At 31.7% G+C, this 72,089-nt stretch overlaps 1 protein-coding gene and 2 long non-coding RNA genes across 3 annotated transcripts in view; all 3 read left to right on the top strand.

Annotated features, from left to right (window-relative positions):
• Positions 1-5,734: 5,734 nt before the first annotated feature.
• Positions 5,735-9,302, top strand: LOC134252594 (monocarboxylate transporter 12-like). The gene is made up of 4 exons (XM_062735093.1): positions 5,735-6,012; positions 6,644-6,787; positions 7,812-8,606; positions 9,093-9,302. The coding sequence occupies exons 1-4, from the start codon at positions 5,742-5,744 to the stop codon at positions 9,248-9,250; spliced, it is 1,368 nt and encodes a 455-aa protein (XP_062591077.1). The 5' UTR covers positions 5,735-5,741; the 3' UTR covers positions 9,251-9,302.
• A 17,439-nt stretch (positions 9,303-26,741) lies between these two features.
• Positions 26,742-30,241, top strand: LOC134252595 (uncharacterized). The gene is made up of 3 exons (XR_009988990.1): positions 26,742-26,852; positions 29,285-29,347; positions 30,110-30,241. It is a non-coding gene; the product is annotated as an uncharacterized LOC134252595 (long non-coding RNA).
• A 39,594-nt stretch (positions 30,242-69,835) lies between these two features.
• LOC134252614 (uncharacterized) overlaps positions 69,836-72,089 on the top strand; it is a 3,241-nt gene continuing 987 nt past the window's right edge. The window contains exons 1-2 of the long non-coding RNA XR_009988993.1: positions 69,836-69,921; positions 71,871-71,934. This is a non-coding gene — a long non-coding RNA (uncharacterized LOC134252614). The remainder of the gene's footprint in view (positions 69,922-71,870; positions 71,935-72,089) is intronic.

Genomic DNA, 72,089 nt, shown 5'->3' on the forward strand with positions numbered 1-72,089 from the left:
GTACACGTGAGAAACGGTACATAATCATGTAAGGGATTTTTGTAAAAAATTGAAATGTCCATAATAAAACGATTCATATTTCAACCAGATGAGAGTTTCGACATTACATGTAACACAAATAATCGTAAATTCACACAATTGAGAAGAAATTAAAAAAAACCACATTCTCCATTTTATAGTAATCCATTTAATCATTATCATTTTTTTTTTTAATATAAATAAACAACTTTTGCAAAATTACCACAGATATCTCGATTTTTTTTATTATAATAATTAAATGTTCTTTATGATTTAGATTTGAAGCTCTGCAAGTATTTGGATTAAAATATTGCAGTAAAAAAAACAAAATTTTCTTTTCGTCTTGTCAGAAAACGTTGCGCATTTTGAAATAATCCTATCAGGTTTTGCGTTAATCCTATCGTGGAGATCGTTTATCAGGTCTATCGTGTTTTGCGTTTATCCTGTTTTGCGTGTATCGTGTTTTGGGTTTATCGTGTTTTGCGTTTATCCTATAGTGCGTGTATCCTATCATATCGTGCTTGTATCCTATCGTATCGTGTATCATGTAAAGAATAACGATGCGGGTACTGTATCAATTAAAAAAAACACTCATTGGTGGCAGGCTGTATAATAAAAAAACACAACACCGTTAAGGCGTAAATGATTGGAAAATAGACGGGATAAAAGTAGATACTTATTAATTTTACGCTATCATATAACCAGGCTACGTTAATATCTATAGATATAACATTGTATTGCTCTCTTTATTGAAACTAGTTTGGTCACCTTATTTGAAAATCACTTGATAAATGCCATAAAGCATACTACATGTACATGGAGTTCAAATACATGTACACATTTTAATATTGCAAATTGTACTGTTGTTCAATTAAAAAAATAACTTATTGCCACATATTTTTTCCTTTCTGAATTGTGTTGCTGTTCTAAATAGAATTTGCACTTTATAAGGATAAAATTTGTTTTCTCGCTCCAGTTGACGCTTATAAAGAAAAAAAATGCATTTTTTTCAAATGATTCCGATTTTGGGAAAGTAGTACTATGCTTCAAATTAGGAAATATCCTAAACTAAAAAAAAATGTTTTGATCTATTACATGTAACACACTGGAAAGTGAACATCAACTTAACGTCGTGAGCTGACACTTTATGAACACATGGTTATATTTTGTATTGTTTAAGGACTTTTGAGCTTGAACACTGTTCTTTATTTCTATATATTTCATGGTAAAAACACTCTTTGTTACAAAAAATCATAAATTTTAAAACTAAAAAAATCTATGTGTATGACATCTCCGCTTCTTGCAGCGCTTCTTGGATCGTTAAGCCTTGGTTAACGAATGTGCATAAAGTTTCATTATTTATTCATAATTTCTCAATAAAGCACTTGTAAACAGTGATACATGGTTTTATAGCTTTCAACACCCAATTTTATGCTAACACCCCCAAAATCTACCTGATTCAAGATCTATAATTTACCGCCTGTCAATCATTAAAAAAACAATAGCTTCTGATTTGATTGTAAGCCCAGCTACCTGTGCTTCCTGATTTCGTATGTTTTGAAAACGATTGCCTGTTCACGCATCAAACACTTTCAACACCCTTGTACACTGTTGATACACGCGGGTTACAAAAACGAGTAAACATTTTTTTTTTAAAGATATTTTAGAAAAGATAATCAAAACACTTATTTCATAAACTATTTATTTCTAATCCTAACGACTGTTTGGTACTTGTAAGTGATATGTCATCCCAAATAATTAGAAATATTTAGGCCGTCCAGAGAAACTCTATTTACCTCAGTTGGAAGTCCACAGATTAAAATAATGAAAAATAAATAGAACAATTACATGTATATATAAATAAGTAAAAAAGTATTCAGCACTAGCGGCATTGGTTACAAAATATGTTTCGTCTTTGTATAATGGATTCAATCTACACGAAATGTTGTTAATTAACAAAAAGAAATTTCAGAATTATATTGCTCGAATTACCTCTATCGTCTTTCCATATTAATAATGAAAAAGTGAAGATAACAAGCAGAGATCTAACCCTAAAAATAAATCTTTCAAACAATAAAAGTTTGTTAACACACAAACACTCGGAAATACCGAATAATATGGACAACATTGTTGACCAGAAAATTAGGAAAAATCTTCCGATCGCGGTAAATGTTCATGCGACGGATGAATGAAATTTTTGTTTTAAATGTCAACATATATACACTTTTTTTTTTAATCAGGGTGATTTATTTTACTGAAGATTAAAGAAAAATATATGGAGAATTGCTTGCTTTCTAATTATTACACGCGATATTTCTTTTTTTACAAAAAAAAATAAATAAATAATAAAAAATAAAGAAAAAAAATTAAAAAAAATATTAAACGATATTTCTGTATAATTTTATCCCCATAAAGGTTAAGATGAATGCATTTCCTTTACAAATAAATTTTATATGGAAATAATTTATTTATTTTAAGGAGTTTCACTAAAAGTTAGACACGAAACATGTAATGTTGACCCTCATTACCAAACACAGACTTCCTGTGTAATGCTATATATACATAGATTTTTGTCATCTTGAGTATCGGGGGTCTCCAGGTAAATAACACCACTGTTTCTTAGACCACTCTCTCTCCTCAGGTAACCGTACGGTAAAAATATGGGTCTTTTAAGGGCAAGGACAAAAGGAAGCCATGTAAACATCATAGATAGTGTACAGACTATAATTTCAAAGTTTTAATAAGTGCGTACACGTTTTACAACTACAATGTATTTGAAAAAAAACCCCACAAACTATGCATAATTTTTGGTTTGTTTGTTAAACTAATAAATATAACTGGTATTTCTTATTGTTTGAAATATACATGACAGCGTATATGATAAGCATTTTTGGATGTGTATTAATCAGTTATGGCATAACAAACACTTTTCTTTCTGTTATTTTTTCAAACAACAAAACCCAGATATGTTTTAAATGCCTTTTCTTTTCCCTTCCCACCCAACACCCGATTCGGTCACATATGTCTGCAATATGCAGAAAAGATACACCAAGGTATAAATATTTCTTAAAACATAAAATTTAGCAAAAAAGTGGTCATGTATACCTTATACGAGTGAGATTTTTTTTACTGGTGCATGCACTTCTTGTACCTCATTTAAACAGAGTAACATATCCTTTTGTAAAAAAGCAGTGGACTTGAAACTGAGTGCTGTTTGAAATTTAACTATTTTAATCCATGATCATATATCTTGACAGCGTGGTTTAAAAACAATATTTAAATCATCTGCCAACCCCAGCATATACTCAGAATAGTTTTTAAAGACATGGAAAAGTGAGTGGATTCTTTACTAAATTAAGGTTTACACGGATATCAGAATATAGAATGTTTAACATACTGAAAAGTCGTTTTTTATCCACATGGCACAGTCCTAAAAGCGCTGCCAAAGGCTTATTTGACAAAATATTTTAAAGAAAATTTTAATTTGAAAAGAGGTAGAATAGGACTATGATACTTTTAATCAGCAATTCCATTATTCATTGTATGGTCTGTTTATGAGCACGGTTTATGTCCGATTATGCTATCATTGACATTCATTTATTTTTTTTTTACATGATACGGCTGGATTTTCGGTCTTTTATACAGCTGTCCATTGTCTGAAATAAAACATGTCCTGTCTTAAACTGAAGTATATTAATGTAGTTTTCAAATATATTTTGAGGAACAGGACTCTTACCATTAACGAATAAAATGTACTACCGTATATCTTCGCCTATAAGTCCGTTGCATTTTTTGACCTTATTTTTGTGGGATTTGTCATTGACCCGCTCATAAGTCGGTACATTTTTTTTTTGACACATTCGGTTCACAAGTTCAAGTAAATCCACTAGAGTGTTTTAACAAGGTTTCATTTTCATCGTAATATTTTTCGAGATGGCTATGCTATTTGATTTTAAAACAGAAATTAAACAAAAAAAGTAATACTTTCTTAAGATACAAATAAAATGAATAATGGTGTAATTACTTGTACTTTTTGTATAATCTAAGCATAAATACATGATAGTTATATATATCCAGACTTCCACAATCGTCGTATATGCCTATAAGATACTACTTTTCGCCTTCTAGAAAATAACAATTATTTAACAACTCGCCTATAAGTCGGACATAGAGTTTTGGATCAAAAGTTAACTCCCAAAATACCGACTTATAGGCGACTATATACGCTAAATCTTGTCCCCGACTTGATTCTGTACATTTTTTTTCATAGAAATTCAATTACGGCGCCTTAAAACTCACTACTTCTTTTGACTTTTACATCCAAAAACTAAATATAAGTTACTCAGACATGTAAAGTCTTATTTCCATGCATTAAAATTTGCAAATATGTGGAGGTACGGTGGGGTTACAACTGCGCTGCGGCCAATTTGGATTTTACGAGTAAATATGGAGCACACTAAACTTAACTTCTCTTGAGCCTTCATCGATCCCACAAATCTGGTTTAAACACCTGACGAATTTATGCCGTTAAATTTTGTAACTCGATCGCCTATTTTCCTTTGATTGTCAACTTTGTCTATTTCTCACAGTTAGGTCTTTTTTATGCAAAAGTTCGAGCGGGATTCGATAAAACCATGTTAAGTTTGACACTCGCTAAAATCATTTCAGAACAAGAAGATAGATTAAAGTCTATGTAAATATTCCACAAACTGGCATTTGCGTCCGTTAGCTTGCGTCCGAGTAAAGAGCAAAAGTTGTCTTGAAAATTTTAATTTGATCAAATTGTGTCCTTTTTACGTCATTTTGATTGTCAGTATGCTAAACATTCTATATTTTGACGTCATTTTCAGAGTTATTTCGTCATAAGAATTATAAAGTGACGTCACAATGTTAATATATTTTTCTGATCTTTCCAATGCTATTAAACTCAATAATTCCTGTAAAACGGTTAATTTTTATTAAACAGTTGCAAGAACTTTTGAAATGCCCCTCGTACATATACTCAATATTTACTGTAAAGGCGCCGTCAAACGTCTAAAATTAATCTTGTATCCAGTATGTTAAGATTTAAAAAGACTCTGTTATGTATGTCAATTCTATTTATATTTTACCTCGGTATGTTTTAATCCCGAAAGACGGATGCCGAAAAATTAAAAGCTTCAAGTATACTGATGAAATTGACCTTTCTCCGGAATACTCATTCATGGGTATCCAAAAGGGATTCTAAATATTATCTATTTGATATATATGTACATACATTATTGAGAAGCTTCGATCAATACTTGTTGCAGGTTATGATAAATATCTGATGAAAGAAATGCTCTAAACATGAAGTGCTTTATTATGAACAATCAAAAACTCAGTAAATATTGTTAGGAGTGCAGTCTTCAAGTACTGTACTTGTGCACTCAAATAGAACAGACAAATACAATCTTCCCTCGCTGACTTTTCATACTCAATTTCAATATTTAAACAAAGTATATGTACTGCAATCTATTTTCTTCCAAACTTAGGTTTACTCCTAGAGTATACAAGTAAGATACCTAGATATGTAAATAAATTAAGTTATATACTCAGAATTTGTTTGAATACCAACCCATGGTCATATATTCTACACTATGGACTTTGGATCATCACCACTTGTCAGCTGACGCATCCTTGGAAACAGACAAAACACTAAAGCGGAACTTCGGGAAGTAAAAGAAGTAAAAGAAATAAAATATATGAATAAAATATGCATAACTAGTAAATTAATAAATGTGCTTCTTCAGTTTCAGACTATGATGTTAAAGCAGGGAAAGTTGAAAACCTGTTTGGACAATTTGCACTATGGATGGGTCGTGGTTCTTGCAGCTGCTGCAATCAGGGTCTTAGTGTATGGAATCTCCTACACTTCTGGTGTAGTCTACGTTGTCATTCTTGAGAATTTTAAGACCGGGGCAGCAGAGACGTCATGGATTTCGTCATTGGTAACTGCAATGACCTTCCTTATTAGTAAGTTTCAGCAGACGACAATATTGCAGTAGAGGTCATTTTTGCAATTTTTCAGGAAACTTCTGTGAGAGACCTTTAAAGAGGTAGGTAGATAAAAAAACAAAAGTGTCTTTGTTTTCAAACTAAAGTTTCTCTTTTCAACGTTTTACCAGTCCATATTGGTAAATAAAGGATACAGAAGTATCGGACGTATTGAAGTCAGTTGTATGACATCTCATTCTAGTAAGTCTGATTTCTAGTATTATACATGCAATCTCTTTGAGAAAAGGACAACAATTGTTGTGGGTACAGTATCAATGCTTTTGTCTCCGAATTTATATTTATAAAATTTTGTATAAATATAAATAAATGCTTTTGTCTCTTATGATAGAATATTTTGTTTAAGTTCCTTTTAATAAAAAATTATTACGAACTGTTCATGAATAATGTTGTAATACATCGGAAAAAGCATTTGTTACCTTAAGAAAAAATGCAGTAAGCGTAACTTCAAACCTACTAAAAATAATAATTATTATTAATAGATTCATAAAACTCATACATATGTTTATATACTTAAACCTTTAAAATAGAACAATAGCATTAAAAAATACAGTTCGGAAACTCTTAATTCACGTAAAATCTTTCTTTTTAGCACCTCTAGCGGGCGTTTTGGTCAATAAATTCGGATGGCGAGTGGTGACTTTTTGTGGGGGACTACTGACCTGTGCAGGCCTCCTTCTGAGTTCTCTATCAACAAATCTCGTCCTACTTTATTTGTTTTATGGAGTAATCACAGGTATGCAAAACATGCTAGGTTTTATTATTTATAAATCAAGTTAGACACTTTGTTTAAAAATTGTCATTTATTATTTAGTAAATAAATCTGAAAGCTTTTGATGAAAAACATAACATAGACATACTTTCAAATTCCTTATATTTCAATTACGTGTAAAATATATGTCTAACTTTTCCTCAATTTCTTTTTGATTTATGTAAGAAATGTTTGCTGTTTAAGCATAAAACATTCACCAAAAAAGCCAAAGCTACCTTCACCCAGTTTTGAAATAAATCTCAGTGGAACAGAAATAAATTTGCATAATTACTGAAGAATCAAACTATGCTTCTGTTAATACATGTACTTTAAATCTTTGATGAAATTCCATTAAGACATTCTTCAATATCAAAAGATATATATCAAAATGACCTTTTCTGCTAATCTACGAACTCATTTACAACAGTCAACCATATGAGGTTAATCTACATTTGCTGCTCCTAAATTCCCTGAAATCATAACATTCAAAGAAATCAAATGGCAAAGTTTTGGGCAAAGGTATTTTTACTGAGTACAGCAAGAGAATGCAGTTTTATGATACCGTATAGCGGGTTTTTTGGCGGGCCTGCTCAAAGGTAATTATTTTGACGTAATTTACTTCTCTGCATATGAACACTACAAAGATTTCTTAATACCGTATAAGTAGAATTTTTAGCGAGGATTTAATTTTGACATTATTAGCGAGGGTGTTGACATCGCTAAAATTGAATATCGCTAAAAATTAATTGCGTGTTATTTGTAAAAGCTTCTTTAGTAAGCATTTTAAAATCGCTAAAATTACTTCTCGCTAAAAAATAGAATAGTAGTTCTAAGGTAGAAATCGCTAAATTTGCGTTTTGCTAAAATTTCCACTTATACGGTATCTTAGCGATTAAAATTTTAACGGGGTACCATCAAAACGCCGAAATAAGCCAAAATTAGCACCCCGCTAAAATAAACCGCTATACCGTATTTAAACAAAAAAAAATCATTTTTGAATTATTTAAAGGCGCAGGTTGTGGACTTGCCTATATGAGTGGGAGTGTTGCTGTACCGAAGTATTTCCAGCATAGGAAGATACAAAACCTTGCCGTCGGTGTGGCATCGGCCGGTGGCGGAGTCGGTGCCTTTATTTTCCCGCCAGTACTTCGATTTCTTGAGAACGAGTATGGCTGGAAGGGAATGTTTATGATGATGGGAGGACTTTCTCTTAATATGTGTGTTTTTGGACTTCTTTATCGCCCTCTTCCAAACACAGATGAAAACGGAAATCCAACTAAAAAGAAGGGGCGACATGCGTCATCACATGTGCCTGAACCAAATGACTGGACATTTCTCAAAAGTTTAGTTTTCCACTTCGTTTCAATGAATAATTTTCTCTTTGCCTTTGGTTCTTCAATAATATATGGACATCTAGCAGCATACGCGCAGTTTCATTTGGAAATAAGCAAAAATGATGCTGCATTTTTGTATTCAGTCATTGGAATCTCCATTACCATTGCCAAAATATCTCAGGGACTCATTGCAGACTTTCACAAAGTCCACCCTATCTTCAAGGCCATAAATCAGTACATTATCTTTTATTTGATCGGTGGTCTGTCGACATTACTCTTGCTGGTGGACACTGGCTATGGCGGTCTTGTGGTTTACTCTATTTTGTTTGGGGCAAGCATGGCCGCCAATGGAGGATCCTTAATTCCGGCAATACTGATGGAAATGTTTGGGCAAAATAAACTTTCCCTTCCATATGCAGTAGTTATAGCTAAAATGTCAATTGGCCAAATTCTTGGAGCTCCTGTGGCAGGTATTGTTTGGTCTGACTTTTAATTCAATGAAATTAATGTTCGTCATAGATGAAGCAAATTTTTTTTTTTATTTTTCTTTTGGGCAAATTCTTCTTCTTTTGGTGAAATTTAATGAAACTATTTTTAAAATACGTACTTCTCCAGTATTTTCCCTTAATCAAGTAAATATTGTCTTTAAACTCATTTAATGTGACCAATACAGTGAAATCATTTTGTTCGTGGGGGTCTAATTTTCGTTGTTTTAGAGGTATGAAGAGACCCATCAATCAATGCCCTCCACGAAATGTTACATACATAACTATTCAACAATTCTTTATCCACAAATTCAAATCCCCACGAACCAAGAGGTTTTACTCAAACCACAAAATATGTGATTTTACAGTACTCAATGTATAAATGTAATAAGATGAAAGAATATGGAAAATGAGAAGAATAAGTAAGTTATGTCTTTTAAATAAAATTAAAAAAAAAAAAAAACCTTTCAGGTTGGATGTACGAGAACATCAAGAATTACCACTATCCATTTATCTTAGCATCTGCATCTATGACAGCCAGTGCAATCATCATGGTCTATCCACGCCGATATCTGATGAGTCCACATGAAGACAGAAACACAGTCGAAATGGACATAAAACCTGGGTGAAAAGGCCAGTTTCCCCCAAACTGAAACTATATGGATACCTTGCTTAAACTTGGCTTTGATTGATTGATTTTATATTGTTTAACGTCCCTCTCGAGAATTTTTCACTCATATGGAGACGTCACCTTATGCCGGTGAATGGCTTCAAATTTTGACCTTTACTCGGCGCTCAGGGCCATTGAGCAGTGAGGGATCTTTATCGCGCCAAAGCCTGCCGCTGACACGGGGCCTCGGTTTTTAAGGTTTTTCGTCTGATGATAACGTAGTTGATGTTCCTAATCAAATAAAGGATTTAAAAGTGAGATACCGGTCAACAATAGATACAGACATGCATAAACAAACTCAATCACTTATGTCTTCAAAATAGTATAAGGTAAATTTATATTTTAATTTAATATAGATCCTCATATTTTGTAAACAAAAACGAATATTTTAGGAATACTTGTTTTGTCCTCCTCACTCGCGCTTTGCAATGGGCTTTATAAGTGAAATGGGACAGAATTCAAGGAAAGACAAGCTAAGAATTAGGAAGTCGTCGAGTGCTATGTGTTACATTTGTAATCAAGTATGAAACCGGTATCTCACTTTTAAATCCTTTATTTGATTAGGAACTTCCACGACGTTATCATCAGACGAAAAAGATAATTCTAAAAAAATGAAAAAAATAACCCTGTTGAGTTAACCTAAAAATACAAGAAATGTGCATTTAAAATAAATCTGTCACTTTTTTTCTCGCAATTTTCGTTTGCATTATTTAACTTTACGACGTCACAAAGGTTGCAAACGGCTCTCACGTCGATAAAGCACACAAGTTTTGAAGGGCGGTAAATTCACATTTAAGATTACCGAAATGAACAATTATGAAGAGGTAAAATTAAATAATGTAAATATAAGTATTGAATTCATATTTTGGGATGTCTTCGGTCTATAACACACCTGGCCGTGCCGATAAAAAAAAAAGGTGTGTCGTACTTCGAGCACACGCAGTTACGAAAGACTCATACATTTCATTCGTATAAGTTCAAGACTATAGCTATGCATTTCGCATCAAATAAAGTGGACCTAGATAAGAAGAATAAATTTACAAACGTATTCAATAATTCAATTAATTATACAATGATTTGTCTAATCTTCCAAAAAGGAAAAGATGAACAATAGGTCAGCCTCATGGCCTCTAGAGTTTATTTGACAACTCGTATCTTGAACAATTTCGGAAAATGGAGGGAACAATGTGAATATCATAAAAAAAAGACAAGAAATCCTCTTCCCACACAGCTATGTTAACACTGTCCGAACTCTGAATAGGCATTAAGAATATAAAATTAATCTTCAGCTAGGTTTTGATTTCCATTTTTGGTATATAATAAAGCAAATATGTGATGTCATATTACTTTGTTGATCATGTGACAGACACTTATGAATCTTCTTAAATGATGCACAAAAATCGCATCAACACAGGTAAAAACTGAAATTATCGAGAACAATTTATTGTTTTAAGCCAAGGAATTTTGTACTTAAAAGTCATTTGCAGTTTATGGTTATTTAACGATATATATAATGTACTGGAGATCAGTTTAGAATGATTATTCTTTATTTTTTTTTCATGTGAAATTCGACTTATCAATATTCAAAGGGACATATTTTTATAACATCCATCAAATGCAGGGGTAATAAGGAAGCATACAAAATATTCTACCTCGACTGAATCAGTGCTACATTATGACGTCATAGTAAGCGAGATAATTTTAGACCACAAGTTTTCGTAATATTAGTAGTTAGAAATGAAATTTAGTTCTAGAAAATGAATAAAGACCTGCAAAAATTAACAAAAATAACTGTTTTTAATTTGTAATGTTGTACTTGTCAGTTTAATTGAAATCCACCTCCGATGACGTCATATGTGTACATCAAGTAACTTGAGAATTGATCATGTCATGTAAAGAAAATTTTGCTTAGATTTCATGTAAAAAGATACGTAAAATGGAGTTTGAATGCAAATATCGTGAATATCATGTGAAATTCATATGGAGTTCAGTTAATTGAACAGGTATGCTTATTTATTTTCATCAATTATATTCTCTTTCGAAGACATTTTAGCTATATACGTATCTCGGTCGGCCTTTCCTCTGCAATTTGTGACAAACATAATGCAATAGAACAACAATAAGCTGGATATATCAGAACATAAGATTTGTACAGATGTAAAGTTTACCTTCTAAAATACTTGAAAAGTACTGCTAGAATCCCGAGTTAAAGACGGTTTTACTAAATATCTCAAAATTCAAAACTTCGGGTAAGGTTTTGTGCAAATGAGTGGAATAATTATTTTACTGACAGGACAGTGGGATTCTAGTAGAATAGATGTTTTTCAGCTATATAATTTACTGAAAGAAATCATTAAACCCCGGGGTATTGTTGTTCTGTTAGCTTATTTATTAAGGAAAATTTCGCTATTAAAAGAAGCCACGTGATGCCGTGGTGGTGGTGCACGTCTACAACTCTTTTATCCTTATGCAATGATTAAATATAGCTTACGTTCATTAGCGGTTTCGGTAAAGTATCAAACTTAATTTTCTTTTAAGAGTCTTTTCCCCAGAAAGGACTTACAGGTAAATATCAGTATCTCGAACATGGGATATCTCGAATACCCCGCTTATGTCGAAGTCGACTGCCGGTCCCCGCCGTATTCTCTATATATATGATTTAAAAAAAAACACCTGATATCTCGAACATGGTAATCTCGAATACCCCGCTTATGTCGAAGTACGGTATATTCAAAGTCCCAAGCCCTACTTTTACCTGGTTTATCTCGAAGTGCAGTGAATTTTTCGGTCTAGTGAACACACCTGACGTCTGACTTCACACATTCTCGCCAGTGGCTATTAATTAACTCTTTCAAACAGGGGGAATCTTAATTAATCCCAAGCTCATGTTGGGTATCTGTGACACGGTAATTGGTATGACAGCTTGGGTGTTGGTGTAGTATACGACCGATAAAACCACCTGCAACAATTCAGAAATTAAATACTGACAGTATTACCGATATTGCATTTAATTGAATAATATGCTCTGTATAATTAAAACTGTAAATTTATAAAACACAAAAGATTTTTCAATATAAACTTAAACAGTTAAGCTGCAGTACGTAATGCACAGTGCAGTGATTGATTACTTCCATGTTTATCTGCATATAAATGGATAACCTCGACCGCCATTTGCATTGTTAGTTTCGTAAACTATATGTTCCTTAGTAGTACTTCGTAATGTAATACATGTAAGCAATTAATAGTATTCAAGTTCACAGTTTAAATACTGATTATTTTTGTAGTGCTCTAAATAAAACTTTGCACTAAATTTCATCTAATAAAGTTTTAAGAAACTCGTCTTATTCTTTTCTTACGGAGGAGGTTCTTCAACTATAAGTCTAATGATACATCCCGTTTGACCACGTAAACATGGCCTGGAAAATGTAAAATCGCTGTATATGCAATAAGGCATGTATACGAGGGCCGTTCAAAGATTACGCGGACGTTGTTGCACAGAAAAAAATATTTGACGATATAATCGGGCAAAATGTCTCACATAATATAAAAGAATCTTTACTTATATGGTCTTCAAAATTTCATATCAAAATGTTATAAATTGGTATCGATTTTGAGTGATTTATCAGGACATATCATTAAGTCACGGAGCAGCAAAATCTTCGACGTCACATACAGTATAAAAATGTGTAATTGAGCTTTTATTTTCTCAACATTTTCCCAAGAGTACCTGAACAGTTTTAGTTACCTTATCTACTCAATATCCAAACACCATTTCTTGTCAAGCTTAAAATTTATTCAACAAGTAAAGAATATTCTTTTTTTGTTTTAAAATCAAAACACGCAGGTATTTATGAGATATAGTATGATATCGGTGACTCTTAATCACGTTCTTTACAGTCCGGATACAGTTTTCGTCCATAATCATCTTCCCTTCCTCCCGTAAAGCCCCTTTACAGAGGTCTAACGGTCTAAAATTTCATTTTGCTATTTGTGGACTAATGTCAAAAATATACTGGTTTACTACATGTTTAATTATGCATATTTTGGATCTATGTTGGCGATATCTCGAGCATCACACGCAATTCAATCAAAAGTGTGGTGCGCCGTCAATTCAGGCGACGTCATTTTCAATGGAATCGCATCGGTGAAAAATTATTATATTTCTGTTAGTACTTTAAATATCATGTCAGAAATCTAAATACATAATAATAGAAAAAATTAAAGAAACATTTGAGAAAATTGTCGAAAAATATCTCGAATTATTGAAAAATAATGAGTTAAATTTTGGATTTCGCATGCTTTTGCTTCAAATTTTTTAACGTGCTCCGAACCTCTTCATCAGCGAAATCAACATAGCGATAATTTTCGTATAATTTTTTTTAAAAATACATAAATTTTGCCAAAAATTTATTGGAATCTTTAAGATACATATTTCTGTGAAATTTCATAACTATATTTCATCTGTAAGAGTAAATAATAACACAGTCCGCGTAATTTTTGAACCGCCCTCGTATTAAGTTGTTTTACAAATATACACGATAAAGAAAACACCAACAATGTTTTTCTTAATATTTATTGCGAATATGCTTGAGTCTTTACCGTAAAGACTACATGTTTGGTAACACAGGATAGCATTATGCATGAAGATGTGTAAGAAAAAACGGGAAATCATTGATTCGACTTTGGAAGATAACTTTGGATATCTCGAACCCCTGGATATCTCGAAGTTGTGTCCAGGTCCCCTCAACTTCGAGATACTGAATTATTTCACTGTATATACTTCCTTAACATACCCGCGTAAATTATTCAAAAAAGATTAAAAACATACAATCCCCGAGCAAATCGCAGATAGAGGATATGATTTAGTACATTGATACAGGATGTACCCTTTTTATCCTTATTATCAACTTTGCAAGTCTGATATATACACAATTTAGGAATTCTAAATCTAACCTATTACAAACGTAAAAAGAAGAGCATATTCAAAGTTTTTTTTTGTTTTTGTTTGAATATGTGGAGATCAGAGAAGAAAATGGAACACGGTATACGGAGAGTATATTGCAAATATTGCACCATCATCACAGCACATTAACGCCTAAAGCAAAACCCAGGTCACTTGAGTTGAACATCAACGTAAAAAGTATATACGAGGATTGTTCAAAAAGTTCTTGGACAATGACGTTTTTGTTAAAATAAATTGTTCTGTATTAATCTATTGTATATCAAAATAATTCTTATGAAAAAATAAGTCAGAACGATTTAATTTTTATAGATGGAACTAAATAATTTTGTGAGAAATATGTGCATTTAAAGGTCGCAGATACTGCGCACAGACCAGCCTGACGTTAAGCAAATTTCATTTAAACGTCAAACAATTGGATTTTGAATTTTAACATATGTTCATGGCCATTAACTACATTTCTTTTTTATGGCTCCAAACGTCCAAGTGCTAGCAATAATATTTAAGTATAGATTATGATTTATTTAATTTTAAAATTCAAAATAATGTAGAAAAATTTACGAACGTCATCTATATAAACAGTTTCGACAGAAAGTGCACATAGCAGTTTAACGCTGCGCTAAATTTATAACAACGTCATGAATAGGAATCTCCATTTTCAGCAAATTTCATATGTCTTTAGAATCTTGTAGTGTCTTCAAATTTGTACACACCTTTGGAAAACGCATCATTGGTAAGGCTTGAATAAGGGGGAGGGGCCTAATTTATACGGGAAATGTTTACTGTGACGTCACACAAAAATAGGTACAATTTGTATTCCTCATAATACTAGAAAATCAAATAATTTGCAATTTTAAACTGTATTTGCATAATAAACAACATCAAAACTTATCAATGTATTAATAACAGTTGCTAGTTAAATCCCAAACAACAGTTTATAAACAAATCACTGATCGCAGCAAACTTGTCAACATGACGTCATTTTGGTAAAAATGACGTATTTTATGTACTGTGAAAAGCAGATCAAGTCTATTTTCTTCAATGTATTTTATTAATAAACAGAAAAATTATTCACAGATTTTAGATAGGCTATTAATATCAATGTAAAACCTTTGTTTAGTGCAATTATTCTATGATTAGCGAGAGACTGTATGTAATTAATTTTTTCGTGTTTTTGTGTACAGGTTTGACATGTTAACCATCGAGGTGGTTTATTAAATCGCCTTTTCGCAAGGGCATACACTTAATAGATGTTAGCGATATTTCTAATATAAGTAAAGGATGGTTTCCTTAACTTGAAAAGTGCTGCTGCTTTCTTTAAATAGAGAGCGTGACTTAAGAAGGACATAAAATACTTGGTAAAGGTCATAAATTTTTCGACATGGCATATTTACTTAAAATTTACTAATAAAATGCGAATTCTATATAAAGCAGCATCACTTTCCAGGAATTACAATGTATGCAGAAACAAATGGTAACTTAAATTTTTAATTTCAAGTAGGCTATGCCCTTGCGATATTGAAATTTGTTTATGACCTACATTCAGTACACATACTTCGCATTTATCACGTGACTGTCCATTGATGGGACCAAACTTAGTTTAGTACAGAGTGGTGTATACTATGTTATTTCAGTAAGTACTGAAGTAATGTATTAATAAAACGGCCTTATAAAAATAAATTCAGTTTTTAAAAAGTCCCGTTCTTGCACGTCTATATTCCATTGATTTCTTTATAGTAGGCCTTAACAGTGCTGCGAATCGAACAAAACCAATCAAATCGAACAAAAACAAATCAATAAAATAAATATATTTCAATACTTTTGAGTTGTTTAAACAAATATTTTTGTTTCAGACGGCCGACGTCGCTTTTTCTGTCAACTTTGACACATATTTGTTAGGGTTGTTGTTTAGTATATGTGTGTTTCTTGTCATGAACGGGAAATAACAGAAATGTCAGTCGTCAATACAATGTATAAATAATAAACTAGCAATTAGTATGAAAAACTTCAGTCAGCATTTGACTTAATGAAAAACTGTATTTGTTGACAAGGTTATTGTATCGAGCATAGAACTTACAAAATCATGACTTTAAACGGAACTGCTGATATTCCTGTTTTATTAACATGCTTGTAAATAATATACCTCGTTTTAGAAACTGTACATATGTAGAGCATAGGCTTGCATGTCGAATCAACTGAAATATATTCACGCCCTTTGCAGGCCATGGAGGTATATTGCTGCATAAGTAAGGGAAGTTGACAATGGAAAAGTTAAAATCATGATGCTTATCATATAGCTTGCTTGTTAGATTACCATTAACGTCTTTTTAAGTAAAATATCCAAGTATGAAACAGATGTGTTAGACTCTGTGGTATCTTTTATCTCAAGCTCTGCGGGATTAAATTGTATCCACATAGGAATGGAAATATCAATGTTAATTGACAATACGTCATCGAGTTATCTAAATGTCGAGTTGAACCCACTGCAAGTGTTTTCTTCTAATCACGCATAAGATTATGCACAAATTCCGATTCATATGTATATAAAAATAAGTCTGCTAATAAGGGAGCGCAATTGGTATTTCGAATAAATATGTTCTTGGTTATGGATTTTAAAAAAAAATCTTTTAGAATATGCGAATCAATTTATGTTAGCCAACAGTTTATTTCTGATAAATATTTTATTTATTTTCCTGTTCTTCGTATGTTTCTGTCACAATTTGTTTTATTCAAAAATGCATCACATGATAAATGTGTCTGTATTTTGAAAGAGCATTCAACATATTTACGTTAAACAAACTGGTTTAATGCATGTATATTTTTTTCCTTCAAACTGATGTAGATATTTTCCTGCTCTCTAAATATTGTTTAGAAAAGTTGCCAGTATTCTGAATTCCTTATTTCAAATTTCCTTGTTGCATTACATTGCGTTTGCATGATTCATTGAATACATACATGAACTTGTCTTTGAAATAATAAAATAGAACTTTTCTCTTTGCTTTAATCATACATTTTAAAAAGATGATTTTTATATGATACGTGTTACATGATGTTTTCTATGAGGAAAATGTACACAACGCTCATCAAAATCAAAATATACTTTAGATTTAATAACACTTTAATAAAATACATCAAAAATTATGTTAATCACAACTACAATGTTTTTTCTTTGACATAGAAGTAAAAAAAATGGTTATAAAATAAAAATCCATTATACAAAAACTAATGTTTAGAATTAAACAAATTTGATCATGTTACAAGTTAAAAGGGTATTTTGTTTTACTTAAGATTCAAGTTCATATAAAACAAATGTGTTTTGTTTGCTTGGTTTTTTTTTACTGATCTTGAATCATAATGTTTCTTGTTTATTACACACTTAAAACAGAAATATCCCTTAATGGACAGAGTACAGAGGGTTATTGACGCATTGATCAGACTCTGTTGATACCACAGGATGTTTGTCTCGGAATATTTTGCAAATTTTTGATCCTCTTTTCCATAAAATCAAAACAAAGGCCAGCACAATTAGAATCAGAAGTGCTTACACGCATACAAGTTTGATTACAGGCAGAATATGTCCTGCTTTGTCCTCTTGAGAAATATATGATTTTATCATATGACCAAGCCTCTCCTCAGATAAGGTTTCTTTGAATTGAAATTCCTCATTTTGATCCTTTTTTTGTGTCATGCTGGATGTTGAATATCCGAATTTGTGACTTCTTTCAGACGTTTTCTTTTTCCAAGTTGTCATTATAAATCTGCTGCTAGTTTCTATATTTAATAAAAACGTAAATATAATGTAAAATTGGTTCTCTGTATATCAAATTAACAATGGGTTATATACGCAGTGGTAATAAGGAAGCATACAGAATATTCTACCTTGACTTAATCAGTGATACATTATGACGTCATAGAAGGCGAGATGACGTCAATTATAGAACACAAATTTTCGTAATATTGATGTTTAGAAATGAAATACAATTATAGAAAATGAATAGAAACCTGTAAACATTAAAAAAATGCAATGTTTTTATTTTTTTGAGCTGTATCTGTCATTTTGATTAAAATCTACCACCGATGACGTCATATATGTACATCAAGTAACTTGGGAATTGATCACGTCTTGTAATGAGAATTTGGCTAAAAAGGCATGTAAAAAGATACGTAAAATTGAGTTTAAAAGCAAATATCGTGAATATTGTGTGAAATTCATATGGAATTCTGCTAATTAGACAGGTATGCTAATTTATTTTCATCGATTATATTCTCTTTCGAAGATAGTCAGCTATATTCGTATCCCGGTCGGCCTTTCCTCTGTAATTGTTGACAAAAATAATGCAATAGAACAACAATAATCTGAATATTTCAAAAACATAAGATTTGTACAGATAACAAGATTACCTTCTAAAATACTTGGAAAGTGCTGCTAGAATCCCGAGTTAAAGATGGTTTTACGAAAAATCTCGGTTCGTATGTAACAAAATCAAAACACCGTGTAAGGTTTCGTGCAAATGTGTGGGATGATTTTTTTTTTGCTGAAGGACAGTGGGATTGTAGCAGCACTTTTTAGTCAAAATTGATGTGTTTTTGAACTATAATATTTACTCAAAGAAATTATTAAAAGCCTGGGTATTGTTGTTTTATTAATTTTTTGTTAAGGAGCATTTCGCTATTAATAGAAATCACGTGATGCCGTGGCGGCGGTGCACGTCTTTGCGTCAGACACTCTTTTATCTGTATTCAATAGTTAACAACAGTTTACATTTATCAGCTTTTTTTTGTAAATTATCAAACATGATTTTCTTTTAAAAGTCTACATTTCACGAGAAGTTATACATGTATATATGCTTCCTTAACATACTGGCGTATTCATCAATCAGTTAAAATGGCTTTCTCGGACAATGCCCTTAAGGACAGATGATACAAACAAATCTTTTCTTTGAAAAAGATTTAATATCATGACACAAGTTTAGAAAAGTGAATAGTTCTTAAAATTTTTTCTCCTAAGTGTGGCAGAGTCATATTTATCTAAAAATTTTTTTTATCTTTTTTGAATAACTTACTGAGCCATAATTTACTTTATGCCATATTTGGTAATAGTCTCCATTCATGAATTCTACTCACAAAATCTAATTGGCCAGTAAATTTGTACCCCCTTGTTTAACCGGTTTTTCTGCTATATATACTGAGGCATGGGCCCATCCCTGTCAGTGCGGGAAATTTAACTTAACTATTTCCAGCTGCCCGTTGTCACCATAAAGGTAATTTTCTTAGTCTATTAATTTTTTGTATTTTATTTATTAAGTCCAAGTTATAATCTCAAGTATTTTTCATATTTTTTGAGAGAAAGGTATTTTAAACTTTGAAATTGACGTTTTGGGCTTAGTAAACTTAAATTTTCTTATTTTTGAAGTGAATAGGAAATAAAAGTATTTTGTCTCAGTGTCTATTTGTATTATGATATTGTATATATGTTTTTGTATTTGTAGATCTGCCATTGCTTTTTCATTTCCAAATAAATTTATTAAACTGAACAATTGTTTTCCATCTCCGCTTGGCTACATAAGAACTAGAATATGAAAAAGACTTTTATACTTTTAGCACCATGGTAACATATTCAGAATTTTTTTTTCACCCGTAAACCTTTACTGAATGTGATTTGTCTATATTTGTTTTTTTTTTCATTGAAATATTAGAAATATTCTCCAAGTCTTTTTCATATTCCATTTCTTAGGAGAAAAAATTCTAAGAACCATCCACTTTTCTAAACTTGTGACATGATATCAAATTTTTTCAAAAAAAAAATCGTTTGTATCATCTGTCCTTAAAACTCTTTCCAATCTTCTTACAATAATATCTAAATCACCAAATCCCAAACATCCAAAATCGAAACAATTTTATCCATTCGCAAATCATTCATAATCTTATGAAACACATTTCCCACTGAATGTTTGAATAAGACTTCAGTATTGAAAAAATGAAAAAAAAAAGATGTATGAAAATGAACAAAAGGGTGAATAAATAAATAAATAAATGTAATGAAAAATATCCTTACGGACGCACATTCCGAAATCTTTGATCCACGTATATCCAGAACTACATTTTACTCCATGTTTTCTGTAATATTGAACAATGAATGTTTTTTTTCATCACACCACTATGATCGCTTCTGATTGCTTAAGAAACACACTTTAATTCCAATTACCTCACAAAGAGTCACAAGGAATACAGGGAATATCTTTAACAATAAAGTGGAGCAACTTATCCGGTGAAGAAATGTGATTTCAAGAAAAGTGACATTTTGCATTGAAAAATCTAAGACTGACGTTTTTGACTGTAAAAAAAATATAAAAAGACCTTTATACTCTCCAATTTCATACTATCAGGAAGATATTAAAAATATAACTAATTAAAAAATCATAAAATGTATCATGTTTCTCCGGATCCATGTTTACATATCTTTTAACATCATGGTCATTTTACTTTTAAATATACTGGACTCTCACGTCAAATCAAAGAAAATTTAGTAAACAGAATTCAATGTATACAGATTGATAATGTTTTTATCTATGGATTTCTTTTGATATTTTGACAAGCTTTAGTCGTCGCACAATCACAAAAAAATCCTCTAAAAAACCTTCTCAATCGTTAAATGTTTCACATACTAGTATCAGACAAGCTTTGAATATTTAAATCTCAATAGAACGATCAGAAAATAATCAATTGTTAACCATAACAGTTTAATGTTGAAAAACTATTACTAAGTTTATATGTTATACAAAGCAACATTTACCCTTCACAATATATCGTCCTACATCTCTGTATGCATACATGTACGACTATCAAAATTATAATAATTAATGACGAGAATGGCCTCATCATCCTAAGCAATTATCAAAATTTAAAATAGCACAACATTTACAAAATTTTTATTCCTTTTCATCTTTATGAATTTTGCATGATGAAGTTGTGTATTATAAACTAAATACTTCCGTCCGCGTTTCAAATGAATATATCATTGGCTGTTTTATATCATTTCCTAAAACGGTATTGATTAGTGGTTATATATGATAAATAAGTTTGTATAGTAACTTAATGATTTTGAGACAAGAAACTGCATTATATTTAAATAGGGCAACTATTTGGAAAACGAAGAGATAAAAGAATTGACAATGTAAAATATTCAATCAGTGAAAAAGTTGAAGCTACCGAACAGCGACCGATCACAGAAAAATCTGACACAAAGCAGTTCCAGCAGTCCCAGAAAGCAGCCACAGTGTGAGGGGATTAATTTAATGGGCGGAGCTTACCCAAAAATGAGATTGCCAACAAAAAATTGAACTATAAAAGGATATCTGAAATTGATTCTGGTTAGTACAAACAAATGTCTACAATTCTTACGCGTATGCGACAGTCATTTCTGAACAGTAATATAGAAACAAGTAATATTTATTGAAGGATGGAGACGTATTAATAACATGAATTTTTAATCACATTATGTGGTATATTTTTCTTTCATCAAAATAAGTGATATTTTTCAATAATTTTATTTTTCATATAGAAAAAATTAAAAAAGTGAAGTGCTTATTTTCTACCAGAAAAAAAAAACATTAATTAGATTTTATAATTATAGAACAAGGCCGATTCCCATAGTATACTCTGAAGGCGTTTTTTCCTAATTATTGGGACTTTGAATTTTTTGGGGTTTATTTTGCCGAGTATAATTTTTCAGTCATGATTATTTCTACTGACACGTTATTTGATTAACATTAGTTTCTCTATGTAATAGAAAATAATAACACTCAGTTTTAAGTGTGAGGGAAAGAACTGTTCGAGGCCTTTATCCCCATTTTAGTGTTGTGTTTTCACTTTTTTCAATCTCTTTATGGTGGACTGCTGTATGATTTATAAACACGAAGCTTCGATCGTTAACACTGCGCGACACTGACGTCCAGTCACATCCCGCGGAGGGTAAATGGACAGTTTGAAGACTTTATCCTACTCAAAACATTTTCTCTATTGTTAACTTAATAAACTGAAGTTACATGTATGTATATGCTTTGATTACGTAACACTTGATTGTCTTGAGAGTGAGGGGTGAAAACAAAAGGGATGAATATATATAACTATATTGTTTAACTTAACAGAAAGTGCCAGGCAAATTTAGATTTAAATGATAGCTCAGTTGATTTCTGACTACTTCCCATGTAAAGCTTCATTAGTGAAGATGTCCTCATCGGATGGTGAAAGTAATACATATTTCTCCAAAATACAGGCCAAAGAGTAGTAAATACTCTAACGTAGAATCCTAGCTGCAGGTTTGCAGATTCTGAAGTTGGTGTTCAAGTTTTCACAAAAAATATCGAAAATCTTTGTGAACAATCAGGATTTAAAGAACACTATACGAAACACTCTTTGAGAACAGTGGTGACCCACTTGTTTGAAGCTGAGATTGAGAATCAGCTATTTATCTTAAGGGGAAACATAATATAAAGACAAGAGGCCCACGGGCCTTATAGGTCACCTGAGTATCGTGTAATAACTTTCAAACAATTAAAATTGGTTGGTGTTTTAAATCAGAGGCCATAAAATTCAAAATTCACAATTTTGAAAGAGACACCATTCCTATCATAATTATAAACTTAACAGGCTTACTCTATTTACTTAATACCAAGAGGTAGATCAGAGTAACAAATAGAAAATGCACTTCCACTTTATAACCAGTTATTCACCTCACCCCAAAGGAACCACTGACCATGGGGCCACACATTTTCCAAGTTTTATCATAGTATGGTTTATCAAGCAGATTTCAAAGCATTAATTTATTTTCAGACTATGTAACCTCTCCCCCCCTCCCCCGATCCAGAGGGCATAAAAAAAATAGCCAATTTGCTAGATGCACCTTTCTTCATCATAAATATATATACTTGGATCATTGGCATAAAACCCAGGAGGAAAGAAGTAGATTTCAATGAATTAATGCATTTTCACTATATAATCAATAGAGCCCCGCTCTAATACCAGAACCCCTGACCCTGGGACCATAAAGTTCATAATTTTGGAAGTCGCATTCTTTCTAATCATAACTTTGTATTTAGTTAGTTTATTAAATACCCAGGAGCAGAGTAGAAGGTTTTCAAAGAATTAATGCATGTTCACTATATGTTCAATTATAGAGTCCCACCCTAACAACAGAACCCCTGACCCTTGGGCCATAAAATTCACAATTTTAGAACTGGCACTCTTGCTCATTATAACTAAGTGATTAGTCAGTTTACTTAATAGCCAGGAGCAGAGAAGAAGGTTTTCAAAGAAAAAATGCATTTTCACTATATAGCAAAATATATAGCGAATTTCAATAGAGCCCGGCCGGTTATAACGAATTACGGATATAGCGAAGTGATTTCATACGTCCCAGCGACTTCGTTATAACCGAGTTTTACTGTATATTCAATAGAGCCCGGCCCTAACAACAGACCCCCTGTCCCTGGGGCCATAAAATTCACAATTTTGGTAGAGGACTCTATGCTCATTACATTCATGCCAACAGTCTGCCTGCTTGATGTCCAGGAGTAGAGAAGAAGATTTTTGAAGATTGCAATAATTTTGGTAGTTTTGGCCTCACCTCTCAGGCCCAAGGGGCAATGGACCATAAAATTCACAATTTTTGGTCCCCTTCACCCATAGATGCTGTATACCAAATTTTGTTGAAATTAGTTCCTTGGTTTCATAGAAGAAGCTGAAAATGTTCAAATGTTAACACACGACACACGACGCACGACACATGACGGACGACGACGGACGAAAACGGTTAGTAATAGGTCACCTGAGTTACTCAGGTGACCTAATGAGAAATAAACGAATTTTGAAAAAGAGAGATAATCTTATATTTCAGTAATAACACCTTTGATTTTACCAAGATATGAGAATAAGTCCATACTTTTTTTTCCCTTAAATGATTTTTACGCAGTACTGTTAAGGCTTCCCGGAGCTAAAAATGCATATAAAACGTAACACTGCATTGCAAAGTTGATTTTAATTTTATTATAAGTAATGTACTTAAGTACGCCCTATTCATATAGAGAGTTCTCTAGGCTATATATAAACATATTTGTTACGATATCACATGACCTTGTTGATCACGTGACGTCATTTCTTCTTTTTTGGAATGTTTCACATAAATTTCTTCGGCGCAGGTTATTAACACAATTATTATTAACTTTTTGTCACATAAATAAACTCATTTGATCCTTGTGAACCCAAAATGTGCTTGGAAAAAGATATACTATTTCCTTGGTAAATTCATTTCACATTAACTTCAACTAACCGACAAATCTGAGGGTATTTTTGCTGAATTTCGTCATCTGTTTTAAAACAAAGCCATCATACATTTTTCCCAAGCAGGATTCAATTAGAGGGGAAACTCCTCTTACATATTTTCACAAAAGGTATTAAATAAATCCTCATTAATCACATGCGCCAGGCTCTTTTATACATACATTATGAATTCTGTCTCTGTCCACGGGTTTAAAAAAAAGGGTAAATGTCAAAACGTATATTATCGTACGTAGTTTGATCACGCTGACTCTTAAATAAGAGTAATAAAATACAGTTATCTAAATTTTTAGGTTATATTAATTTTTTGAAAAAAAAATATAAAAACACGTTTATCTTAAACTAGCATTCTGCATCTTTATATGTAGATTGAAATAACGCGTAAAGTTTATGACACTCTCCCCAGCTTTACAGCTCACAAATGCAGTGACTTGACGTCATTTTCAATCATGACGTCATACATTTGTAGTTCTGAGAAGTGCATCCACAGCGTACACTACAATATTCTCTGGGAAGCCTTATAGTACCTGCGTAATCATTGTAAGCGTATTTATTTTTTGAAGCTTTTTTTTTAATATAAGTGATGAAGATTTTTTTTTTCATTTGGGGTTGAAGTTTTTATCAAACTTAAAAAAAAAACAATTTCCATGACTAAACTGCAAGAAGAATAAAATGTGTGAAATGGTTTCTTTCTTTACATGCATGTACGATATATAGATTAAACATAAAAAATTTAAAATACAACAAAGTAACAATTAATAATGTGCAATTTTTTTTTGAATTTTTAGTATCCCATTTACATGCATGTACGATATATTTGAACCAGATTAAACATAATTAAAAATTTTCAAAACAAGAAGTGATAGAGACATGGGACCAACTTTGTTATATCATGATGCAAAGGTCAAAGGTCAAGGCCATTTTTGAGAAATTAAGTTCTTTTTATATCTTTTTTGTCTTTTAACATATACAAACTGTCTTAGCATCATTAATATGTATAAAACTATTTTAAAGATTTAATTTGTAAAGATTGACCCTATTAAAAGTTATCGCCCTTTGTACAAAAAACCTTGTTATCGCTACACCTTCGAAACTGTAAACCATAGAAATATGAAACCTTCACTAAAGTCTTCGACTAATTGAGAGGACTCTGGAATCATTGCGAAAGTAACTCCTTCAATGAGTTATCATAAAGGCGCACGCTACACAGTTTTTGTTTTATATTTTAAGTTCATATATATTGCCCCTGAAACCTTTTATATTTTACAAATAATTAAAAATTTTTGAAACGAGAAGTGATTATACTAAAATTAATGAAGGTCAAGGTCATTCGAAATTTGAGAAATTATATTTTCTTATATCTCTTTTGTCTTTAAACATATACTTAATATCTTTGCATCATTAATAAGTACTCTTAAAAAGGTATGGCAATGTATATTTCTATTGGGAATATTAATCATATTTTTTATATACTGTATTCAGTGAAATAACGTCATTGGATTAAACCTTATAACATAAAAACTATAAGTCATAGAAGCATGGGGTCAATTGCATTGTGAACCTTTTTTTCAAGGTTCAACTTTAATTTTAATTTTTTCTCATATACAGGGAAGGAATATAGTTTACTTTTATACCATAGATAGAAATAAACAGAAATATTTCATCGCTAATATAGAAATAAATTAATTAAATTCTTTTAAAAATATCAAATCTTATTCATATCACAAAGGCGCACGTTACACAGTTTGTGTTTTATATTTTTAAGTTCATATATATTATTGATACATGTAACAGTTAATACTTATGTTTGATTCTAATTTATTTTCTTATGAAACAAACAATTGCTTTAAGGAATGTTGAAATTTTTATTGCTGTCGAATTTCATCGATTTTTAACAGATAAGAAAATTTTTGTAAATCACCTCGATTATAGTCTCTATTTCACTGAAACAATTGATAGTTACATCGCTGTTTTATTGTCACTATTTGGTGGATTTTTTGGGTTTTTATGAGAACCCTAACACCATTCGTTTCGGCTATTAGACTCACCCTTATCAAAAATAACCATTGGTCCCGAAAAGGTGGGTAACAAATTTTAATAGGGTGTGAGTATTTATATTATTTATATTGTTCCAATTATGCAAAATTGTGTTTTGATTCCAGGACATGTATTTATTGTTTGTTTGCTGGGAGTATTATGAATAGTTAAGAACCGTCAGAAGTTTATCAAATATATCTCAACGAAAGGATCATTTCACCTTCTACAGGTAAATGAAGATCAACGGGAGACATACAATGAACGCACACATAATATGTGCTGATTTTAAAATGCTGTCATTTTTATCACATTCAGAGTTATGTACGGTAGAATAATTTAATTGTTTAACTTAAAATTAAATATTAAGAGGGTTTAAAGTAGATAATACATTTTTTTTAAAAATATTTCTGACTGACCATTAGCGTTAACAGGGCAAGTAAAGCATGTTGATAATTGAAGTCAACATGTATGTATCCTAAGGGCACAATACCTGTGTATATGATGTATATAACACAGTAGTGTTGGGGCCTTTAGTTCAGAGTGATAATTATGTCAATTTATGACACACGAACAATCATCCGTGTGTATGGTTATAACCTTTTACATATATTCTATGCCAAGTGCATTGCTTTTTTTGTAAATTTCAGCATTTAATGTTTTATTTACCTTTACATTTACTTATATTAAGAGCAGCCTGTTTAAATGACCTATTATTTACATGCATGAATTAACACAAGGACAGTTACTAAATTTTTGGTGGTGATTATTTGGGGATTAGCGGTTATGAAAGCTGGCAGGTGACAGATAGACAAACAATTATCTGCTGGCCACTGGAAGGTCCAGCTACCAGTAGAAAGAATATAATTTATTTTTATTTCTACCTGACACCTATTGGTTTCTTTAGTGGGTGAGGGTGGAGTTTTAAATGACAAAGTTACTTTAAGTTAGTAAAAGCTTAAAAGTTAATGGCATTTTTTTCATTCACATGAAATATAATAAATAATACCTCAAGTGAGTGACAAAAAACTGCATGAATGAATGTGTTCATATCTGCTCTATCTGTCCGATTTTTTTCAAGCAGAGAGCTATAGTTCTGCTGTTAGTTTGTTACAAGATCATGAACGCAATATTTTCTGATTGATCAAATTTTAAAAATAAAACGGGATTGTGGTTTTTAATTTCTAAGAGATAAAAATGAATGCTATCTTTCTGTTTGGAGAATATAAAGGTTAACCAAAACCGACCGTCTTGAGCGAGAAAAATTATTAAAATAAAGGCATTTCGACACAGACTACCGGTTTTTTTTGTGATACATTACTTTATAATGTAAAATTATTTTATAACATTACAACAGCTCAACATACTTTAATCTTTGCACAATTTAAGTCTACGGCATCGCACGTAATCATGCACTGCTTATTTCCATTAAGGTTTCGTCAAAGGTCAACATGTTCAAAAATTTATTTTTGATTTAGCCCCAAAACTATATGAGGTATAAGTTTAAACCTTTAACAGTTTATCAATTTTTCATTGATTAACAGATAGAAAGTATTACTTAATAGAAAAAAAAATACTTGGATGAAATAGTAATTGAGAAAAATCCTTCTTAAAGATTCATATATTTTCAAAAAATATACCTAATTAATTCCGTGCTCTTAGTGAAAACCATTATTGCAGAAACAAAATATGCTTATCAATGAAGGGCAAGTTGGACTTAGATAGTCTATGGAAAGTTGTTTTCCCTGTTAATTTTGTCCAAATGTTAAGACTTGAAAGTGAAAGTACATTGCAAATGGCAGTTTCTAAAGGGGTCTTGTCTTTATTCATGACATGCTTTCAATAACAGCCTCTCAGAGACCATTCACGTCCAACTTGGCATTCAATGATAAACATATATTATTTCTGCAATGATGGTTTTACATAAAGGACAGAATAAAGCAGGTGCATTTTTTTAAATATGCACATTTTCTGATACAGTTTTTCTCCAAAAAAAAAATCTCTTTTAAAATATTTGTTATCAAGTGACACTTTCTGTCTATTAAGCAATGATGTATTTATAAACTGTAAACGTATTGACATTATACCAGACATGGTTTTCGAGCTATTGCAAAAATATTTTTTAGACGCGTGACCTTTGAAGAAACCTTAAAAAAACTATTTTTGGGACGCTGAGATGGGTCCTTCGGACGAGGCCCTATAAACTGAGGTCCCATGTTGCATTGGTTGCTGAAACGAAAAAGAACTCTTATTGCTCAATAACTTTTGGTGCCGAGCATAAGACAAAATTTGGATAATGAAATAATAGTAGAATCAGAAGCCTTTAACCATCCATAATGGGTGGCCATATAACGGTCTATTGACTGTAGGTCTCATAGACTGAAACTCTTATATGTACCTGACGGGGCAGTGTAGAGTACAAGTTCTTTTTAAGCAAATGGTAACCCCTTTCCAATGTATTTGAAAATGATACCTTATTGCTCAAATTGACGCAACTTCTGCCATTAGTGCAATATCGTTTTCACACTTGCAGAATACAATGCTTTTGGAAATTGCTTTAATGTTTTGGATATGAAATGTAACACTTTAATTGATTTAATAGTTGATATAGTAATTGTTATAATAATTGACATAATAATTGTCATTTCTTTTCTTTCTTTTAAGGTTCTCATTAATTTTTCAAGCTCAAACTCAGCGGAGTTTAATCTACAATGAATGACCCAAAATGTAAGTATACATAATTTTTAAGTTAGAATGTAAGTGATATAGTTAAAAGCAGATTTGAAGTTAATGGAGTTTATATAACCTAGCTAAAAGAAAGAAAAAAAGCAATTTCTTACTTGCTTCACTATATTTCTCTTACTATCCTATTTCTGGACTGAATATAAACATAATTTTGAGATGCAGGGGTAGGGGTTGTCAATTTTAAGCAATGGGTTCTGTTATAATGACAACACTACAATAAACATACAAATGAATCATGAATATGTTAATAATGTATCAAATGCTGTAAAATGAACAAGTTAAAATCATTGAATGAAGTATTACATTTTTTTTTCTTTTTAATTTTGAACCATGCTGAATCATCAGAATTTCTTCTGCATAAATACGTCTACATTTCATTTTTAAAGGCTTACTAGCATTGACTTATCAACTACTCTTACGGTGAGAGTAGATGTGAATCATTACAGAAAATTGGACGTGCCTTGTTTAGCATTTGATAATTCCATGTGTTCCTGTCTTTTGTCATCTTACATGTACTGATGTTATACATATCACTTCCATGATTTCTTTACATCAGTTATGGAGAAAAAGTTTCTGTAGTCAAATGAACACTCTTTAAAACTTCTTAAAGGAATACGTATCAGAAATGTTTAACTTTATACAGGTATTAAATTTATGGGCCATTTTAAGTAAAAGTGAATTAAGCCTTTTGTTTGTCTTTACTGCATGTTTCTCTAATGTTTACCTCTCTTTTTTAATTACCAGTTGGAAACCCTCCTACTAGACCTCCAAAGCCACCGGCTTCACCACCTCCATCCAAACCTTGTAAGGACAACAAAGACTGAAACGAAGCGGTGTTTATTTCAGAAGAGTGGAAATAAAAAGGACCGTTATGTTATTTTTCTATATGGAAAATTAGTTTTCTATATCTGCAATGCATTTAGATTTGAGTATTACAATTATTAAATTGTATAACATGTCAATTCTTAGAATATTGGAGAATCAATAAATAATTGCATAACGTGTTCAAAATGTAAGACTATCAATAAAAATTACTATATTTAGTCAATATGGACCTTAATTTTATCATTTTTGGGGCCCCAGAACTGAGATGATTGAGGGTAAATTTTTAAAATTTGTGTTATTCATGACACTGGCTCAACAGGTTGTGTTACATGACGACACAAACAATCAAAAATGGAAGACCTGATTCTGTATATATCTCTGGATCTAGTTTTTTTTTTGGGGGGGGGGGAATGATGCAACTAACAAATTGCCAAAAAATTAAAGAATTTTGATATGTCTATGATGTTCAAAATTGTACCTTTCTGCAGTTGAAACATGACCAGTATTTTTCTTTTTGATTTTTATGACAAAATTACTGAATATATTCCTTCTTAAATAAGTGGGGAAGATTTTTCGCTGAAAAACTTCTCTGATGTAGATCTCTAAGAAAAAGGATGGACAAGTTTAATAAACCGTTTTTCTAAACAGATTCTAAATCATGCACAATATGATATTAAGTATATGTTTCAAAAACTAAAATCGGTTACATCTTGCTTCAATAGTTTATCAGTGTAAGAATATGAAAAATCTCCAAAACTATATTGGGCTGTTTTGGGCAATTGAAAGGGGAAATAAAGTATGAGGAATGAAAGTGAAATATATGATCAATTATCGGATACCATTCTTGAAACATGAAACAGCCTAAAAAAAAAAATTATTGCCCTTAGCGAAAGACAAAAAAAGGCGATGTAAGAACAGAATGGTCTTAGTTTCTCGCATGCACATCAATGAGAACCTTAAAAAGACCTACTGTCTTTCAATTTTAATGAAAACTAAATAAGAGTAAAAGTAAGCAAGCAAATGAAAGAAGAGTACTTTATTTCATCATATTTTATGAAAGAATTAATGCTTATGGATTTAAAGTGCAATGATATACGTATTTTCTTTTTTCTGAAAGGAAATAAAACATCATTTATTTTAACTGGGTATCATATGATGTGTTCCTAAAAAAAAAAAAGAAAAAAAAAACATTCAACATATTTTGTATTTGAAAAGTTGACTAAGTGTGGATGTATACCTCCTTCAAATGTAGGCTCTCTCCAGCTTTAAAAATAGTGTTCAGGATATAGCATATTCGTCATAATTTTGATTTCCTTATCTTTAATTTCCCTTTTGCATTTTTAATGCGTTATTTGACTACATATTTGTCTTTAAAAGAAGTAATAAAGATTTTTTTTTGTGTTTTTATGATATATTAAAAACAATTACGTACATCACGTTCATATGCACCTCTATAAGTACATTTTACGCAACACCCATCAAAATTTATCAAGTATACGCAATATATAAAATTCCAGTAAAATGTCAATTCAATTTTTTTTTATCTTTGTCGTTTAATGATAAAAAGCATGTACACTTTTCCACTACTTACACAGCAATACAGAATCAGTTTTTTTTTAATTGAAATTTTTTAACTTTGTAACAAACTTTATTTGCTACTTTGTCTTATGTAGATGCAAGTCCAAGTAAAACAACATTTCTTTTAAATATATGATGAATCTCGCTTCAAGATTGTTCTGGCAGATTCAGTACTCAGAACATCTAAATTCCTTATTGGGTGTTGTACAGAGGGTTATTGAGGCAGTGATCAGACTCCGATGACACCACAGGCTGCTTGTCTTTGAATATTTTGCAAATTTGTGATCCTCTTTTCACCAAAATCAAAGCAAAGGCCAGCACAAGAAGAATCAGGATAGCCAGCACACATACAAGTGTGATGATAGACAGAGTACGGCCAGTTTTGTTCTCTTGAGAAATATATGATTTTATGAAATGACCAAGACTCTCCTCAGAAAAATTTTCTTTGAATCGTGGTTCTCCAATTCGCTGTTTAGTCATGCCGGAAGTTGATGTTCTGATTCTTTGATTTCTCTTGGACATCCATGTTGTCAATAATTTAAACCTGTTTTCTAAATGGTATGAAAAAGAAAATAATTATATGCATAGTCTTAGTAATACAATTTAGAAATCCAAGATTCATAACAAACATGTATTTACGATAACCATATTGTTAATTTTGGAATACCTGTGTTTAATACAGGATGAGTATAGTCTTTTGTCTTATGCATGAATGACGTTATCATCCTACGTGTCTTTACTTCTATAAAATATAATGATGTTTTATGAGTAAAATGAAATAAAAAAAAACCTTTGCAAAGAAATTTTGAGAAATATCATACATGCATGCACCATTGAAACAATAATTAAGTTAATTATCCTAAACCGTACTTGATTTTTATTTTTACCTTTATTGATGATACATCCAACATCAAGGGCACATGATGTTTTCTTGCACTCACATTTTTTCCGGCAGATTTTGCCGTAGCTAGGATAAGGACACGCTATAGAGCAGTTCGTTCCAAAGTAACCTGGACTACACTCTGTTGGATGTAAAAGGAATATTCTTCACGGAAAAATTTTAAAAGCAAGCTTATTGTGATAATATACTCCATATATGAAAGCCTATAAAATAAACTAATATATGAATGAACTAGAAAAGGTTATTACTGCCACAATGTAGAGATATTTGATTCAAATAAAATAAGTCATCACCGATGCATCTTTTGTAGACGTCATCCCATCTGGAATTAGAACCACACCATCTATGGGACTTTTCTCTGTAATGTAAAATATTTTTATATATATTATCTTTATTCCGAACTTGTCGTAAATGAGAACAGCAGAAGTAGCATACATATTTCTTAGACATGCAATGCTAAATATATATTTTGCAGTACAGGCTAAGGCCAATCTGTAGGTAAACATCGAATAAACATGAAATGAAAACGGATCTTATTAGCTTGAAGATTCTAAAAAAACGTAACGCCCAAACATTTACCCATGGAATGTCCAATTAGTATCCACTGGAGATATCATATAAAATATAAATAGACAGAAAAATAACGTCATTGTCGTTAAAAATTTGAATTCAATGAAATATTTCAATTCTTAATTCCTACATAACTTGGAAACACATTATATAAAACACTTGAAGCAGTTCCGTCCGCGTTCCAGATCATAAAGTCATTGGCTGTTTGGATATATTTCATGATTCTAAGGTCGTTTTCAGAGAATTGTGTAATGTTTAAATATTTCAATTACCTTTTAGAACGACTATTTTTTTTTGGGGGGGGGGGGGTTGCTTTCAATTTAGACGTAAAATATTTTATCAATGACAAGTAAAAGTTAAAACAAGTTACTGACCAAGAAATCCCTTGACACAAAATAGTAAAATCGGATCACTTTTAGCATGCGTGTCATGCAGTAATAACCCTAATCCATTTTCCTCCTTTTACAAGTCGTTCACAGAGTAATGTTAAAATAAGAAAATGCAGCAGTTACCATAACATAAAAAACACTAATTATCTAAAGTACAGTGTTAAAGTGAAAATTTGTCACTTTTATTTACTGCAGTAAAAAAATTGGAACTTGGAATTACTAATAAATTTTGTGAAGTTTGATTAACTATAGTGAAAAAAATGAAACTTTACAGTTGATTTACTTTAGTTAAACCTTTGAAACTTTGATCGAGTATTGTAAAATCCATGGAATTATGGTTAGGAAAAATTAAGATTAAAGGCCGAGGTTTTCAACCGGTCGGTTTTACTCAGGTAAGTTTGGTGTGGGGTGGAGTTTAAACGATGCGACTGAAAAGCCCCAATGGAGGGACGCTGTGTATACTACCTATATACACAGGATGTTACTTGAGTGTAATACCTTTGCGTTTTTCTACGACACTGTAAAACGAACCCTTATTTAAAGAATTGAATTACATAAAATAAAGCATGTTTTGTTGCAGACCGAATTCTTCTCAAAATCTTTGGTTTAAAATTAATATTTTTAATAATTCGACTATTTCAATATTCTGTGTGTTTTGTTAATTAAATGTTACAACGAATAAATATAAAGTGCTACCAAAATCTGTCGTTGTAATCTGGCGACAAAAAGGGAAGTAATTCAAATTACACGTGTACGCAAAACGAGAGAAAGTGGGTCACAAATATATAAAGTATCTCGGTAAATAACAAAGTTAGAAACGATGTTTTGAGGATAAACTGTTAAGTACAAAAGCCGGATAGGCTCATTTCTGAGAAGATAAAAAAATATTATCTCGTTATAACGAGTTAGTATCTCGGAACCCCGAAACTTCAGAGGTGGGATCAGGTGCCATGGAGGTGTGAGTATCCCCTGCCAATCGGTCACACCCGCCGTGTACTCCTTGTCATGAACAGGAAATAACGGGAAAAACCCGTCGTCAATTCAGTGTATAAAGAAAGGACTAACTATTAGAATGAAAAACGTCAGTCAGCATTTGACTCAATGATAATTTGTGTTTGCTGACAAGGTCATTGTATCGACCATAGAACTTACGAAATGATGACTTTAAACGAGACTGCTGATATTCTTGTTTCGTCAACTTGCTTTTCAATAATTTACCTCGTTTTAGAGATTGTTCATACGTAGAGCATGCTCTTGCGTATCGAATCAACTGAGATATATATATATACTCTGTATGCAGGTGATGAAGGTATATTGCTGCATAAGTAGGGGAATTTGACGATGGAAAAGTTAAAGTCATCACGTTTATCATATAGCTTGGTTGTTAGATTACCATTAGTGTCTTTTTCAAGTAAAATATGCAAGCATGAAACAGAAGTGCCGAACTCTGTGGTATCTTTTATCTCAAGCTCACCAGGATATATCGTATCGACGTAGGAATGGAAATTACCATTATTAATTGACAATACGTCGTCGATATATCTAAATGTCGAGTTGAAGGCTAGAGCAAGTGTTTTCTTCTTTTCACGCATAAGATTTTGCATAAATTTTGCTTCATATGAAAATAAAATCAAGTCTGCTAATAACGAAGCGCAATTTGTATCCATGGGAATTCCAATAGACTGTTGGAATACCTGGTCTCAAAAAACCACAAAGATGTTGTCAATCAGAAACTCAAGCATCTTCTTGATGTCAACTTCAAAGTACTTATGTGTGCAATCAGAATCTGTTTTAACAAAATAATTTTGCAAATGACCCACGACGAGGTAAGTAAATTCATGAGTTCCATTTTTATTGAAGAAGCAGCTGTCAATGATATCAAAAAGCCTGGATTTTAATTTGTCGTGGGGAATTGTTGTGTATAAAGATAGCTAACTCGATATAACGAGATACTAACTCCTTATAACGAGATTACTAAGTCGTTATAACGAGGTAATTAACTCGTTATAACGAGTTAAATATATTTTTATCTTTTCAGAAATGAGCCTATCCGGCTTTCGTAGTTAAGAAATATAATAGTCTAAATAAATATTTTTAAAAGATAAATCCAAAGTGTTTTTTACCATAACGCATGATCTGTAACTAAAAATTGAAAGGTCTTCGGACCGGGAATAATACCCGACCGACAGCTATAGGTAAAAGAGGAATGGAATAACCTGCATCATACTTTTTTCTTTCGGCATTCATAATTTCAAAAAATCTTAGATGCAAGGCAAGATGTTATAATCTGACTAATTTCTCCTCTGAAATTGGTTATGCCGTAACTTCGTCACAATGTCCCGAAGAAAAGTGACACGTTTGTTTGTCTTATTTTCACTTTACTCCTGAATAATGCTATAATGTTGTCATAAATGCTTTTAAAAAAATAATTTTATTTAATTCCATGATACTTCAAACGCGGGTAGGATTATTTTCTTAATTATGGTGGAATAAATCATTAGTTAACTCATGTTTTAACAAATTAAATTGATTGATTGTAATCGTTAAATTAAATCCCACCCTCTTAAAATTAAAATTATAATATATAGGCATGATTTTTCTTATCAATAATTTCATTATTCAACAGATTGTATATATCTAGGGCATATTTTTATGAATTAAAAAGGAACGCTTTGATTGCTTCTTTATCACGTTGGCAAATGCGGTAGGCATCAAAAAGCCTGAATGTGAATTCGATGGTCGGTACGATCTCCAGACAAGGTACACAAGATATACACAACAGCAGAAACCTAAATGGCAATCAAATCAAAGCATCCAATCCCAGGTTTAATTTCAGATTATTGACAGGGGTTCTGAGACCAGGTTAATTTGAATGAGGTGCTTCTTTCCACCACCTTTAAAATTCATAAAATCTTGAAAAAAAAATTTAAAAAAGCATCCTACTCATAAAAAATAATGTACAAAAATGAATTTAAATGCAAAGGGTTTCTTTTGCATCAATAAGAAAGGAATTTTTAATTTAAAAAATACTTTATTTTAATGTTATGTAGTAATATAAGTGTTATATATGGAGATAAAAATAATATGCTACAAAATGTTTGTGTTCTTTAGAATAATAATATCTGCTTCATCAACTCTAATCAACATGTCGTTAATGTAAATATTGCATCAACTAGTTTGTATATTTTATGTAATTACACAACAAAAAACAGTCCAAACAACACAATTTCAACCCCCGAAAAACCGTAAATTCTAATCATTATTAAACTATCTGAAAATACAGATGATAAACTAATGAACAATTTTTAAACTATGGTTAAGTATGATAAGTATTTGGCCTTTGATTTACAATCATAAAAAATAATCTTTGATTCACTACAGCTGGTTTCTTTCACCAGACAATATATAGGAATTGGCATATTAGATCTATCGTCTAGAATTCTAACACAAACTTGACGAGACAATTTGAACAAGCAAATTCAAAGAATTGTGGTCCCTCGCTTTCAGTGTCTTTGTGGGTGAGATGTTAATTTTTATGACATATTGTGTCTAGTATGAACATCCTAATCATATGTCTTTTATTTAGAAATTATCATTGAAGTTGATTTTTTGAAGGATGAAAACCTTAATCCTGACCGTTAAAAGGTTATGGCCAAAGTTAAAGTTTTTTAAAAGTAGTTAAAACCCCAAGGTCAAGATCAAACGGTGAAAGTTCTTGGTATCCAATGAAATGTCTTCTCAAAAGGATTATATATGTGAAGTACGAAAGCCCTAGCCCTCACCGTTCAAAAGTTATGGTTAAGGTTAAAGTTTTTTCATAAGTACGTAAATCTCCAGGGTCAAGGTCAAAAGGTAAAGGCTGTTGGTATCCAATGAAAGGTATTGCCACAAAGAATACATATGTGAAATATGAAAGTCCTAGTGTCCACCATTCAAAAGTTATGGCCAAAGTAAAAGTTTTGAATTTTTGTGTAAAAGTGGAACAAACTCCAAGGTCAAGGTCAAAAGGTCAAATTTGGTGGTACCCAAAGAAAGGTCTTCTCACAAGAAATACACATGTGAAATATGAAAGTCATAGCTCCACTGAATCAAAAGATATTGCCAAGGTTAAAGTTTTTTTGTGACGGACAGACTGACAGACTGACAGACGGACAGACGGATAGAAGAATGAGATTTAAAGTCCCCTCGCTTTCGCGAAAGCGGGGGACAAAAATACAGGATTTTCTTTCCGTGCAAGTATCAGCATGGTTTGACATTGAACACATCCAAATATAAACCTAAGGAAACCCCAAATAGGACCATCGATTTCTGCAGCAAACCAAGAAAGATCTAATGTTACAAACATCAGTGAAGACGCTGCCCTATATCGACATGCCTGTTTCTTAAGAAAAAAATACAAAAGACTATAATTATTACAAAAATGAATTTGTATCTTTATTTCTTTACTAAAATATCAAATTAAATTAATTCATAATTTTCTAACTTATATGTTTGAAAAGTTTTACTCTTTTCTTATGACATTAAAATCTTAAGGCACGTTTTATAAATCATCCTGATAATTATTATAATTTTCAAAAAGGGTATGTATTTTCCTTTTTTGCATTTTTTATGACATTAAAGAAATTGACTCTTCAATATATCTAATGTAGTCCTACTACATAATTTTAATTCATAAAATAAATTCTATTAGAAAAGACAGTATGATCATTTGAGTGGGACCTTAATGGACTAAAGTCCTTAGTTTTCTCTTTCTGCACAGTGATCATTGACATCGATATGAAAATAAATTATGATAAAGAAAGGGTTAGGGGTTGTTATTGTCTTGAATACGCCTTAAAGTAAGATGATAGGTTAAGGTGAAATTTGTTAAGTATGTTTTAACAATCATGATTCGATATCGACGGCAGGTACAATCTTCGTAAAAGTTAAATGATAAACACAAACACAAAGTAACCGGGACGGTATTAACCAAAGGCTGAGCAAACAAGATTCGACATCGAAGCGTCATTGTCGACATCGACGATATCGACACTACAGGGAAAATTTAATAAATAGTTTATCAGTAACACAATCATGTTTAAAATATAACATTAAGGGTGAACACAATAATTATTTGAACAAGCATAATTCGATATCGGTACAATATCGTGCATATTCACAGTAAGGAAATATTCTTACATTTTAATACAGGGAGTATTGTGATAGACACACAAGAATAGAGAAAATTTTTTAGTAACTATAAAAAGTAATGTGTCGATATCGTAACTTCATCGTGTCTTGGACATTATTTTGTTTGAAATACTTCACTTTTTATATTAGTTGGATGATAAAGTTTAGCCATGAATGCATGACAATATAGACTACCTGTGAAGGGATAGCGTTGTACATTTTAACACAAAGCACTTTTACACTAATTTATTTATTTTGGGACTGATTGAGACTGGTTAACGCGTATATTTGATTAAAAATGAGTTTCCTCTAATGCTAAAAATGTTGCTATTCATTTGATTAAATTGCTTAAGGTTTAAACTGTTAAATAAATAATTCGTGTTTGAATTTAATCACAAAATTTATAACCCTTAGTTCTATATTTTAATGAAATGAAAAATTTGATGTCCACTCGATTTCATTTCATATTTTGTTTTTGTTTCTTACAATCCCATAATGAAATTTCATATCGTTGAGGCTTTCGAGATCAAGCCTTTTTTCATCGCAAAATATTGTATTATTTGACATATTGATCGTGTTCCTAGAAAGTAGTGATCGGTTATCCGTAATTACATGTACTTTGCAAACTTTTTTCCCTTATTTTTACCAAAACAAAAAAAAAAAAAAAAAAAAAAAAAAAAAAAAACAAAAACAAAAAAAAAACAAAAACAAAAACAAAAAACAAAAACAAAATGAAAGCAAGGATAAGAAAAGGCTTCAGAATAGATGAACACAAAAATTGTGGTTACGGACAAAATACGACTTGCCTAAATGTGTTCAGAGACATGGACTTTTTAATAGTCGCTTTTTAGACACATGTAATGGGGTTCCCTATTTTGCTCTTGAGTCATGCTGAAAGATGATGTTCTGATTCTAAGACTTCTAATGGAAATTTGCTTTATCCATTCGGTCATCGCAAATTAATCATTCGATTTGATACCAAAAAAAAAAACTAAAAAAAATAACTTTATCTGCATCTCACTGCGTAAAAGCTGCGTCGACATTTACGATATGACGTTGCAATATGATATTGGCCATGCAGCATTGTTAAGGCTTGAAAAAGGGGGCGTGGTCTAATTTATACGGGAAAAGTTAACTCTGACTTCACATAAAAATATTACTTTCATGTATTTCTCATAAAACCTGAAAATGAAATAATTTGCATCTTTCAACTGTATTAGCATAATAAACAACAATAAAACTTATCAATGCATCAAAATAACTTGCTAGTTAAGTCCCATGTAGCTGGTTATAAACAAAGCACAGATAGCGATGAACTTGTTAACATGACATCATTTTGGTAAAAATGAAGTATTTCATGTGCTGTGATAGGCAGATTGAGTTTCTTTTTAACAATCAAAAATGCGTTTTATTATTAAACGGAATATTATTTACAGGTTTTAAATAGTCAATAAATACCAATGTATATCCTTTGTTTAGCTCGATTATTCATTAACTACCAAGAGAATGTATTTTATTAATTATGTCGTGTTTTTATGTACAGGTTACGTACATTTTACAATGAGATGCCTCATAAAATAGCACTTTCGCAAGGACATACACTTAAAAGATCTTACACATTTTTTTTAACATAGATAAAGGATATTTTTCTTAACTTGAAAAGTGCTGCTGCTTTCTTTTAATCGAGGGCGTGATTTTATAAATGCACAAAATATTTGGTAAAAGTCAAACATATTGTGACATTGGCTTATTTACCTGAAAATTTAGCAATTAAAACGCGAATTCTATTCAAAGCAGCAGCACTTTTCAGAAACTACAAAGTATACAGAAACAATTAATAGCTTGAACTTTTAATTTCAACTAGGGTATGCCCTTGCGATATTGAAATTTGTTCATGATCTACATTCAGTACACGAACTAAGCATTCATCACGTGACTGTCCATCGATCAGACTAAACTTCATACAGTTTAGAGTGGGTTATTCTATGCTTTTTCCATGAGTATTTAAGATATGTGATAATAAAACAGATTAATTGAAATAAAGTCTGTTTTAATAAAATCCCCCTATTTTGCACGTCTATTTTCCGTTGATTTCTCATAGTCGTTCTTAACAATGCTGCTAATTGCATCGCAATCAATGAATCGTTTATATCTTGCTGTGTAGGGTGTAACTAACGACAAAGGTACATATTATAGATTATATTTTCATGTACGAGGGCTGTCCGTAAAGTTCGTGGACAAGCTAATATTTAAATAAATGTGTCATACATATTTATTATTAGCATATTTATTATCCTTTACTATATGTTAATAAAAAAATGACCTCATTATAAGACTTCGAATGGTGACCCGGAGCACCGCATATTTTTGATTTGACGTTTCCGGAAAGTGTGGAGCAAAGAGCCGTGACTAAATTTTGTGTCGATATCGGGAAAACGCCAACAGAGACCCATAAATTCCTTAAACAGTCTGGAAAACATTGTAAAGTGAGCCGTTCTTTAGTGTTCAAGTGGCATAAAAGATTTTTGGACAGAAGGGACAGCTTACATGATGACACACGTGAAGGAAGACCATCTTTCCGAGATTGAAATGCAGTAAAAGAGGAAGTTCGTGACGTGATTGACAGTGATCGGCGACTTACGGTTCCAGAAATTGCAGGAAAGTGTGGGATTTCAAAGACTACGGTAAATGAAATTTTATCTGGCGATCTGAATATGAGTCGTGTTTGTGCTCGATGGGTGCCGAGAATTCTGACAACTGAAAATTTGGCGAAGAGAGTAGAATTGTCAAGACTTTTTATAAAAAAAATTAATCTAGGCGGCACAAGTTTTTTGGACAGAATTATTACAACCGACGAGAGCTGGTTCCACTACTATGACCCTGAAACAAAGAAACAGTCCAGTCAATGGAAAAATACAAACTCTCCTCCGCCGAAAAAAGCCAAAGTTACAAAATCCCTTGGAAAGAATATGTTCATTCTTTTTATGGATCGGAGGGGGGTGATTCTAACACACGCTGTACCACATGGCCAGACTGTAAATTCTGATTACTACCGTAAATCTGGAAATTTTTGCTGTAGATATATTTTTAGCAAATTTGCGAGTTGATTGCATTCGCAAAAATATTTGTCTTTAAAATAAATCACCAATAAAAAATGTAAAGAAAAAAGTGGTCAATCGCAAAATTTTGAAACGTAAAAATTAATCAACAGCATTTTGACCAGAATTCGCAAAATAAAATCGACGTAAAAAATTCCAGATTTACGGTATTGTAAGGTAATTAAACTAAATCATTAATTTCAAAACAAAATGCATAATACATAATAATTAATACTAGGGTGTTTCTATTTATTAAATCGATATCAACATGTTATTTTTTTAAATAATTTGTATATTTCATTTTTAAGATTTTCATTCTCTTAAGATATCATTTCACTTTCTAGAAATAATGCTATTTGAATTGCTGGTACGGAATTATTAGTTATCTTGTTAGGTCCTAAGGAGAGATTTGGTACACGCACTTAGAAAGAAACGCCAATATCTAGCTGCCAACCTAGATCAAGTGATACTTCACCAAGATAATGCTCCAGCACATACATCTCAGACAACCCAATTAGAGATCGATTTACTTGGTTTTGAGTATCTTCCGCACCCTCCCTACAGCCCGGATTTAGCCCCTTTGGACTTTGCCGTATTTCCGTACATTAAGTCGTTTTTACGCGGACAGAGGTTTGAGGATTTGCAGGAGCTGAGAAGGAAGTGCTTAATATTATTTCCCAAACCAGAACAGTTTGTGAATATTTTTTATGACTGGTTAAAGCGACATAAGAGATGTGTTGAGTTAAATGGTGACTACGTTGAGAAAAATTGAATGTGTTTCGCTTTTGACGTTGGGTAACGTCATGGATTTTAATTTTAGTGCTCCGGGTATAAGAGAGTATCTTTTTTGTATCTGATTAAAATATACTTATTTATGCGTTATATGTGATGAAAACTTGCATATCAATGAAATGAAACATGAATTAAATGAAAATAATAGTTTCAGTTATTTCATCAGAGTTTGTCAGTTATTATCAAGGTTGTCCACGAACTTTACGGACAACCCTCGTATTCTAGAAGAATTCAACAGATTTATACACACATCTATTAAAATATAATTTATTGTTGATATCTTGTTCAATAAAAATGGAACTCGTAAATTTACTTAACTTGTTTTTCAGGTACACTGAAGTTTACATGAAAAAGATACTCAAGTGTCTAATTGATAATATCAATGTTGTTTGTGGAGACCAGGTCTTCCAACAATCTATTCAAAATCCCATGGTACCAAAGGCAGCCCGTTATTAGGAGACTTATTTTTGTATTCATATGAAGCACAGTTTTTGCAAAATTTTATGCGTGAATCACTTGCTGTTGCTTTCAACTCGCAATTCAGATATGTCGACGAAATATTGTCAACAAACAATGGTAATTTCCATTCATATATCGATATATCCTTTTGAGCTTGAAAAAAAAAAGATACCAGGGCTTTACATATCTGTTTCATATCTATATAATTAAATTTAAGGTGGGAAAAAACGTTTATGGTAAATCAATAACCAACATCTATAATAAAGGCGATGACTTTAACTTTACTATATTCATTTTTCATTTCTTTTGCAGCAATGTAACTTAATCACCTTAATCAGAAATTCATTTATCTCAGTTGATTCGATACATCAATCGAACTTAATCACCTTCATATGGAGTTTATATTTCTCAGTTGATTCGATACACAAGAGCATTTTCTACATATGAACCATTTCTAAAGGGAGGAAACAACAAATTGATAAAACAAGAATTTCAGCAGTCTTGTTTGGAATCATCATTTCATAAGTTTTATGATCGATACAATGCCCTTGACAGCAAATGCAATTTAACATTAAGTAAACTAAACGTAAAATTAAGTAAACGACTGACGTTTTTCATACTGATTGTTAGTCCATGGTTTATAAACTGAATTCACAACTGGCTTTCCCGTTGTTTCCCGATCGTGAGAAGGAGCAAACGGCAGGTGTCTGGGATGCTCACTCCTCCATGGCACCTGATCCCATCTCTGATGTTATGGAGGTCAATATTTCCTCTGCTCCTGATTTGTATTTTTGTGGATTTTTAATCTTCTGTACTGTTCGTTTTCTCTATATGTTTCATTCATATTTTACATTTTCAATTAAAAGTAAAATGTTTGAATTCACGGGCATTGATGTTATCATAGATTCAGCAGTCTGTTTAAAAAAAAAGAACTAAAAAGAATATTTTCTTTTGATCCAACTTTTCGTTATTATATAGTAATATATTATAAAATCAACATTTCAAGAAAATAACCCGTTTTATTTAGAGTCAATATTCCCATAATGTTTAAAAGTGGTTCAAAATACTGTAATGATTATAGTCTGTCGATTCGTTTACTCTTCTGTCGTTATATATAAACAAAACTTTTGTCACTCTCTTCAACACGATAAATAGAAGTAAAAAAATAAACAGAATAATCAACACACATATCATTGTGACAATAGACATTATGCTTTCTAATTTCTGTAAAGAATATGATTTAAGAAGATTCTTTAGCCTCGTTTCAAAAGAGTGAATTTCAAAATATGTCTCATTCTTTATCTGGAGTAGTTCGCTGTCCTCTTGGTTTGACTGTGGCTGAAGCTGCCAGTAGATGCTATCTAAAGTACTTCAAATATTAAATAATGAATTAGTCATCTGATATCTGTTGTTCTTTGCATAACAGAAAAGAAAACAAAATGTAGAACCTAATGTGGCATATTCGTCTAACTACATGCAATATGACATCTGTTATCAAATAAAATGAAGAAATTATCATAAAAGATTCATGTAAAGTTCTACATATACATGTAACTCATTACTAAAGCCCAGTTCACATGCGCTGATTTACTCAACAGGTGTAAATTTTTCATACATGCAATATATACATACGGGTGTATTTTAATATATGAATGTAATGGCTCCCGCTTCAGACAAATTTGTCGATTGCTGATTGGATAAAAGCTGATCACATGACGCCCTGAAATTTTCCGTATTACTTCTCCGTCGAGGCGTAATCACCCATTCTCAATATAAGGGCTCAAATGATGTCGCCTCATTTTCATTTAAAAGAAATACCACTGATGTAATTTTTAAATCAACATTATAAATAGTCATATAACAATGAATAAGAATTCATATAATTATCGATCTGAAAGGGTATTTAAGGAGTTCCAAATTCAAATATAGTAGCCTATTTGAAATGTACGTTACTGTCGTCGAGGCAAATATTATTCTGAATCCCCTCTGTGTAATATATAGTTTTGATTCTCAAGTAAAAATTTTCTGATAAGTTAAACCTTGTATCATATATATTTCTTTTCATGACAATAAATACATTTTCTTTGTGATAATAAATAATTTTTATTGTGCAATGTCCCTGTCGCTTAATTCTATTTCAACCACATTACAAGCAAACACAAAGATTATACACCTGATAGTTTTGTTCTCCTTTATTTATTGATGGGATAAATTTGAAATTTCAAAGGATTAATTACTCCTACTTAGATAATGTAACATGAAATTGAACAACTTGAGCAACTTTTATAAATATGTTTACGGAATGAAAGACATTTTCAATCGTAGAGATAAGAAAGAAATGTACGTTACGTATATTCTTCCATTAAGAATACATATTAAGTAGAAAATATGAGACGACTCTAAATAAGCAACCCCTTGTATCCTGTAAACTGGCAAAGACGTTTTGCTTAACACAATTAAAAATTATTTTTTACATGAAAAGTGATCGTTTGAAATGTACGTGACTGAAATGTACGTTACCATGAAATTCGAATTAAGTGAATCTCGCACGAATTTTCATGTATTCTAATACTTTCACACACTCGAATGTGTACACAAAGGAAAGTTTCAAAGGTTGGAGGTCGGCTAAATCCCATAATTAATGAAAAGAAACGTCTCTGCTGAGGAAAAAAGATATATCAAGGTCAATTATTATGTAATATAATTTTGATACCTGGAATATATTTCTGAATACGAAACCTGTATGATGCATTTCTTATGATATGCAGGTTCAAACAGTATCAATATATTGCGCGTCTAACGTATGCTTGTGGAACAGAATTGATTTTTATATTTGAAATGTACGTTAAGTATGGTAACGTACATTTTATGTATTTCTAACTGACATTTTTTTTATTTAGTCAATGAAGTGCGTTTACACGAGCGAAACAAAATTATCGTTACAATCCATTTGACAACTGGCCACATCTAAATGCACCCCAATCCTCGTAAATGTTTTAAACTGTTACCACATGCTAGAAAATTTATTTCTAAGTGTCTTAAATTCATCTTTGGCAACCTTTTTGCAGTTTGTTTACTTTTCATGTGCGACTTTTCGTCAATATTAATTGAATTGTACATGTTGTTGATAATTTAAAACAAGGTATGCACAGGCTTATAATTGGTAAAAAAAACAAAACAAAACAAAAAAGAAAAGAAAAAGAAACAAAACAAATAAACCCAGAACACAAGACGGTCACGTACATTTCAAATACTGAATACTCAGTTTTGTTTGAATCATTGCATTTTGGGTGATATTTTTCCAGATCTGCTGAAAAGCACGTATGTTTGTGTTTTGAAAAACGATGTTGCAACATACTAAATGAAATTGTTAACAAGACTGTCGATGGATATATTCGGAATAGATTTATGTTAAGTTTCAATGGCCAAACACAAACATTTGTCAGATCATAGCAAAATACATCTGACTCTTATATTTTTTTGTCTGTAACCTTGCACACAGAGTTAGAAGTAACTAGGCTACGACCGGTGTTAATTTCAGCGAAACAGCACAAAAGAATGGTTATGAACTGAGGTGGAGGGGACTCCCCAATAATATGTGAAATGAACGTTACCGAAGTGACGTGACATTCATGTAGTTGATGACAATAATCTCGTTTGTTACATTATGATTCTTATATTACTGCCTTCAAACGCTTCATTGATATGATTTTTATGTCAATAATTGCTATTTTTCAATATTTTCTTATTACTAATTTACATATTATTACAAGCTTGAAATGTACGTTACCTACTCATATTCTGAGGCAATCGTGTCTTTATAGTGGTGATTGTGACATATAACACAATGTGATTACATAGAGAATCTTTTTTGGAATAAACTGAAACAAAACGATGAAATTTTAGATGAATTTTAGATGAATTTTAAGCTTTTTATTAAACAGAAATATATCTTGAAATGTACGTTACATTTACATAGTTTTCTAAATCGGCATGGATATATGTTAAAAAAGACAGTAACTTCAAAATGGAATTTTACTACATGTACATGTTAGGTTCCAGTATCTATTAAAAATGACAAGATTCCAAACTGATCGCTCTTAACAAAACAGAGAGAAGAATTTAAAGCATATATTTAAAAAATGTTTTTACACATCTGGATCAAAAAGTAACCTTTGTTTTTTGAAAGGAAAAATCAAACGCACGTTCGTATGCCGAGAAAATATGTTGCTGACAGAGTTGGTAGGATGTGCTGGTGTTAAGATGAGATATTCCAATTGTGATTTTAATGACTACATTTTTTTTGACATATTTTTTTGGACATTGAAGAAAGAGTAACGTACATTTCAAGCTACATTTCTGAATAAAATTACCCTCTACTTTATCGTCCTGTCATTATTTCATGTATTATAATTTGATGAAAAAAAATCTGGAAACAAAATCTTCAGATACTTTCTTTCAAAGGTAATCGATAGAAAAATTGTTATCTTGAACTTCATTTTTTAAAAAAAATCAGAGAGGCATTTGTGCCCTTATATTGAGAATGGGTGAATATGAAAATCTGGCACGCGATTCCGTTTGCAGCATGTTATTGTAAATAAAAATGGCGGCTAAGAAACGGTCTATGTAGGTAGTTTAGTTAAATTTCTTGTTACTGTGACGATATTTTATGTTGATTGTTATTGGATTAAAACTTAATATTTTCTTAATATGCAAAAAATATTTTTTTTATATTGAAAAAGGTCTTCAGCGGTATAAATTCGTAACACAGTCAGTTAGTGACGTAATACAGATTCAAATAGGGTGTAAAATGGAAATCCGTATTTGGACTCGGCTTCGGCTCGCCTAATACGGATTTCCATTTCACACCCTGTATGAATCCGTATTGCGTCACTAACTGACTGTGTAACTAACAATATGAATGTAATGGCATATATGCAAAAGTAAATATACATATATATTTTACCAGCTTTATATTTGCATATATATACATATATGCAAATATAAAGCTGGTTCAAATTTGCACCTACTTCACCAAGATTAAATTTTGCATATGCGTAACTTACGCCAAATGTATTTTTGTCATGTTAACGGGGCTTTTCAACAGGTCAATCCTTACCTGTTGTGTTCTTACAGCCATATTCAAATGAGCAGAGCATTATATTGCATTTGCAGATGTAATTGCATTTTTCACCATAGTTTGGAAAAAAAACAATTTTGGGAGCAATTTGTTCCATAATGTCCAGGTCTACACTCTTCAAGATATAAAAAAGAGAAAAATTTAAGAAAAAAAATCAATTTTCTTCTGTAAAAGGCAACCCTCAATCTCACGCAATGTAGACAATTTTTAATGGAAAAAAATAAGGTAAGTACAAATAAAAAATTATCACTTATACATTGCCTGCTTGCATCATACCATTTGTATCCTGAACAACATGTTAATCCGTATTTTCTGAAATACTGATGTTACATTTTTTCTCATTTATATATAAATCGTAACTATGACATCTCTGAAATAAGAACCTTGTGGATGATAAACAGCTTTAAATGTCGTAATTACGCAAAAAATAAAAGAAACATAAATGTTCTAAGCTTATTAATGTAATTTTCCAGCATTTACCCTTCACATAGCTGTTTGGTCTGAAGCATCCGAATGCAAGTAAAAATACAAATACATATGTAATGCAGATGAATAGAGTGTACTGCATCCTTATTTACAATGGATATTTCAGTTAGGTCTAAAAATATATCCCCTTGGATGCTTAAAACTTTCGAACACACAGATTAATATATATTCAATTTGATTCTAAAATTTTAATAAATAGTTATTAGCAAAATTTCCGTGACACAAGTTTTCTGTTTTATTTTAGATATTTCCTCATTTCAAGGACAGTTTAATAAAAAATGTATTACATATCATGAAAGAAACAAACATTTATTTGTGTGAAAATAATATTGCAGAGTAGTGAAATTGCGCTTAATCGAGTTATTTTTAATATCACTTTTATCTGGAAATTTGTCTTAAAAAATCACGTTTAGAGTAAGCTTTAGATTCACTGTGATAGAATTTCACTAAAAGAAAAAAATGGAAAGTCCGTCAAATTTTAAACTATCGACATATTGTTCCTTTAATAAAATCTTCATAGCTATATAAGTTTTCTGACGTAATCGCATTAGATGGAGATTATTAATCCCATTGTAGTTAACCTCAAATTATTTTTAAAACAATTGTCTGCGTTGAGTTAAAAATTAATTGGTCGCAAATCATATATGCATTTCAAAATTGAAACAAATGAGGAACATTGACAAAACACGTTTGAAAAGGTAAAATCGCCATTATAAAAACGGTAAAAAAAAGTTCAGGAAAGTAGGAGATAATCATCCTCTAGCATTCAGGCATTATCACGAAAATCAAATTTAAAGAAAACTTAAATTTGAACTATAAAGATAAAAAAATATTTTTAAAAAATGGAGCAGATCAAACTAACTGAGAAGCCAAACTGAGGGGGGCAATATGAGTGTTCTGGTTTTGCCTACAATTCTTTTGATATAAAAAAAACATTTTTTAAGAAATAAAAATTTTTGCAGATTGATACTGTAAAATCATTTATTTTCATTAGGGTTTAATTTTCGTTGTTTTCGAGGTATAAAGGGACCCACGAATTCATTCATTTTTAAATATATAAATATTGCATGTAATTGAGTGTAACATTGAAAATTTTCAAGAAAACCATTATCAACAGACAACAACTTCGCTGATTTGTCATTAAGAATAGTTTCCTCGGCATTTCATTTCGTAGTTTTGAAAGTAACCCTATTCAATGTATACTTATATAAAAATAATGTTATACAGCTTTTGGATGAAATACTGTTATCCAATTTTTATTCGCTTGCGAAAAATTTTCGCAAAAGTTCACGAGTGCCTCGTTATTGCGAACATTTCTCGCCGCGAAACTGTCCTTAAAAACCTATGTTTCTATTAATAACAAATCAAACAAAGACCCTGTCGCGAGAATTCATTGTAGCGAACGAGTTAACCTCAAATAAATCGCGAAATAAAGGCGTCGCGAATAAAAGTTGTTGTACCGTAGCTTTTGAAATAAATTGTATTTAAAAAAAGCATACAAAAAGTATATTCCTCTGCAAATTGCAGAAGTGATTAGAAAATCACATTTGGTATCCTGTAAAATTTGTCATCATTTTCAAAGAGTGTTGGTTTGTTTAAAATTTAACTGCAAAAGGGAGTGATAAAAATTTTTGATGAATAGGTTTTTTTAGTACGTCTAATAATCTTATCAACCCCTACTGTGATTACTTTTTGGGACTTACAGGACTTCCCAGCTTCTGGTATCCTTGAAAACTGTCCTTGGACGTCTACCGAATTACGTTGACTCAACTATCAGAATGTGCACCGCTTTGGAACTTCTTTAAGAACAATTTCAGTGTCCAAATAATAATAATAATAATAAAAACAAATAGTTAGCTTTGTTTGCAGTTATATTTCAAATTTCACAATTTTGGTACACATTTCTTTTTAAACAATCGTCTTCAAATTATCATGGAAGAGAATTTTACATTTTCTTTTAATATGTCCACCTTTCTTTCCATGAGTTTGTCAGTCTATCATGATATCAGATATCTATATCTATCCGATTTACATGCTGAGTTTTCGGTTGTATCTTCCTTCAGCTTCCCTTTAATACCTCGACAACACTGACCTGACAGCAATCATGCATGAATAAACCAACGATATATGTATCCCGTTGTAAAGTATCAATGCTAGAAAACTAATATGGCAGTAGTAGGTGACGACTAATTTTGTCAGCTTTATTATATTTTTCAAGTAAAAAAAAAACTTTTTTGTCTCACTTTTTTATCCACAAGATATAAGCACACCTGGTCATAATTATAAAGAACTATGAAAATACTTTTTAATTCGTATTACAGTACATGTATGTACATATCTTAAAGAAATAATTACGAATTTCGCAAAATTTCCTTTTAATTACATTATTTTCAGTGATAAGCTAGAATGCAAAGTAACTTATCTCAGTAGAATACAAATTTATAGAGGCATGTGTAAAACAGTAAACTTGACCAATTAAGCGACTTGACATATGACCCCTGTGTCACAAATTTAAGTGGATGAGCCATTGCTCGAAATACTTTGAACCTTGTGTTTCTGCTTGAAACCGAGGTGCAGAAGAGAACATTTTCAAGGAATCAATGCATTTTTGTAAATTTTTCAAATGAGTTTCTTTTTTACGTATTTTTTTTTTCTTTTTTATGTAAAAAAAATGTAGCATATTCAATATCTTTTGATGTATATTCAAAAACTTGTGATGTGTGTACTATAATCTTGTTTTGTACGTATGTATATTCCTAATCTGTTGCTGTGTGTATGTTCCGTTATCGTTTGATGTGTTTACAATGTCTTGTTATGTCTATTCAAAATCTTGTGCAGTGTATTCAATGATCTTGTGATGTATGTTCGATAATATTTTTATGTAAGTGAAATATCTTGTGAAGTATTTTTTTAACCTTGTGAAATAAGTGCAATAACGACATTGTAGGTAATATTCGACTCGATTTGGATTAGCTACGTAAGGTCATTTTTATTGGTCCCAAAAGTGAAAGACCAACACACTGTAAACGGGAAAGTCCGAACAGTGGGACTATTCAATAATTTTATACTGATACAGCCGATAGCTTAATTTTATCGCAAATTTGAAAATACTTTTCCTATGAACATGTTTTGAATAATTGAACGATATATAAACACTATAAATATACTGTCCTTCATCCAGGCATAGATGGTTATTAAGTCATACAAAATCACAAAAGTTTTTTTTGTTGTTTAACGTTCCTCCCTTTTTCGCATCTGTGAATAACATCGCAAAGATACGCAACGACACTAGCTTTATATACGAGACTACATGTACTTAGAGTGCGCAGCAGAGTGAGAGGTAAACATGTCAGAAAAACAAGTCATATCAAGACGAAAGTGTCCTCAAAGATAACAGATGTAAGCACAGAAAGCTGTCCAGTGCATGGCACCAACTATGCAATCAATGCTTGAAGGCAATTTTGCATAAGGCCGCTGCAAGAAAGGAAAGCCTTCATTAGAGAAAATGGCCTCTGTTTCAAGTGTTGTAGAACAAAATGTAAGTTCTAATTAAACTGTAAAATGACTGTAATGTGTGATGTTTGTAACTCTTTGAAAAAAACCTTTCCGTATTTCATTCAGACTTTATCCCAAGTCTTCCATGAAAGCTCACGAGGAAGGACATCTATTCAAGAAGTGAATATAACGAACGATGTACAAAAAATGTAACACTCGAGGAAAAAACATCGAAATCATGTGCCAAGATAATGTTAGTGAGAGTGTACCCCAAGGAAGAAATAACTTGTCTAGAGAACTGCTTTGTATGATAGACGAACAATGTAATCGATCTCTTCTTGCGGTCTCAGTTTTTCAACGCCTTGGGAGAATGTGGAAGTGAAATGGAATACGCCCTTGTGCTTGTTAATTCCGGACGTAGAGCTTCAGGTTAGATGGTGGAAATTATTGATGCTACATGTACTCTGCAGCTGCCTGTTTTTATAGAGTGCAATGATAATCTTAACAACAGAGAGGAAATGCCGTCACCTGAAGTGGCACAAGGTTTTCCATACATGAAGGACATTGCGCATCTCCTAGATAAAAGGATTGACAGCAAGTTACTGACATGTTGTGACCTCATAATGACTCATAATGTGTTAGACTACAAAATTGGGATGGATAACTTACCTAATGGACAACAAGTGCCACTTGCATGGTTTTATCTACCTCGGGATGATGCATATGCATAGCCCACATGAGACAGCAATAGGCATGGGTTTTTACTGTTGTTTTGATGGGGAGGCTGATAACAGTTTGGCCAGGTTCACAATTGTCTGCTTGATTTACTTTTGACGCACTGAACTGTTTCTTTTTGTAAAAATTCAAATTACACTTAGTGCAGATAACATCTCCTTCCTGAGCCTCAACCATGAAGTTTTTTTGTAAGTACTTAGCAGTGTCTTTATGGACATGTTTACGAGTTTTAGGCTTTGTTCTGCATTTACAGAGTATGCAATTGAAGAATTTGGGTCCAAAACCAGGCATTCTAAAGTAAAAATAAAGTTTATTTTCTTTTAATAAAAAAATATTGTTGTATGAATCCTCAGATATGAGAGACAAGTTTAGTCATCTTAATATTTCATATTACTAGGGATTAATTTTTGATTGATTTGTACTTTATGACTGTCATTTATTATATATACTGCATGTAAATAAAAATAAAGATGTATGAAAGTTTTCCTTTTATTAAAATATGTTTAAGAATACAATGCCCAATGTTGCTGTATATCTATGAACAATAAATCTGACGATGAGTTCATTATGATAGACAACTCTAGCGTAACATTTTACAAAATCATAAAGTAAGAGTTATTGTTCTTAGATAAAAAAAAATTCACACAAAGGGCGATGTGATCTGTGAAATTAATAAGGCCGCGCTCTAATAGACTTATGACTAGCTTCTTAGAAGTTATATCTCTGTGCTTATTCTCGGACCGCAGCCAGTCTATTTGTGGATGTATTAGAAAGGGGAAATGAGTCACTATTTTTTTTGCAATCCTAAATGATAACGTATAAAATCATGAGTAAAAATATTTTTAAAACTTGCTTTAAAACAAGTATTTATTCTTGTTATGTTTCAATTTCATTATCATTTCTCATAAGATAATAGGTATATGGTTATATAAAAAGAGTTTATAATATGTACTTACTCCCCAGCCTGGGAGTGTGTATGATAGGAAAAGAAATCATGATTTTTCTGATAATAACGACGAATGCATGGCGAATAAAAGGCGAAAAATTGTTTTGATGATGCCAGAGCTGCGAATGACACATGGAATTTTTTTTTTTTTTTGTATACATTGTGCACTGCACATTGCAGCTTAGCCTACTATGCAGACACCTTGGGCATTATCAAGTGACAAAGTTTTTTTTATAATGAACTTTTAAAATATCGACCAGAACAGGGTGTTGCACTACTTTTCTTTTTTTCCTAAAAGTGTAGCAGATAATAAAAAGAATTTTAGGGGGAGGCGGGTGCGCTCCCCCCTTAAATCCGCCACTGCAGTGACTGTATATAGTATATATGAAGAACGATGGGCACCTATTTTGAAATTGCATATTGTCATTAGTTGAAGTATAGATTATTCTCACTGTAAAATATATGAGATTATCTGTTTTTAAAAGGGAATCTTTTGTTCTGAATCATTGCCTCCCTGAAACGGAATGCATTTGAAATCCTCAAAACTGCCCTTTTCAGATTTTTATTTCAAAGAGGCATATCTTTAATAAAAAAAAAATTACAATTTATCATCCGAAGAATGCACATAACACATTGTTTACAGTGCCGTATTTGGTCGAGTGCAGGTGGGCGCATTTGCGAATATTTTTACCTGGTAATGGATTTGAATCCTGGAAAGGCCGGACTTTTTCATATGTAAGGGAAGTGATATATCTCTATATCTCTTTTAGAGAGAGAGAGGAGAGAGAGAGAGAGAGAGAGAGAGAGAGAGAGAGAGAGAGAGAGAGAGAGAATGTCAAGAATTTAAAAATTATAACATTTACATGTTTTATATATATATGTGTAGATGAATGCAGAATTTAATTGGTTTCTTCTTCTTCGACGATAGAGGGTGTAATTAACTAATGAGGCAAAATGCTTTTATTAAGCTAAGCATCGGTTTCATTGAAAATAAAGTATTTTGGAAGAATTTAATTTTTACACATTGGATGTAACATTCATACACTTAAATTCTGTGCGAGATGCATTGGTCACTGTTGCAGTCTATCGTTAACTTTCACATACAAAATGATCAGTTCTTATATGTATCGTACATTGTCAAACATTAACTTTATTACATAATTATGCTAAGAAGTACTAATCAGTGTTTGAAAACTTTACATGGCATGATTGTTTTTTTCTCGTAACTTGATGTTATAGGTAATAAACGTGTTCTATTTATTTTTAAATGGAAAGGGGGGTGGTACTGGTCTGACGCAATTTTTGTTACTAATTTTTTAGGTGGAATACGAAAAAACTATAATTTAAAAGGTGCCTAGCTGTGAATTGAACTAAATTATATACAGTGTAAATGTTTTTAAATATGCATTCTTCAAAGTGTCGCACTTTGTGAAAATCAATTGAAATATAAATATTTATAATGAATTATATAGGCATATTTAATAATATTAAGAATAAATTTTAACAAGCAAATTCAAAGAGTTGTGGTCCCCCGCTTTCGGTTTCGTTGTGGCTGAGATGTTATTTTTTATGACATATTGTGTCTAATATGAACATCCTATCATGTCATTTATTTAGAAATTATCATTAAAGTTGATTTTTTTGGAAGGATTAAAACCCTAATCCTGACCGTTAAAAAGTTATGGCCAAAGTAAAAAAAGTTTTTTTTAAAAGTAGGTCAACTCCAAGGTCAAGATCAAAAGGTCAAATTTATTTTTATTCAATGAAAGGTTTTCTCACAAGGATTACATATGTGAAGTATGAAAGCCCTAGCCCTTACTGTTCAAAAGTTATGGTCAACATTAAAGTTTTTTCATAAGTACGTAAATATTTAAGGTCAAGGTCAAAAGGTCAAAGTTGTTGATATCCAATGAAAGGACTTGCCACAAAGAATACATATATGAAATACAAAAATCCTAGTATCAACCGTTAAAAAGTTGTGACCAAAGTTAAAGTTTTTTTTAAAAAGTAGTTAAACCTCCAATGTCAAGGTCAAAGGGTCAAAGTTGTTGGTATTCAATGAAAGGTCTTCTCACAAGTAACATATGTGAAGTACAAATGCCTAAGTCCTCACCGTTCAAAAGATATGGTCAAAGTTAAAGTTTTTTCAAAGTTAAAGTACGTAAATCTCCAAGGTCAAGGTCAAAAGGTCAAGGTTGTTGGAATCCAATGAAATGTCTTGCCACAAAAAATACATATGTGAGATATAAAAGTCCTAGTATCTACTGTTAAAAAGTTGTGACCAAGGTTAAAGTTTTTTAAAAGTAGTTAAAACTCCAGGGTCAAGGCCAAAGGGTCAAAGTTATTGGTATCCAATTAAAGGTCTTCTCACAAGTATTACATATGTGAAATACGAAAGCCTTAGTCCTCACCGTTCAAAAGATATGGTCAAGGTTAAAGTTTTTTCATAAGTACGTTAATCTCCAAGGTCAAAAGGTCAAGGTTGTTGGTATCCAATGAAATGTCTTGCCACAAAAAATACATATGTGAGATATAAAAGTCCTAGTATCTACTGTTAAAAAGTTGTGACCAAGGTTAAAGTTTTTTATAAGTATTTAAAACTCCAGGTCAAAGGGTCAAAGTTATTGGCATCCAATGAAAGGTCTTCTCACACGTATTACATATGTGAAATACGAAAGCCTTAGTCCTCACTGTTCAAAAGATATGGTCAAGGTTAAAGTTTTTTTAATAAGTACGTTAATCTCCAAGGTCAAGGTCAGAAGGTCAAGGTTGTTGTTATCCAATGAAAGGTCTTGCCAAAACAATATATATGTGAAATATGAAAGTCCTAGTACCTACTATTCAAAAGTTATGGCCAAAGTAAAAGTTTGGAATTTTTTTGTAAAAGTGGGTCAAACTCCAAGGTCAAGATCAAAAGGTCAAATTTGGTGGTACCCGAAGAAAGGTCTTGTCAAAAGGAATACACATGTGAAATATGAAAGTCATAGCTCCACTAAATCAAAAGTTATGGGCAAGGTTAAAGATAGGCTTGGTAGGTTTTACATTTTAACATAGTTCGATAGTCATTATAAATACGAGTAAAATGATATACAGCACAGCTACCATCTCTCTTGCTGATTGGAGATATAACTAAAAATAGCTTAGTTTACACCTGTGAGCTAGCCTGAAATTAGCTGTTTACAGGAAGTGACGTGTGTGACGTCACAAGTGTGACTTGCAGAATATTGTATAGTTAGTCTAAAATGAAGAGCGAACAAGCATTACTTCATGTAAAATTTTAAAATCAAACGCCTTTAACGCAGGCAGTACGTTAATTTTATTTTCTGATTACTAGGCCTAATTTCATCTCTGGAAAAAACAATATAGTTCCGGACTACATGTATAAATATTGAAATTAAATGGTTTGATTACCCCCCCCCCCCCCACCTTCATCCAACACCCCCCTTTTTTGGATGCGCAAGTTTTTTATCACTACGGAAAGGGAAGCCTTTCAATAATTAATTCCGATTTTTTTTTCTTTATTCTCTCTAAATTTTTAAAAATTAATTATTTTATTTTTTCGTTTCAATTTTGCTTCTCCATTTTTGTTTTTACACATTTAATTTACTAAAAAATTCTTTTTTTAGTTCGACCATAACTTTGAAAACGCTGGTACAAGCAGCACCCCCCCCCCCTTCTAAAAAACATCGCTCATATATTTGATCCATTACATTGTAATTAAGTGCCGGGTCATTGTTTTGAAGTTCACATCATCAGTAAAGTGCAGGGTGCATGTAGATTTTTTTTTCAAACCTCATTAGTTCCGTATTCTTTCTCAATCATAGATGGCATTTGTATAGGATCATGATAACTTGATATTTGGAAGCTGTGCACCCCGTTTCTTAGTGTTGATGTAACCTAGAGTGTATCTCAATTTACACTGCGATTGTATTTAATCACCGTGCTGCTTACATGTATATTTACGCTTGTGAACTCTTAATAATATTGCCTGTTGACTTCCTTTTTTATCTCTGTAAAATAACCTTTAAAAAGCCATTTTCCACAAATGAAGTTCCTTTCTATACCTGTCAGTTAACGGCATATGATTATTTTTTTTTTCAATTAGGAATGAAAGAAATTTCGACATTTTTATTTTAAGATTTACCCACCCTGTCATACCTATTAGAATGAAAAATTGAATAGGATTTTTAAAAAAAAATTAAGTACGTTTTTTTCTTCATAAAATCATCATTAATTTGTGACTTTATTAATTCTATGGGGGGGGGGGGGTATGGCGTACACACCTTGGATGGCTCGTATACCTGTGTTTGAATGGAATGTAGCGGAGTAAGCCCAAGATTGCCGATTGTGCACATTATGCATAATGATCTGTCTATCACAAATAATTCAAACTTTTGCTTACAGTCACAAGCTACCATGTAAATATCCACTCTGTTCATTGTATTGTAACCTTGACCTGTTATAGAGAGGGTAACCATAGGCTTAGACTGTTGCCCAATCTATTCAGTTTACACTGAATAAATATCGTTAAAATTATATTGTTTGGATTTTCAGGAGTGAGACCCATTTCACACCATCTTTTCTTAAATCGTCTTGTTTTCCTTGACACTGAATATGAATTTAATTGATTATTTAATTTACATGTATGTAACTGTGAATCAACTTCTATATTACAGTAATGTTTAGATTGGACATCTGTAAGGTACCGGTAGAATGTCATCCAGGACCCTTGACTTGTTCAATATTGAATAATATATTGCATGAAACAACAAACAAACACGTGAATAAGGTGGCACATAAAAACAGATTATACATGTCAATTATATTTTAACAATTTTAGTATACTCTGAAAGTCGAATTTAACATCTGACTTCGAATTGATTGTGTTGCATCAAGCCTAGATCTCTCGTATCAGTGGCGTAGCGTGGGGGGGGGGGGGGGCAGCCGGATAATTTTTTTTTTTACTTACCTGAAAAAGTTGACAAGCAAAAAGAAAGGGGGGGGGGGGCGGAAGTTGCCCAAAGTCGAAAATCCTACTTCGTGGGGGGGGGGGGGGGGGGGGAATAGTGGTGAACTTATTCTCAGTGTCTACAACTTTTAGTAGCAATCGTAATACCACATTTTGGTACATCACTAAAAGTCTAAACGTGGGGGGGGGGGGGGGCAACCAGGCTTTCAATTAACATTTCCAAGATTATAAGTAAGGTTTGGAAAAAAAGTGGGGGGGGGGGGGGCAGGCCGTAAGTACGTAACCAGTACGCAACCTTGTTTTTTTTTTTTTTTTTTTTTTTTTTTTTAGAGCTTAACAAATTTGATTCCTAATTTATTTTGATATGAGAATAAAAACATTTTTTTTCTTTTTACAAAATTGTAAAACATACGTATTTTTTTCTTTTAAAATTTATACCATTGCAAGCACCAAAGTAACGCGACTTTGTTCTAAATTAATTTTAAAAAGTCATGCATCCATTTTTGCTGGAGGGGCTCGGGTCATTTGTTAAAAAAAAAACAATGAAAAAAATATTTATTACACTTATTAAACCACAGCAAATGAAAAAAATGAACGCAAAATTAAAATCAGAAGGGACTAACATTATTCATTCAAGTTTTAGGGGGGGGGGGGGTGTTAAATAGGTAATGTGTCGAATTGTGTTTTTATTCAATATATTTTTTAAAATAATGATTTAAAATGCTACTTGAGAATATTTTCTATCGTTTTACTCACATACCAAACGTAAATAGTATGCAAACGATTTGCTTCCTCGGGTTCCACATCGTTTGTGGTCGATTCTTCTTCGTTAGTTCTAGAGTAGGGCTCAAAACGAAAGGGTTCACTTCTACTCCCAAATTTTTTATATTATTGCACAGCAATGAATCCTCATCAAAATTTGAAGATCCACAAGAAATTTCTAGCGATTCTTTCTCTAATGGACTATCAGAATTATCCGAAACAGCGTTTTCTGTCATTTATTCACCTCTCACTTGAGGGAAGCGAGACACACTTGTGACGTCATTGAACTTGATTGCATTTAAACCGGAAGTGACATTGTCAAGGATTATTGATCGTTTTTACAGGTGCAAATGCAGACGTTCAACATTGATTATCTTTGAAACGGCGGTACCGATTTTAGTCGGGTTTTCGCCAAAATGTTTTATAAAGCAGGTTTAGTAAATTACGTTGATGGGTAAAAGTACCGTGGCCTATCTTTAAAGTTTTTGTGACGGACAGACTGACAGACTGACAGACTGACGGACAGACGAATGAGATTTAATGTCCCCTCGCTTTCGCGAAAGCGGGGGACAAAAATGATATAATTAATAATTACCTTCAAAATTAAGTGCTGACGACGAATCAGAAACTGGAACGCTTCACTTTGAGAAAATTACGTTGACCATATTCTTGTAGAATTTACGCACTGGTTCTTACATCAAAACGTCAAAAACGTTACATTGTGACGTCATCATAGATGCACGTATGTTTGATTGAAAACGTAATTAAAGAAATGAAAAAAAAAACATAACACATAAAATCTGAGTTTATTCACATTATTCAAAAAAATAATCCATTGACTGAGCGTTATTTAATTGCTACAAATATATCTCATAATTTGTCAAATAATTTCTGCTAATTAATTTTTTTATGAACAAGTTATCAGTGAAAAAATGGAAGATCTTGCTTTAATTTTTGCCAACCTAAATTTCATAAAATGTGAATTACACATTGGCCACACGCGAGTACCTCTGAGATATTTTGCATAAAGATGCATATATGCAATATTTTTCTATATGCAAAGTTTGGTGGAGGTACTCAGGTGTGGCCACATCTAAATTTTGCAATAACTAACGTAAAATCAACGTTTTTCATAGGTTTTTAACGTCTTTTGTGTTTTTTGGTGCTGCGCACGTGCTAAATGATGCGGATTTTTTTGAAAAACATTTCACTGTGAGAAACTAGTCATTGTACACTACAAAATACAGTGGCTGGAACGTTATTGTTGACAAACCAATCGTGTAGAATCGTTTGTGCATCGTGCGTGATCGTTCGTATAACGTGCGAGATCGTGCGGGTAACAGACTCAATCGTTTGCGGTTTTAATCGTGCGTGAACGTGCGTTTAGAAACGTGTAAATTTCGTTTTGTAAGTTTTTATCGGATCATGTTATCTGTCAAACAAGTATTTCGTTTATATATTTTTTTAATCCAAATAAAGAGAAATAAAGCGCAGTTTACATAATTGAATGCGGAACGAACTAACTATTGCTTGTAAACAAGCAATATAGTAAGTCGTACAATATTATGTTCTCGTCAAATAGCGTGACTTGTTGTAATTGTTTTACTATATTTTTCTGAAGATCATTCTTGTTTGCTGCTAATTGTGGTTAGATATTTTTTTTTTAATGTTTCAAATAATCAAAAAAATGTTTTTACAAATAAATAAATATTTTTCAAAGCTAATATAAATGTTTAATCGGCGAATGTACATTCACGTCACGTACATGATTTTCGGGGTTTGTTTAACAGTGTTTATCTCTGTAGCTTACCTTTAATTAATTTTTAAAGTAAAATAATAATTTGCAATGTCGTTTTTCATGTTTTAGTGATTCATAAACATTTTGAAGTAATGAAAACATATAGATATAACTTTTAAGTTAAGGTAAGTCACTCCTCAGCTTTTTAGAAAAGTTCACGCAGAAGCTCTTACTTCAAAACTACTGATCAAAATTCAATTTTTATGACATATTTATATTCAACAATGTTAATTTTTTAACATTCAATGAAAAAACTGCTCAAAAATCAACAAAGAAGCAAGATTTATGAGGGACTATTTCTTTTGGTGGAAGGATATTTAGCAGAAAATTCTGCAAATCTGCACATTTGTAAAATTCAATGTAATGGAAATTTAGCCTCACATACTTTTACTTGGAGAATATTTTCCGTTTTGATATCGCTAAAAATATTTAATATAGGTCTTAATTTATATTTTTAGACTAAGTTTTACACCTTCCCTCAACAAACTTTCCCAAAAAATGAAAATATATGAAAGAAGTCAAGGTCAAATTTACACCATTTTTAGCCTGAAAATCACATATTTTGACAAATATTTCAAAATTAACATCACTGACCCCACCTTTTTCTTTCATTATTTTAAACTACTCGATACTTGTGACTGATCAGCACTCAAGTCGTAAAAAGTTTGATATAAGAAAATTTTTTATTGCCTATTAAGTTTTTTAATGCCCCAAATATGTTATTTTTTAGTGCAAAAAGGTCAAACAATAATTTACGCGCATTAATTTGCAAGATTTTTTTAATGTTAAATATTATTCAAACTATTTTACAAAAAATAAGATCATATTTATTGCCTTGATTACATCTAATCAAATATAATAAGGGTTAAAGTAATTAACCAAAGAGATGAAATTTAAGTGCAAAAAGGTCAACTTAAATGTACCGTAGATCAGTAGGATGCACACTGACCCCCTATTTTCTTTGCAATTTTGAGTAACACTTTATGAGTACTTATCAAAAATATACTTCTCAAAAAATCCTTGATATAACAAACTTGAGGAGTGACTTACCTTAAGTCATTCCATGCTGCCATTTTTCCCCCAATCGTATCCCCCATAGTACATATTATGAAATCCAATTCAATCAAATTTTACGGACCACCTACTACTATCTTCCGATAGAACAAAAAAAAAATCCGTTTTCTTATGTCGGAGAATTATCTAAATGATTATTCATTATCTTAACTAATAAAAAAAATTCTTACATGTATCTAGTACCAGAAATATCCATTTCTGTTTTTTTTTTTCAAAGTCGATGATATAAAATATTTATTGATAATTCTTTCAATCTAAAATCAACATAAAGCCGTATTTCGTTTTGGAAATATCGATTCCTAAATAATTTGAACTATTTTGCGTGAAGAATCGTGCGTTTGCGTTAGCAATCGTGTAAGATCGTGTAACGTATAGAATCGTGAACGTGAAAGATCGTTCGTGTATCAGGTTTAATCGTGCGTTAATCGTGCGGAATCGTGCGTGTAACGTGATCGTTCGTGTAAGTTGTCAAGAATAACGTTCCAGCCACCGTAACATATTACAGACATTGTGATTTTTAACTTATATTTTGTCAAAAAGTTGAGGCAGATTTTGATAGATCGTGGTTTTAACTCTTTGAAGATATAAATAAGTAATACACTCAGATAAAATTTGAAAATGAAGGAAGACAAAGAGTGGCACTAATATCAGCTTAAGGGGTCCAGACCCTCTGCTATAAATTTCACTTTTAAAAAATGAAAATGTGTAATATTGTATTTCATAAACAACGATAATATTAGATTCACATTAAAAATAGTTTGAAGTGTGAAGCGCTGCTTATTTTTTCAGAAATGATTTTTATGTCCTTATTTCCTTTTTATCTCCTTTCTTATTGCAAATATTTATCAGGAAAGGAATAAATATTGATCTGATCTTAAATTTGTATTTTGATTTACTGCATGTGTACTTTAAAACGTGGGCTTCATATTATAGCGGTTTGGCGCAGACTACAATGCGCTAATTCATGAATACCCCTAAGAAATCATTTACATCTGCAATACATTGAACATGTGTAGCCCCAATTTATGATTACGCCAACAACCCCATACCAAGTGATTATGCTAAATTTTGAATTCGCCAAATAATGTACACGTATACTTTTCATTTTTCTTTCTTTCTTTTTCGACTTTTTTTTATTAGAATCACATCAATATTTGTTAAAAAATGAAAAAAAGAAGTAAAAAAGTAGCTATAACAAGTTTTTATTTTAAATGTAAATATTAAGTAATATATGTGTAACCGATTATCCATTTAGCGTAAACGCCATTGACGTTTTAAAGTAGGTAGTGTTTGTTAACCCCCCCACCCCCACCCCCGCCGAATTCACATAGAACTGTGATTGTACGACGACCATCCTGATCAAGCCAAAATCTAAAAAGCTAATAAAGGGTGGATTGGAACTAATCGGCGTCAAAACGTACAATTGGCAGATTAAGGTCTTGATTACGAACATACTTCGGTGTCCCTACGTCAAAACTGGTGCTATCTATTTTTTTAAAAAGTTCACGCTCACTAGCTTTTTTTATGCAAGATAAACTATGAAAGAACAAGCGGAAATTGTTCCTGTATTTTCACTTCAAATGACCAGCATGTCTATCATTCTGCTGCTTAAAAGATGATATATATTTTCATTTGGAAGAAAAATACTTTAAATTCCTGCTAGAAATGGATTGCTGTAAATCTAAAGCACAGTCTTGTGATTTTGTCAGACTTGAAAATGCATCTCCTTAGTTAAGCACTACTTTGAATGTTTTGAAAATATTCAATGAACGATTTTACGCGATTGGTTTGTAAACAATAACGTTTCTGCCACAGCAACATAAAAAGTTTTTTCTTAAGATAACTATGATTTTCTGAACTCTTTAAATATTTATTTTAGCGTACTGTGATTTAACTTTTCTAAAAGTGGAAAAGGATAGAGATACAGATAGTCTTCCTTATGTAAAACGTCTTGAATGGGAAGTCCTACCATCTCAGCATCTCATATGTTTGCTTACCAAAGTATATGGTAATACTATTGTTGATGAATGGAGGAAGAGTCATAGGAAAGAATACATTCATATTCTGTATGAGTTTGAGAAGCTCCATAAAATGTGGACTAAAAAGATTGACAAAAAAATAGCTTTTACTTTAGACTTGCCAAAAGGTCTCTCTAAGATAAAAGATAAAGTTGATGCAGAGATAATTGATTCAAAGACAAAGAAACTTAAAATAAAGCAAAGCTTCATGAAGGAATGCTTCAAGGAAGTGAAAGATCAAGTCAAAGAATGGATAATTTCAGAGAAAGAAGCATTTAAGGATGTCAGTTGTGTAGTGATGACTGGTACCTATTCTAACATGAAAATGGTCTGGCAAAGGGCTGAAGAAAAGTGGTTTAAGGGCATGCCAGTCACAATAGCAGTTCCAGAAAATATTCATGTTTTCGCCATGGGTGGAGCATATTACGCTCAAAAAGACATGGCTATGAAAACATCCGAAACAACACTAAAACAATCTTAAAATAGATTTAATTGAAAAGTGTTTTCTATATATTCTGTTTAGTAAGCTACATAGATTGTTTAACTGTTGATTATTTGTTCTATTAAATAGACTTCCATGTATATTCTATTTATAAGGATGAGATGATTACTAAAATATGTTTTCTTTTCAATGTTAATAATACTAATGTTTTATCATTAAAGGTGATTTTTTTTTTTAAATTTCAATTAGTCTGATGTTTGCATAGTCAATTTGCAAGTTGCTTTTTAGAATTAGACTGAAATTTCTATATATTCTCGGCCAGGTATAGGTGAATTATATTTATTCATAATGAAAATCGTATCAATTATCTGTAGAAAAAAATTGAAACAGAAATAACCCATTTCTCTTCCATTTTTTTCTATATACATGTAACTATGTTTACCAAATTTAAATCTGATTTGTCCCTCCTTAATGCCAGATAAAAAGTCAAAGGCTTTTTTGGCATATAGCTCTTGTCAAAACCAAGATTAGTTCACTATGTGACTTTATCTAATATTTCATCCGTTTGTTCACAAATTTTGCAGCTGTAAATTTACTTAATTAATCTTTTCTTCTTTATATTCATTATATTGCTATGAAATACATTTTGTTTAGAATACTGATGCCTACAAACTATAAATATGGATTTATGTTGTTCAATTACGTTTCATGGTTCACTGATTCTTTATTTGTTATTAAACGTATACAAGTGACATTTAACACTAACCATTAGTTAAGTCACACATGTTCAATGAACGAAATTGTCATGAAATTGTCATTTTCCAAAAATGTGATAATTGCGACAGATAATTCAAAGATACAAAATATAAAGGAGAGATCACTCTTAGAAAAAAAGGGAAAAAATTTATGGGATTTTGTGCAAACATTTACAATGATTCTCCTAAAATCTTGAGCAGAGAATTGTTTACCTGAAGTTTGTAGCTAAAAATGTTCTTCATATCATAATGATTTTAAGTAGACAATACCTGTCTTGGACACTTAATTAATAATCATTTATCGATGTTATTCATAAAGATCTTTAGCAGACAATTAAACCCGAAGAGTAAGGCTAGTTTAAACTCAACAACACCAGCTGGTTATTCAGTCATCAACTCAGAATAAAATAAAAATCATAGAACCTGATTTATTTTATTCTTCAAATAATACATTTTTAATTTGCATCTAAACACTGTATATTTATTTAATTATAAACGACAAAAACCATTAAAAATCAAACTGTTATATTTATCATATAATGTAATAAATGGACATGTATTACAATTGTAATTCTAAAAATCAAAATATGAAAAATATTTTTACATCTTTAATCTGTATATATACATCATTCAAAATATCAGGATGACACAAATTTTAACATCTTTTTAGACGAAGGTTACATTTTTTAAAAAATCATTCAGTATAGCTTTTAATAATGCTGTGTAACAAAAATGCGATTTGGAAAATAAATCATGCATTTGTGCAACACTAGTCTCCTAAAATGGAAAAAAAAACATAATTTCCTTAAACAATCCTGTTTTCCACACATCAGGAATTAACCTTTTTGTTTTAAATTCTATATTTGCTGTTAACTTATTTAAAAACCTACATTTCTTTCTTAGGAATTTTGCAAAAATGTGCTTCCCTGTTCGTCGGAAATTTTATGTAACTATCGAACTGGTTAAACAAACAAAAGCAATATTCACATTTAACTTTCAATAAAGTTCTACTTGTACATGTACATTTAGTTTTATGAAATGGTTATACATGTAACAATAGATTTTGTATATTTGGATAAAATGTTTAAAGAAAATAAACATCAAGACATTGATGTGTGAAACAATAAAAAAATGTAAATAGAAGGTAACGTTAAGACTTTTCTTTTCTAGAAAGGTCTTCTGCACAATAATTTTTTATGTGACAAAATAACTCAAAAGCAAACAGTCTGTTCACTGCACAACCCATGTGACCGTAAAATACCTGTGTAGTCAAAACTTATACATTTGATGCTATTCAGTTTCTGGAAAACTGATATGACGATTATTCATTTTCACGACATTCCTCCTTTTCATTGTTATGGTTCATACAATAGGAAGAATAAGACGGATTATGGCTATGTACATGGTTGTTCACGATAAAAGCAGTCAGGGAAAAATAAAGCATCATTTCAAAGCTGAATGAATTTTGAATATCAAGAGAAGTTTATTCAATCTTTGAATTTTTTTTTTTTTTTTGCAATGAAAAAAAATTCTTTTAAGTTTAATCAGATCTTGATTTAAGATGTGTCGATGCTCCTTTATATTGAAAAGCATGTGCTTATCTCTTTTGGTAAGTAGATTAATTGTCAGTTCTATAAAATGAAATCATTCAAAACTTCTAATAGTGAAGGGAAAAAAAACTTCCTTGGAAAAGAACTTCTAGTTTGTCAGATACCCGGAATTTTCTTTCTCCAGAGAAGCGCCGTCACTTAAATAGTCATCAGATACCGCCAAAAGGTATGGATTACTGGTCGAAGGTTTCGTGGATTTGTCTCTCATTTCCAGATAATCCAACTGTTCTGGACCTTTGACATAACTTTCTTTTCCCTTGAAATTCTTGTTGTTATGAATTCCTGTTGTCTTCGATCTACCATCCGTTTTATCTGTTTCGATTTTATGAGGAACTGTCGTGGAAGATGATAAAATTTGACCCCCTTTCCTTGACTGAAATCCAAATAGGTAATGCTCTCTTTTGCTATCATAGTTGAATCTAACTTCTGCAAGACCTTGGAAGATTAAACCTTCATCGTCGGTCAATAGTAAAGCTTGATCGACGCTGTGTAAGTTGTCATAATGGTCAGAGTCAGTCGACATCATAGATTTGTGATTTTTCGAAATCCCGCATTTTTTGGCTCCTCTGTGTACCAAATAAAACACGAAAGCGAGTACCACAAGAAATATGACAGCAAACACTCCTATAAATGTGGCAAGTGGAAGAATACGTGCTTTTTCTTTTTCTGAAGGAGCATATGACTCAAAAATTTGTCTTATTTTTTCTTCAAATAATTTAATATGCTGTTCCTTAAATTGTACCTCATTTGTTTTGGATGCTGATGAGGTGAAAATTTGAATATCCACGAATGTTTTCCTTATCATTGATGTTACCTGTTTGAAACTCCTATCTAAATTGAACCAAAAAAAAATCGAAATTAATGTCTAATTGATTTTCAAGATTTCAAACTATTCCTTAAAGGCGTATTTTTTTTTTCATTTTTTAAAATAGTCTCACTTGTTAGAGAAGAATCCTAAATGAGGAAGGAAACTGATCTTATAAATAATTCAATTGTAATCCCTTAGCTTGTTCTCCTTTTGTGTTGATGCTAAGAACGATAATTTGATATTTAATGTTGTATAAGTGTATTGAACTACATAAATAGTGCTAGCATACCTGTCACATGTGAAATCTAAAGCACCAAAGCATTAACAAAACAGTAATGACTGAGCATTTGTCGACATTCTGAAAACATGACTTTCTGAAACTCAAGAGGATTCCTGTATAGGAACATCAAAATGCTCGTTGAAGATTAATTTTACCGTCCAAAATATCCATTTAAGTTAAAACCGACGACTTGATGCAAATTCTAATCAAAGAGGCAACTTAATTTTGTTTTGTTTTCTTAATACAGGGATTTTAGAAGCAACATATAACTTTTAATCATTTAAAAAAAAAAATTGCGTTATGGTACTTATTAATTATTGAAAATTTCATGTGCTTCATTGCAGTGTATATGATATACATATGTAAGATAAAGTAAAAGAGCCGATTTCAACATACAGGAGAATAATTTATATAATTTCATTTCCCCTAATTTTATATAATATATATATATATATATATATATATATATATATATATATATATATATATATATATATATATATATATATATATATATATATATATATATATGAAAAATTAATTGAACACAATTCCTTTTATTATACAGTTACATGTATATGCTTCGCACATGTACCCGTAAACTATCTAAACAGCCCATGCTTCAAATAATCAAAACTATAGGTACTGTGAGCTCACTAGACGATATCTCCCCTCGCCTGTCATACATGTATACTGCCTTTAGACAGACAGTTTGGTTCTTGGGTCCGACAAAACGCATGTTGCCCTCGAACTCAGTCAGTAAATGTATATTATGCCATGCAATTGTTTAGTGCCCATTTTAGAGAGAATATTACATACTACATTCGATATCATATGTTCATATCAGCCTTAGTGGCCCCATATCAGCTTGAGAGCTGATATGACATATGATATGGATTTTAGTATGAAGTATTCTTTCTATCATATATCTAAAATACTTAATATGCATGCCTTTTTATTCTATATGGTCATTGAAGAATGTTTTGTGCTTCTTTATAACCTTTTAATTAAAAAAAAGATACAATTTTAGCTACTTGAAAAAAGTCCATTGATGGTATTAAACAATTATTTTACATGATTGCATATTTAAATAAAATATAAAAGAACTTTGAAACTTTATACAGGCGTTACTTTTCGTTTAATGTGGATTTCTGCACGCCGGTCCGATAAGTGATATTGGGTATTGTGACGTAACCCGTGTAGCACAGTGCAGAATCAGTGTATTTACTACTAAGTATATGATTAAAATTGTCATTGCAGAGTCCCCAGGTCATTGTCCAAACGCATAATTTTGTGCATGTGTAACTGTCAGTAAATATAGGAAATTAAGTCATAGATAAGAGATTTTCAACGACGTGATATGAGTAATGTGTAAGAAGTGCATGGTGCGATAATCCCAGCACACCCACTTCTCACTAAACAATCGTAATAGCCGGACGTAAAACTACTAGTTTAAGGTAAGTCTTATTTTTCTTTTTTGTTTTAGCTTTCTTCATGTAATACTGAAAAATAATAGTATCAAAAGTTTCATTTCTTGAGATTTGTAAAGATAAAGAATATACAGGTAAGGCAAAGAAAAGTACAGGTTTTTTATACAACATTTTTATGAACATCTTGCAAAGTTGGACTCAGTTTTAAACAGGATAAACTAGGGTATATAGGAAAGGTCAACCATTTTATTGTTATCCCCTTAACAATATTGTTCCCTTACAAACAATACGAAACAAATCGAATATTTCTAATGTTTTACTGAGCGGACATGAAAAAAGTTTGATGTTTGAAGGCATATTGAAATGGAACCTCCGTATGAATTGTTGGACAGCTTACTTCATACAATTGACAGAGTCTAATCTCTTCTTACATTCGTTAGTGTTCGGTAGAGCTGAATCCCATTAAACATATTTGAGATTTTTATAAGGAATGCATGTCAAATCCACCTCCCCCTTCACACAATTTAAGGGTTTGGAAAGATCTATGCAGTAGGTGTGGCAGCAGATGGGTCAATCTCCTATTCAGGGGTTCATGGTATACAACAGTAAAGGATGTCTTACAGTAATTAGAGCGAATAGTGATCTTACTCCATAGGTATTATTTTGTATGAATTTTCATTTTGAGGGTATATCATTTTCCTGACACTTTTTCCTTGATGCTTTAATTCTAATGAGATATGTACATAACATTTACGCAACATTGAAATAAAATATGAATCATTAACCATGAATTATAGAAATTATTTATTGTATGCATTTGTTCTTTAAAACTTAAAATAAAAATGTCAGGTGAACATTTGGAAGGAGCTACAGACCTTTTGTGAAATGAAAGGCAAAGTAATGATAAGTACAGTCCATTTACTGTTTTTCCATGGCAACATGATAATTTTTTTTTCAAAGCGATGTCCCGAAGCACAACAACTTATCCTTCTTTGGTTTGAATTTAAATTTCCAGGCACCATGTAAGATTTGTTTCCAGCAAACTGCGTCTGTCTGCGAGAACCTCTGAAAATGAAAGTGGAAGAAAAGGAATTCTAGAAATGGCCTTTTATCGCACAAAATAAATTAGCTGATCTTCTTGATAAAATACAGTTTCCTAGCTTTTGTGTTTAGAAAGACACTTCTTATCAGGCTCACACTGTTCACGGTAGCTCAGTCGGCAGAGCGCTCGCTCCGTGATCGGGAGGTCGTGAGTTCGTATTTCGGCCGCGACTGACCTAGTCGTAAAAATGGGTAGCAACTGTTTATTTGCCATGCGCTCGGCACTTTGAAGTGAAAAGTGCGGGTCCTTCGGATGAGACCTTTTAAAAAAAACCGAGGCCCTGTGTCAGCGGCAGGCGTTGGCACGATAAAGATCCCTCACTGCTCAATGGCCCTGAGTGCCGAGTAAAGGTCAAAATTTGAAGCCCTTCACCGGCATACGGTGACGTCTCCATATGAGTGAAAAATTCTCGAGAGGGACGTTACACAATATACAATCAATCAATCAATTATCAGGCTCAGTTTAGTACATCTTCACATTTAATTTCTTTTTTCAAGTCTGCAAATGAAGAAACTTGTTATTTTTTTTCTGCACTGCATTTTCTCCTTCCAATTCTAAAAACAATTAGAGTGATATCGATGTACCCAGTTCAATTCAAACAAATGAATGAAACTTCAAACATCATAAAAAATACATGTTTTTACAGGTTGGTCTTAAATCTTGAAAAAAAGAGGAGGGATATTATCCACGTATTTTTAAATAACACTAGATCTCATAGACCTGTATTTTTAACGTCAACCTGACCATTCCAAATCCCGACGAAAATGCAACTGCAATGTACCCCAAATCTCATAAATACATTACCTTAGGATAAATCCTTAGATATATTGTAAAATTTATAATTCTAACTGGTTATCCTATATGTCTTTTCAAGGTTTTCTTAAATTGAGAAGCTGTTTAACAACGGGTTACGATGGATGGAAAAGGTCAAACTACAGGTAAAAAAAATGAATTTCAACACTTCCTACTTGTCCGTGTTGTATTTATTTCTATAGCGTGGTTTTCACTTCCAAATTATACGATTCATACAAAATTGGAATAGGGTCTGTCAGAACCATGGTTTAATTAGTTTAAATTAAAAATAAATTAAATA

This window comes from Saccostrea cucullata, unplaced genomic scaffold (genome assembly GCF_032062105.1).
Source record: "Saccostrea cucullata isolate Sc308-1 unplaced genomic scaffold, CSIRO_AGI_Scuc_v1 ctg355, whole genome shotgun sequence".
Classification (NCBI taxonomy): Eukaryota; Metazoa; Mollusca; class Bivalvia; order Ostreida; family Ostreidae; genus Saccostrea; species Saccostrea cuccullata.

Bases quoted from the DNA above. Each gene is read 5' to 3' on its own strand.
- LOC134252594 (XM_062735093.1), top strand. From the start codon at position 5,742: ATGAATAAAATATGCATAACTAGTAAATTAATAAATGTGCTTCTTCAG. The intron at 6,788-7,811 runs GTATGCAAAACA...AATTATTTAAAG, and splicing joins GTTTTATGGAGTAATCACAG to GCGCAGGTTGTGGACTTGCC. The intron at 8,607-9,092 runs GTATTGTTTGGT...AAAACCTTTCAG, and splicing joins TCTTGGAGCTCCTGTGGCAG to GTTGGATGTACGAGAACATC.